The sequence below is a fragment of the Hordeum vulgare genome, chromosome 7H, assembly GCF_904849725.1.
Source record: "Hordeum vulgare subsp. vulgare chromosome 7H, MorexV3_pseudomolecules_assembly, whole genome shotgun sequence".
Lineage (NCBI taxonomy): Eukaryota > Viridiplantae > Streptophyta > Magnoliopsida > Poales > Poaceae > Hordeum > Hordeum vulgare.
This window is the reverse complement of record NC_058524.1, coordinates 353,795,788-353,867,876: the sequence shown is the minus strand read 5'-3', so window position 1 is coordinate 353,867,876 and position 72,089 is coordinate 353,795,788.

The following is a 72,089-nucleotide window of genomic DNA, read 5'->3' as shown; positions in this document are numbered from 1 at the left end:
GCACATTCATCATGTTGATACCATAGTATCTGAGGGTTTGCTTCATCCACAACAATTGAGCACAGCAGGATCCAGCAGGAATGTACTCAGCTTCGGCAGTGAAGAGAGAAACAAAATTCGGCTTCTTTGAGGACCAGCAGACTAATGATCTTCCGAGGAGATGGCATGTGCCTGATGTTGACTTGCGATCCACACGGTCACCTGCATTGTCAGAATGAGAATATCTAACGAGGTGAAGATTTGAGCACTTGGGGTACCACAATCCTAGTGTTAGTGTGTGAGCTAAGTATCGAAGAATATGTTTCACAACCTTATGGTGTGATTCCTTCGGTTTTGCTTGAAGACAAGCACAAATGCAAACACTAAGCATATATGTGGCTTAGATGCACATAGGTACAATAAAGAGCTAATCATCGAGCGATATACCTGCTGATCAAAATCTTTACCATTTTCGTCAGTGCAGAGGTGGCGCTTGGTAGGCATAGGAATCTTGACGCCTTTGCATTCATGCATGTTGAATTTCCTCAGAAAATCCTTGAGGTATTTCTCCTGTGATATGAAGATGTCATTGCGTTGTTGATGAATTTGAAGGCCTAAGAAGAATTTTAGCTCTCCCATTATAGACATCTGATATTCTTTACTCACCATGTAAGCAAATTCACCTCTGTAATGTTTGTCAGTAAAACCAAAGATAATGTCGTCGACATATATATGGCACACAAATAGTTCATTGTCATAAGATTTTGTGAAAAGAGTTGGATCGATTGAACAATGTTTGAAGCCTTTTTTCGTGGTAAATTCCTTCAAAGTGTCATACCATGCCCGAGGGGCATGCTTGAGGCCATAGAGTGCCTTTTTGAGTCCGAAGACTTTGTCAGGATGCTTTGGATCTTCAAAACCCTGGGGTTGATCAAAATATACTTCTTCCTCAAGCTTACCATTGAGGAATGCACTTTTCACATCCATTTGATATAGAGTAATATTATGATGATTAGCATAAGCAAGTAGTATTTGAATAGCTTCAAGTCCAGCAACATCTGTAGAAGTTTCATCAAAATCAATTCCTTCAACCTGTGTGTGGACTTGGGCTACAAGTCATGCCTTATTCCTCACCACTTGACCATCCTCATCTTTCTTGTATCAGAAAATCCACTTGGTGCCGATGATATTGTGCTTGCGAGGACCTGGTCGTTTGACGAGTTCCCACATGGCATTTAGCTTGAATTGAAGAAATTCATCTTGCATGGCTTGAATCCACTCAGGTTCCATGAAGGCTTCAACAACTTTTGAGGGTTCTGTGATAGACACAAAAGAGGAAAGCCCACAAAAGTTAACTAAATGTGATGCTTTTGAGTGAGTGAGAGGACGTGGCGCATTGATGTCATCGAAGATTTTGTAAAGTTCCACTTCATTTGCAATTCTTGGATGGGATAGTTGAAAATTTTGTTTGGGCTAAGGAATTTGATCTGGAGCAATTTCCTCAGGTGCACCTGGTTGAATTTCATCAGTGCTGGGGACGATTTCTTCAGCAATTTCCTCAGTAGGAACTATGTCTTCAGTAGCTTTGAACTTGATAGCTTCCCTAGGAGATAATTTGTCTGGCACAGGAGGCAATTTCTCTCTTTGCAAGCCATTAGTTTCATCGAACTGCACATCTACAGTTTCAACAACCTTGTTGTGATAAGTGTTGAAGACTCTGTAGCTGTGTGAGTCCTTTCCATAACCAAGCAGAGAACCCTCATGTGCTTTAGGTGCAAATTTTGATCTATGGTGAGGATCTCTAATCCAACATTTTGCACTTAAGACTTTGAACTAACTTACATTGGGTTTCTTGTCAGTGAAGAGTTAATATGAGGTTTTCTTGAGGAATTTGTGAAGATACACCCTGTTGATGATGTAGCAAGCAGTGTTGTTTGCTTCAGTCCAGAAACGACGAGGAGTCTAATATTCTTCAAGCATGGTCCGTGCCATTTCAACCGGAGTTCTGTTCTTGCGTTCAACGACGCCATTCTGTTGTGGTGTATAAGGAGCAGATAATTCGTGAGTAATGCCAAGTTCATCAACATAATCATCAAGACCAGTGTTTCTCAATTCTGTCCAATTGTCAGTTCTGATGTGTTTTATCTTGACTCTAAAGTTCGTCGAGGCCCTTGAGGAAAATTGTTTGAAGACTTCCTGCACTTCCGTTTTATACATAATGATCTGTACCCAAGTATATAGAGAATAGTCATCAACGATGACAAAGCCATATAAAGATCTTGCATTGGTTAGAGTAGCATAATGAGTAGATCCAAATAGATCCATGTGAAGCAATTCAAACGGACGAGTAGTAGTCATGATAGTCTTCAAGGGGTGTTTGGATCTGGTCATTTTTCCAGACTCACAAGCACCGCAGAGCTGGTCCTTGAGGAATTTGACTGATTCCATGCCAATGACGTGCTTCTTCTTCGTCAGCGTGTGCAAATTCCTCATGCCTGTATGACCAAGTCTTCAATGCCATAGCCACCCTTCTGAGGTTTTTGCAAGTAAGCATGTGGCCGGTTGAGCACCTGTGGAAAAATCAACAATGTACAAATCTCCTCTCCTAAAGCCTTCGAAGACTTTGGATCTATCAGATTCCATGATGACTACACATCTGTATTTTTCAAAGATAACAACCATATCAAGATCACAAAGCATTGAGACTGACATGAGGTTAAACCCAAGGGATTCAGCAAGCATTACTTTTTCCAGGTGCATGTCCTTGGAAATAGCCACTTTGCCAAGTCCCAATACCTTGCTTTTACCTTTTTCAGCATAAGTAACCAAAATCAGTGGTGATGGAGTCAGTGGCATATTCGTCAACAAGCTTTTATCACCAGTCATGTGGTTTGTGCAACCATTGTCAAGAACCCACTCGGTATTCTTGGGTTTGTCATCCTGCAGATCAATTAGTACAGCTTACCATCTCATATGCTTCCGACTTGAAGAATATGATTTCAATTTCATTAGATAGGAGTTTCATCATAAACATTAAATTTGAGGATGTGTGAAATGTTCTCATTTCATCAATTTTAGCTTGAGTCCAATCAAGCATTTTCTTCAGGTCTCAAGCAAATTTTTAGATGATGAATTTGATCTGGAGACCTGACCTGCAGAAGTGATTAGTTCAGTTTCTTCACCACCCACATCTCAAGGGGTGGCAAAGAGTTCATCATCCTGCGAGCACCATATGAGAAAGGGGGCATTGAAGCTAATGCACTTTGTTTCACAGTAGGGGAATTACAGTACTCAAATGAATAGGCATAGAAGTTCTTTGAGGATTTGTGAACATAATGATTTGAGGAATAATGCTCATATTCCTATCCCTTGTAATTTACCTGCACTTCAGAAGCATTTGCACAAGGACGAGTATAGTGTTGACCATTTGAGGATTTTGATCCTCTTGAAGACTTTGGTCCAACTGAGGAATTTGATCTGGGTTCAGGTTCTTCACAGGTCATGTCATGAGTACATTCACCTGAAGGTTTTCCAAGCAAATTTTGGGGACACAGATTTTCCACAGGAGTGGTCCATTCCTGAAGTTAGTTCCAACATATCGAGCAAATATTCACCACATTGATTTTTGAACAGTTTATAGTTGGAGTCAAATGACTCATTTGAGGAATAGGATAATTCACATGTAAAGCCTATTTGAGAGGATGGATCGACGGGAGGACCTTTAGCAGCAACCCATGAGATTTTGGGATACTGCTCAGGTTTCCAGTATGATCCATCAACATTCAATTTCCTCTCGAAGGCAATTCCTTCTTTCCTCGGGTTCCTGTTCAAAATCTACTTTTTGAGAACATCCCAAAGGGTTTGATGCCCTTTTAGACTTTTGTATATGCCTGTCACATGCAATTCCTTCAGCCCTGCATTTTCGTCAGTGGCATTTGTGGTTTCCTCAAGTGAAGAATTTGATACCACAGGAGCAGTTGAAGAATTTTTCGCGATAGAAGAATTTGATGATTCTGGTAAAGAATTAGCAGTTTCACGTTCAATGCATTTGAGACATGGTGGAGTAAATTCAACCTGAGAAGCACTTATCTGTTGAGCAAGCAATGAATCGTTTTCCATTCGAAGATCATCATGCGAGATTTTCAACTTCTCAAGATCAAGTTTCCTTTGAAGAAATTCATAGGAAAGTATCTAATGATCATCCAAGAGTGTACCATAATGATCTTGAAGACCATCAAATCTAGACTAAAGACTTTTCACATCTTCAGTGAGGACTTGGGTACGATTCATTTCATCATTCAACAGATCATCACTTCTATTTAGCAGCTTTTGAAGCTTTTCAATGGCACTTTGTTGTTTAGTTACAATGTTGGCAAGTTTACTGTAGCTAGGTTTTTTATAATCATCATGTTCATAGTCACTTGAGTCACAAGAGGAAGTATCATTCATTAGCTTTGAACCTTTTGCCATGAAGCAATAGGTTTGTGCTAAGTCATCAACATAGTCATCAGTGCAGATAGCGTTGTCAATTTCTTTAAGGTTGAAGATTAAATTGCTAACGAATGTGGTGGCCAGGGTAAGACTTGCCACACCAGACTCTAAATCTTCTTCCGAACCCTCATTTTCATCACATTCCTCAGATTCTTCCTCTGAATCAATTTCCTTGTGAATGAGTGCCCGAGCCTTTGTGAAACTGGTCTTCTTGTGAGATGAGGACTTTGAGGATGAGGATTTCGAAGATTTCTTCTTTTTCTTCGAGACATCAGAAATATCATCCTTGTATTTCTTCTTCTTTGATTCCTTCATCCAACGAGGACAATCAGCTATGTAGTGACCAAATTTCTTACATTTGTGACACGTTCTTTTCTTGTAGTCCTTAGATGAAGATTCTGATTTCCTCATATCTCTTCTTGAAGATTTACTAAACTCACCACACTTTGTAAACTTCTGGAATTTCCTCGCGAGCATTGCAAGCTCCTGTCCAAGTTCTTCAGGATCACCAATGCTGCAATCTGTGTCTTCTTCTTTAGATGAGGAAATTGCTTTAGCCTTCAACGCACGAGGTCTTGAGTAGCTTGGTCCATACATATCTCTCTTTTCTTCGTGTTGGAATTCATGAGTATTGAGTCTTTCAAGTATATCAGCAGGATAAAGCATCTTATAGTCTCCTCTTTCTTGAATCATCGGAACCAGTGTATCAAAAGATGGATCAAAAGATCTTAGCAGTTTCTTCACAACTTCATGGTGAGTGATGCCTTGAGCTCCGAGTGCTTGTAGTTCATTTCATATGTCAGTGAGGCGATCAAAGGTATCTTGGCAGCTTTCATTGTCAAGCCTCTTGTAGCAATTGAAGAGATTGCGAAGAACATCAACATGAGAGTCACGCTGAGTTGAGATTCCTTCATTGACTTTGGATAGCCTATCCCAAATAATCTTAGCTGTGCCCAAAGCACTCACTCTACCATACCCACGTTTACTCAGATGTCCATAGATGATATTCTTCTCTTGAGAATCAAGTTGCTTGAATTTCTTCACATCAGTGGCACAGATAGTAGAAGTGATGGAGGGAATACCATGTTCCACAATGTACGAGAGATCATTGTCAATAGCGTGAAGATGCATCTGCATCTTGGTCTTCCAGTAGGGAAAGTCCTTTCCTTCGAAGGTAAGACATCCTGCAGTAACCTTGATCATACCTGCAGTCGACATAACTAAAACTCCAGGTGGTTAAACCAAAATCACAAAGAACAAGGGAGTACCTTGCTCTGATACCAATTGAAAGTGTGTTATATCGACTAGAGGGGGGTGAATGGGTGATTTTTAGAATTTCATCGCTGAGGAAATTCCTTGTGAGGAAATTCCTCAATAATGAATTAAGTGCAACGGAAATAGCATAGGATGAGAAGTGCAAAGACTACTAGAACATATTACTTGGAGAATATTATGAGAATCGGTTTGCACAGTACGCAGGTGTTAAATCGAGTGAAGAATTTGAGGTTGAGTAAATTCAGAGAAAGTCTTCAGACAAATTCTTCAAACAGCACAGATGAAAGTCTTCAACATATGAAGACAATGAAGACAATTGTTGATGACCGTGTTCCAACTGATATGACAGTTGTACGCCTGTTTGGAGCGGCTTGGTATTGAAACCAAAGGACACATAGTCCCGGGACACACAATCCCTACCGTATTCTCCTTGAGCTAAGGACACAGAGTCCTCACCCAACACTCGTGGTAAGTCTTCAGGGCAGACTTCCAAACCCTTACAAACTCGGTTACCCGGCAATCCATAATTGACTGCTGGATGCTCTAGACAATGACGCCTAACCGTCTGGAGGATGCACATTCTTCATAGGTAAAAGGCTTCAGTTCCACACAAGAACAAATTCTTCAGTGATGCTCATTCACTTGGTTTTTGGTTTGGGGTTTGGTGTTTGGGGTATTTTCTCACTTGATTATTTTCTATCGAATGCTCTGAGGAATTTGGGTTTCTCAAAATGACATGTGTCAGTTTCTCTCGGAGCATCCAACCAGCTAGTGGTTGTGGGGGCGGCTATTTATACCTTGGGAGCATCCCGACATGATTTGACATAAATGGCCTTAAATATTGTGACGGTTTGGTGGGTAAGACCAGTGAGGTGGCGCGTGTCGCGACAACGCTCGGAACTTTCAACTGGGAAAGTCCTCATGTCTCTCACATTCCTCATTTTGAGGCTTTGGTAGGTTTAGGCTCGGGTTGAGCATCATGAGTAAAGCGGTAGTATTACCTCGACCCCTTTAATAGAGCGGTGTTCCTACTCAAGAGTAAAGAAAATGAAACAAGAAGAGTAAATCTTCATGCTTCAAAGTCTTCAGACTGTTTTTCTTCAGGACACACCAAATTGCTCATATTCAATGTTTTCATGAGGAATATCAATTTCATCGCAATTTCTTCACGATCAAAGTCTTCAAGGTAAGACCAAACTCTCGAGTCAAAGACATACATTTTTATGAGTCGATATTCATCGTATAACTCAAATTCCTCAGACTTATAGAGCATGTGTAAACTTACAAACACATTAGTCTCTTAACCTATAAGTCTTCAAACCACCAAAATCACTAAGGGCACTAGATGACTTACAAGTGCACCAAGCCAAGAAGATTATGGATGGTAAGCCATACTTACTCCAATATGCCATTGGTGGAAACAAGTTTGCCTTTCTTACACGAATATGGCATTCCTAGGCACCTTTGTGGACCTCCCGTGGAATGCAGATACAGCCAAGCACTACGCGGTCCATGACGACGATGACAAACAAAGGCTTTTCTCCGCGTAGTTTCAAGCTCCCGAGGCCAAACCCCTTCTTATCAATCAGATGAAGCCGCTTATGGAGTTGCATTGGATGGCGGAGCTGACCATGAAGGACCTTTGCATTCGGCTGTGGAATACTAAGCCTCCCCCGAGCAGTTACTTCGGCTTAGTGCAGAAATTATACGATGTTGTGCCTCGTCTCGACGTCCTGACGCGCTCTATGTGTATAGAGGGAGCTCAGATGGCTTTGACGAGGACCATGACGCACTAGCCGCGGGTGAAGCACGTTACAATGGCAACCGCTCCTCCAGCTTCTAGAAAGGAACATCGGCATCCAGAGTTTTATTTCTCTGCCGTGATGGAGGGTGCTTGGGCAATTGAAGACCAGTTCCCCAAAGATGTAATTTATGAGTAAGGGTATTCTAGTGTGCCTTGGAACAATCTATCATTATGAAACTTGTCCCGATGTAGTGCACTTTCAATTATTTTTTGACTCCTATTTTGGCCATTTAATCTGAAAGTTTCCAATCGTCGGCTTCATCCCCCATGTAAAGACTACAAAGGGTGTTTCGACATCCACAATGTGACACTTAGTCGATGTATTAGTACCCGAAGGCGGTAGTGTGTCAAGGAAATGAGGCAATCGGACTATTCGACTTTAGTTCTTTCCCTTAGCCTTAGAGCCTGAATTCGGAGGCTAGCCCCAGTTTTTGGTGGTAGTCGGATGAACCGAACTTTGAAATAGTTACCACCAGGTTTGCAAAGATACAAACCTGTCCGTATAACACGGAATAAAACCTCCATCAATTTGTAGTATTTAAGCTCAGATTGTAGACTAGTTCTCGCCCATTTTGAAAGTCAGTTTCTAGCTTTCTCCACTGAGGTATTTTGGCCAAGCCAGCTAGGAATACAATCACAGTAGTTCTCCCTTTACCCCTTTAGCTAAACTAGCGGAACTTAAGGGGGTAAGCACGTGAGCAGGGAAACCCAACTATTGACCCAAGATATAATTCAGAACCGATGCATACCAAGCAATACCCAAGAAAGACGAACACTAAAAAAAGGTAGTGATGGGGTAGTTCTCGGGGCGGTATATATCCAAGCCTCTAGTTTATTAGCCGATCGCACATGATACTTATTAAACAAATCTACCCTTCGACGCCAATGACCAGAACACATATATATGTAAATTTATTGTAGAAGATATATATGAATAATATTTACTATAATTCATGGCGCCAAGGCAGCTGTTACATGGAACTATTGTATTAGACAACATATTTCAAGGCGACCTTTTCTCCATGCCCTATCATGGGTGACTTGATGTTCTCCCTGCTTCCAGCTGTGCAGTTGCTCCTATGCTTCTTAGAAGGTACGGTTGGTATCCTTTAAATGGGTTTATTATCGACAGGGAGACCTTGAATAGAGGGTCTTTAGACGCTGTTGTGCTATAGGTGATCTTGACGCTTGAGAGATCCTTAACGACATCTCGTACTTGTGTGTGAAGACATTTGGACCGCATTTTTGTGAAACCAAACATATGGTCCTTGGTGGTGGATCCCCATAGCTTCCCATAGTATTTTGAGAAAGAAATTGTGTCTACAAGGGACATACCTTACGGTTGATCGGGTTGTGCCATGGGGAGCGTATCCCTAGTTGTTTTGAGCCGGAGACATCGACGGGGGATCCAGTTGAGCTCGAGCTCGCTTTCCCGCCTGTCGCGCCTCGATGGCGAGCTTGCTTCTTGATGCTTCGTTCTTGTATTGGCATTCCGCTGCCAAGTCCGATGTGTGCTCCTCGGTTTGGAGGGAGCCTTCTGTATTGCCGTTGACGGTGCGAACAGCTCTTGGTCCGAGCATCTTGAGCTTTAGGTAAGCATAATGACGCACAACATTGAAGTGGGCGAATGTTGTGTGGCCGAGTAGAGCATGGTACCCGCTGCGGAATGGGACAATGTCAATGATTAAGTCCTCGCTGCGGAAGTTGTCGGGTGAGCCGAACACAATCTCCAGCGTTACCGTGCCAGAGCAGCGGGCGTCGACGCCTAGGATCACTCCTTTAAATATAGTGTTGTTGGGTTTAATTCTTGATTGGTCTATGCCAATCTTTTTTACCGTATCTGAGTAAATCATATTAAGGCTACTTCCTCCGTCCATAAGGACTCCGGTGAGGTGATACCCATCTATGATGGGGTGTAGGACAAGGGCGGGAGACCCTCGTGACTGATACTAGTTGGGTGATCTCTACGATCAAAGGTGATCGGACAAGCCAACCATGGGTTTCACTTCGGGGCTATGGGCTCTATAGAGTATACCTCCCGAAGAGATCGCTTCATTTCCTTCTTTGGTATGTGAGTAACATATATCATGTTCACGGGTTTCACTTCAGCGGGGACTGTTTCTGACCCCCAATGTTCGAAACGCAGGGCTCATCATCGTCCTCACGTCGTGGGCCCTTGCCTTGTTCCTCGTTTGCTAGGTTGCTAGCCCGTTTGAACACCCAACAGTTATGGTTGGTGTGGGTGGCGGGCTTGTCTTGGGTGCCATGGATTTTGCAGGTCCTTTCCATAATTTTATCTAATGGAGTCGGTCCATCCCTGTTCCCTTTGAAGGGTTTCTTTCGCTGTTAGGATTTTGAACTGCGGAACCCGGCATTTACGGTTGTGTTATCGGCGTCACTGTTAAGGTGGCAGTGTTTTCTCTTGTTTCTCCTTGGCTTACCAATGCCATCCTAAACTTCAGTGGTATCGGGGTCATCCACATTATGGTTGCGCCGAGCTAGACAATAATCCTTGCTCGCGCAAAAGCAGGTGACGAGGGAGGTGAGAGTGGACATTGTTCTCGACCTATGCTGGCCGAGCTGGCAAGCGAGCCCTTCATCCTGGATGTTGTGCCTGAAGGAGGCTATTGCCTCGGCATCCCGATAGTCCACTATCTGGTTCATCTTGTTCAGGAACCTATTCCAGAATTCTCTGGCTGACTCGCCCATCTTTTGGACGACGTTGCTCAAGTCGGAGGTGTCCAGCGGCCGGACGTAGGTTCCCCAAAAAATAGAGATGAACGCTTCTTCAAGCTCTTCCCAACTTCGGACAGAATCTTCGGCTAAGCTTTTTAACCTGTGTCGTGTTGTTCCTTTTAACTTTAGAGGCAGGTACTTGATGGTGTAGAGGTCATCACTCCTGCCCATATGGATGTGGAGAAGGAAATATTCTATCTACATGGCGGGGTCCATAGTCCCATAATATTGTTCTATGTTTACGGGTTTAAACCCTTTGGGGAGCGGGTGCTGGATGACCTCATCTGTAAATTATAGTGGGTGAGTGGCACCCGTCCTCCTCGCCGCCCCGACGCCCCCGCTGGTGAGTCCCCCCATTTTTATTTTGTTTTTCCTTATTTTTATTTATGTTAAATTAGTTAGGTTAGTTTTTTAGTTTATTAGGTTAGTTAGGCTAGTGAACTAGGTTGTTAAATTAGTTAGGTTAGTTTTTTAGTTTATTAGGTTAGTTAGGCTAGTTAGTTAGGTTGTTAAATTAGTTAGGTTAGTTAGTTACCTTGGTTAGTTAGGTGGAGGAGGAGAAGAGGAGAAGAGGAGGAGGAGGACGAGAAGAAGAAGAGGAGGAGAAGAGGAGAAGAAAGAGGAAAAATGAAAAGAAGGAAGAAGAAGAAGAAGAAGAAGAGTAGAAGAGGAGAAGAAAAAAATAAGAAGGAGAAGAAGACCTTGTCGTGCGTTGATCGGGTGGATTTACATGTGATAGTTGTCTCGTCGCTGTGAGGTCTCGTGTGCGAAGACCTGCTCGTGCGTTGTACGAGCTCCACCCGAGCATTCGTGGGTCAGTACAAATTTCATCTCCTCCTCGCCCCTTCATTTACTATGGCTCGGTTTCCGGATGAAACTTTCTAGATTTAGGTAATTCAATTAACTTATCAGTATGCGTGACTAGTATGTGTCTCCCGTTCGAAAGGGCGACATCTATAAATATGCATGTCTTTGCATATTTATAACCGCCATCCTTTTGAATTGTCCAACATTATCAATGGACAGCCCGAGTATGAGTAGATTGGGTTCGTTTTCCCGTATGCTGTGCTCTGGATCCGATGCGGAATTTCGTCAGTGCCTCCCTGTTGTTCTCCGGATGCACATCCTCTCTATTTATTGTGGAGACGTGTATCAGGAGAATAGCGGGGAGGTGCTGCCAAAATTTTGCGTTAGATCCAGAGCAGAGCATGGGAAAACGAACCCAATCTACACATACTCGGGTGGGATTGGGACCTATCTTTACCTATTAGCGTGTAGGTTGCCTGGACGTAATAAAAATGGCGAACCTGATTAACCGATGAATATAAATGCTAAATTATATATAAATATATTTCTTCTGTCTTTAGTAGGTACGCAAGATGAGTGATCGTGTGTGGATGTATACCGGTCACCCTAGTCAGAAAGAGATGACAAAAGAATGGTTTGTAAAAACAAAGGAATTTGTGAAAGCGGCATTCGAAAATGGCCAGGAAAGAAACTATTGCCCCTGTCCTGGATGCGACAACTATAATAAGACGACGGAGGGTGTAATGGTTAAACACCTGCAGAGGAGGGGTTTTAAGCCTAATTATACGGTGTGGACATTTCATGGTGAGTCTATACAACGCACAAGAGCGGAGGTGGTCCGTCGTCGCACGGACGAGCATGGTACCGGGATCGAAGACATGGTGCAAGACTTTGATGATGCTCGGGATTTGGAAGATGAGATGGAGGAATCTGCAAAGGCCTTTTATGAAATGTTGGAGTCTTCAAAACGTCCTCTCCATGAGCACACTGAGCTCTATCAGCTGGATGCAATTGCACAAGTAATGGCTCTGAAGGCTCAGTTCAACTTGGGAAGAGAATGCTACGACGTGATGATGACACTATTTGGACATTTCCTACCCAAAGGCCATGTCATGCCTGCAAACCTGTACCAGTCGGACAAAATACTTCGTGTACTTAAGATGTCCTATGAGAAGATAGATGCATGTGAGGAAGGATGTGTCTTATTTAGGAAGGAGTATGCACACTTGGACTATTGTCCCAATTGCGAGTCTTGCAGGTATCTTGTGGTAGACAACGATATGTGTGAGAAGAGGCAGACCAAAATCACAGTAAGTGTTCTTCGGTATATGCCAATCGTACCAAGACATCGACGTATTTTCATGGTCGAAGAGACAGCCAAACATATGACATGGCACAAATTGGGCAAAAGAACCGAACTAGATGTGGATGGGAATAAGATGATGGTACACACATCGGATGGGGAAGCGTGGAAACATTTCGATGAATTGCTTGAGGATAAAGCGGCAGATCCAAGGAATCCTCGAGTCTGTGCCGCCACGGATGGTTTTAATCCCTTCGGCATGACGGTAACCCAATACACTTGTTGGCCTGTATTTCTCATTCCAATCAATCTCCCCCCCGGGCAGATTATGCAAAGAAAGAACATATTTCTGACGTTGATTATGCAAAGAATGTGTACCTGCAACTTCTTAAGGGTGAATTGGAAGAAGCTTGGGATAATGGGGTCAAGACATACAATGCCGCTAGAAAAGAAAACTTCAAAATGCATGTGTGGTACATGTACTCTATGCATGACTTGCCAGCGTATGCGCTATTCTCTGGATGGTGTGTGCATGGAAGGTTCCTGTGCCCCCAATGCAAGGCAGCTCTTCAGTTTCATCGGTTGCAGGAGGGTCGGAAGTATTCTTGCTTTGACTTGCATAGACAGTTCCTGGATCCTGACCATCAGTTCATAAAAGACAAGAAGAACTTTACCAAAGGTAAAGTTGTCAAAAACTTGGCACCACCTGCGTTCACAGGCCAACAGATTCTGGATCAGTTAAACGCCCTCGAGACTGATCCAGAGCGTCCAGGGTATTTCAAGGAGTATAATTCAAAACACGCCTGGACTCACAAGCCATGCTTCTGGGATCTTCCTTACTTCAAAGACCTCCTTCTTCCACACAATATCGACATGATGCACACTGAAAAGAATATCGGAGAGGCTATTTTTGGTACATTTTTCGACATAGATGGGAAGACAAAGGATAATATTAAGGCTAGAGTCGATCAAGAGACACTATGTCATAGACCATTACAAAACATGCGAGAAGGCAAAGGAAAGCAGAAGTGGTCGAAGCCAAAGGCCTGGTTCAATCATGGAAGGCCAGCTATGATGGAAATTATGTTGTGGGTCAAAATGCACTTGATGTTCCCCGATGGGTATGCAACAAATCTAAAGAGGGGAGCGAGTCTTGAAAAATTAAAAATCTTTGGTCTCAAGAGTCATGATTGGCACATATGGCTAGAGCGGGTAATGTCGGTGATGTTACATGGCTTTATTCCTGAGGATGAATGGCTAGTACTGGCGGAGCTGAGCTATTTCTTCCGTGTTCTTTGTGCGAAAGAATTTTCGCCTGGCGTGGAAGAAGACATGGAGGAGTTTGCACCGGAGTTGTTGTGCGAGTTAGAGAAGATCTTTCCACCGGACTTCTTTAATCCAATGCAGCATTTGATTTTACATCTACCGACCGAGGCAAGATTGGGTGGGCCCATGAAAGATCGTTGGTGCTATGCAACTGGGAGGATGCAGAAGACCCTTCGAGCTAAATGTAAAAATAAGCGTAGAATTGAAGCATCGATGGCTGAGGCATTCATTACTGAGGAGGTGGCAAACTTTGTGACAGCACACTACGAAGCCAAAAATCAACATTTGCATAATCCGAAGCCTCGGCACAATGATGCAGACCCTAAAAAAGGTGGGTCCAACCTCAGCCTTTTCAAAGGGAAGCTCGCACCAGACGTTGCTTCGAAACCAATAACATTGGATGTCGAAGAATGGCGGAACATTTCCTTGTCTATCTTCAACAACCTAATAGAAGTGCGCCGTACATCGAGTGAGTTCTCGGCACATTTTCCCGTCACTTCTAATTCATTTGAACTGCTCTTATTCCTTGATATTTCAAACAACCGTTACATCGTCAAATTCTCGGATGGAGCGGTGATCGAAAATCATTCCGTCGAAGAGTATGAGATTCTGTCAAAGACAGGAGGCGGCTATCCCGGTTTTATCTCTTGGTTCAAACAAACGGTAATTATCAATAATGGACCATTTCATTCTTGGTCTAACTTGCGGCTAATGCAACAACCGTTTCGTATTAAACTTGTAGGCTAATTCAGAGTCTATGGACACCGAATTGACACAAGTCGTTAATGGTTTTGACTATCAGGTCCGTTCATTTGAGAAATACAACATCAACGGGTATCTCTTTCGTACCTTTGGCAAAGAGCTATTTACGCCCGAACGTAAATCTACAAATTGTGTTGTCTCTGCTATCGGCGAAGGTGTTATCGAGTATTATGGAAGAGTTGAAGCAATTTATGAACTTCAATTCTATGGTGAAAACCCACCGAACGGCGTAGTCTTCAAATGTTATTGGTTCCAGCCGAAAAAGACTAGAAGGACTCATGAACATATAGGACTAGTCGAAATCAATCCAAACACCCATTTAGATGTTCCCGATGTTTATATTACGGCTCAACAGACGACCCAAGTTTTCTATCTACCGTGGGCATGCCAAACGGATAAGAATCTGGAAGGTTGGTATGTTGTTTACGAAGTGCCGCCACATGTCAGACCACCTCTCCCAAATGAACAGGATTATGAACCTCACATTAACCGAGACACATATGATGGACAATTCTTCCAAGAAACACGTCTTTCAAAGAAACATTTCAAGAACCACCGTGCTTCACCCAAGAACATGGAAGTAGACAGCGACAATGAATCCGACTCCAGCCCTGAGCCAGAACCAGAAGACCTGGAACTTGTAGAGGTTACTGATGCGAATGACCCATCAATCCTTCAACGATTAAAGGAAGGCCTTTCACAACTTCACGCCATTGAACCCGACGAGCACGTCATTCATGAAGACATGCGTGATAGTGATGATGATGATGCATTCATTAATGATGATTATTTGTTTGTAAGATTCACAACTTAAATTATATATTTTTTAATATTTATTATTCATGTACATATTATTATTCATGTCAGTTACTCAATTTTTTTATGTTGTAATAATTTCTTTTAATCTTTATCATGGCAGGTCACCAGGTGTGGAAAGATGGTCGGCACTGGTCCAGATCGCTCGACTGGTTCTTCCCAGGGGCCCCGCACGAGGGGTGGTACTTCCCTTCCACCCCTAACTCTCTGTAGAGCTTTGGCACACAGTCTGTCGACACCACCCGTGGGTTGTTCTTCGTCGGCGGCATTGCCCACTGGGAGAGGTGTTGGTCGGGTAGGGAAGAAGGGGAAGGGTACATGGAGAGGTGGTGGCCGCGGAAGATCCAGGAGGACTGTTGAGCCGTCCTCGCCACCACCACCAGCTCATTCACCGGACCATAGGACTACTATGGTCGACCCGTTTGCGGAGTAGGCTACGGGGACTCTGTTCCATGAGCCTGTTGTTGACGGGCATTCGTCCCATGTGACTCCGGTCCAGGAGCAGCCTCGGGTCGAGGTGCATTCGGCCCAGGAGCAGCCGGAGGAGACTACGGTTCCAGAGGCTTCACCAGACGTGGAGAGGCCTGGATAGGAGACTTGGCCGGAACGTACCGAGTTGCCGGATTGGACCGAGGGTCCGGGTGGCTCAGGGGGCGGGGATGGCGGGGATGAGCTTACTGATAGTGAGGGCAATGTGCAGGTGGATGGGGCCACCGTGTACAAGCGTGGTAGTACACGTCTCCCGGTCGCGTCGGCAACCCGTGAGCAAAGGCCGGTGATTAAACCTGAAGGAGATAGGTAAGTACATTTATCCTTTTTTTATCTTTTGCCTTCAAGTTTGTTCAAATATCTAATGCATTGACCTTGTCATACTGCAGGGGATGGGTACACCCTCTTGGAGTCCACAGGCTGAACTCCGTCCTTGGTCTGCTTTGCCGGACAAATTTCCCGGGGTTTGTCACGTTGCCTGGTGAGGGTCAGGTTCCTACATTAGGATTTTCCAGGAGCACTACCAGGCTGTGCAGGCTCCGCCGGAGGAGATTATAGATGGTGTCTTGTGCCACACGAGGGCCGAGATGGTGATCAAGAGCTTTTGGGTAAATTATCCTTTTACATAATCTAAAATTAACAATATAGCTAATTATTGTACTAATCGGTGTTTTCATGTTTGATTGCAGACCTTCTATAGGTGTGAGGATGGATATGAGGAGCAGGCGGCCAGGGTTCTCGAGGCCGAGTGTAGGCGGTTACTACAGAACATTCGCCACGAGGCTCGGCCGCATGCTATTCGAGATTACTACGCCACGCGTGGTATTAAGAAGAAGAAGAAGGATTGCCGCAGAAAGTTTCTGAAGAAGGAGCAATACATGAAAGTAATTACCTATTCTTAAGTCCTTCTACGTAGTTTTCTTGATTTCATTCATAGGCGTAGCGCTGAAAATTCTTTCTAATAACTTACAGGTGCCCCCGAGATGGTGTGCGGATAAGATGGATTGTTGGGAGACGTTGGTTGATGAGTGGTGCACAGGCAGCTCGCGAGCCGTCCACGAGAATGCGAAGGATCGGCGTAGCCAAATGGTTGGTGTGCCACACCATCAAGGCAGCGCCAACTTACTTTAGTTTGGACGAAATTGGGTATGTGATTTGCTTGATGATTCATGCAATTCATTCTTGATGCTAATATCTTGTTCCTCTCTTTTAGGCGCATCACAATAAGACGGAGATGCCACACTTGTACGGCCTTTATGGCATGTCCCATACTGCCTCGTACAAGAAGGCGAAGGCATTCTGTGAGTCTAACCTAGATGATCCCAATAACTTCACCAACATATCATCCCACCAAAAGCTCGTGGCATACAGGGATGCGGGGAAGGCTACGAAAGGGGATGACTTTAACCCTAGCCAGGAACCTTTGGATCCAGAGCTGGTGATGATATCTGGTGTCGGGAGGCCCCATGGCTCGATAGCCATTGGAGATGGGATAATACATTGTGCACTCACTTTTCCGGAGATCAATGCGCGCCAGTCGAGCAGCTGTCCTCAGATAATGCGTCGTCCACGGCCAGTCGAACTTGCCATCGAGGTTAGTTGTACAGACTAAGAACACTTTCATCCATTTCATTATGTGTGTCACCATAGATCATTACTGTGGTAACGAGGAATGGTGTTTCAGGCTGCTCTTCAGAAAGAGAGATTGGCAAACCAGGCTGCTCTTGAGAAAGAGAGATTGGCAAGCCAGGCTGCTCTTGAGGCTGCTTGGCAAGTCAGGCTGCTCTTGATAAGAGGGACCAGACCACGACACGATTGATTAAGGAGGAGAGGTCCCGGAATGAGGCGGGTCAACGGGCCCTGTACGAGCTTTTTCTGGTAAGTTTTTATTTCATTAGCCAAATCATATGTGTAATGTCTGTTTCATTACTAACTAATACAACCCACTCTTCAGGGTCTGTGTGAGAAGAGCGGTCAAGTCCCTCCACCGATGCCCGTCTTCTCTTCGATTGGCACGATGAGTTTCATTATAAACTAGTATTAATAATTGAGTGTCATCATGCAAACTGAGACATTGCAAAATATCTATTCTGCAGAATAACTCCCGAGCGGCATCGCACGACCCTTCTCCAGGTGTTTCTCCTCCTTGATGACCACTACGGTAAGTTTCTCTTCTCCTCTTTCATATATTCCTTGCCTTAATTTCCTCAACAATGACATAGTTAGCCCATTCAGCTCCAAAAAGACATAATTAGCCCATTTAGCTCCAAAATGCCATAATAACCTCAAAATGGCATAAGAACCTTGGTTAGCTCATTAATATTATATACTTAGCTTGTTTTCCTCTAAAATGAGATAATTAGCCCATTTAGCTCCAAAAAGACATAGTTAGCTAATTTAGCTCCAATAAGAGGAGAAGAGGAGAAGAGGAGAAGAAATAGGAAAAATGAAAAGAAGGAAGAAGAAGAAGAAGAGAAGAAGGAGAAGGAGGAGGAGGAGGAGGAGAAGAAGAAGGAGGAGAAGGCCAAGGAGCTTCTAGTCCTTCTCCTCCTCCACCTTCTCCTCCTTCTCCTCCTTCTTCTTAATTTCTTCTTCTTCTCCTCCTCCTCCTCTTTCTTCTCCTCTTTCATATTATCCTTGCTTTAATTTCCCCAAAAAGACATAATTAGCCAAGTTAGCTCCAAAATGCCAAAATAACCTCAAACTGGCATAAGAACCTTGGTTAGCTCATGAATATTATATACTTAGCTTGTATTCCTCTAAAATGAGATAATTAGCACATTTAGCTCCAAAAAGACATAGTTAGTTAATTTAGCTCCAAGCAGAGGATTAGAAATAGGAAAAATGAAAAGAAAGAAGAAGAAGAAGAAGAGAAGAAGGAGAAGGAGGAGGAGGAGGAGCAGGAGAAGGAGGAGAAGGCCAAGGACCTTCTAGTCCTTCTCCTCCTCCTCCTTCTCCTCCTTCTCCTCCTTCTTCTTGATTTCTGATTATTCTCCTCCTCCTCCTTTTTCTTATCCTGTTTCATATTGTCCTTGCTTTAATTTCCCCCAACAAGACATAATTAGCCCATTTAGATCCAAAATGCAATAATAACCTCAAAATGGCATAAGAACCTTGGTTAGCTCATGAATATTATATACTTAGCTTGTTTTCCTCTAAAATGAGATAATTAGCCCATTTAGCTCCAAAAAGACATAATTAGGTAATTTAGCTCCAAGAAGAGGAGAAGAAATAGGAAAAATGAAAAGAAAGAAGAAGAAGAAGAAGAGAAGAAGGAGAAGGTGGAGGAGGAGCAGGAGAAGGAGGAGAAGGCCAAGGACCTTCTAGTCCTTCTCCTCCTCCTCCTTCTCCTCCTTCTCCTCCTTCTTCTTGATTTCTGATTATTCTCCTCCTCCTCCTATTTCTTATCCTCTTTCATATTATACTTGCTTTAATTTCCCCAATAATGACATAATTAGCCCATTTAGCTCCAAAATGCAATAATAACCTAAAAATGGCATAAGAACCTTGGTTAGCTCATGAATATTATATACTTACCTTGTTTTCCTCTAACATGGGATAATTAGTCCATTTAGCCTAAGAACACTTTACTACCTCATCCACCATCTCTGTGAGAGGCAATCCATCAAAGCAGGAGTAGGGTTTTAAGCTTCACAGTGGCCCAAACCTGGGTAAACTGTTGTGTTCTGTGTTCCCCTCACCATTGACTGAGTCCTTCATCGTTAGGCGAGGCGAAGCAGGGGAGATCTTCATACACGCCCAGTCTTCTAATCCTTAGGGTTTTGCGGAGCCCGAAATCTTACATTTGGCGTGGAAGGTAGGGGCGTGTCGAGGCCTCCCCCGAAGTTCCTCTCGCCGCAACTGACCGCATCCATGGCGGGGAAATGACAAGTCCGCACGAAGAGACGTGTTGCCCGTGTGGCGGGAGTGTGTGGGCAGGCCACGGCGCCCAGCTGCCCCCATACACCTCGGCGCCCGATGGCCATGCTGGGCAGACTTCAGGCGAGCGCCGGGGTTTGCCATCGTTGCCAACCGTGCGACATCCCCGCGTCGCCCCGGCTCCTCCGCGCACCTTGCTGGCGCCTCCCATCGTCTGAGCCTGCCAGCACCCGACGCACAGGCATGTTGCACTGCTGGTGGCATATGAGTTCGGGCACCAGCACACCACGCGTGACCGCCAGGTCAAAGGTCGCGCGCGCCATCTTGGGCCCTCCGCCGCGGGAGAAGCCTGACGTCGTCCCCACGCGAGCCGTGCTCACCAGCCCGCACCGCCGAGACTTGCGACAGAAGGACCGCGCGAGCGCGCCCGCGAGCGTGCCTCACACCTCCATGAGGGCTCGCCCCCGCAGGGGATCCGATGGGAGTAGATGGGATGCAAGACTCGGCTCCGCGTCGAGGGCGTCATGCAGCTTTCCCCGGCATGCTCCCCGGAGCACGGAGAGAGCATCACAGGCCCGACTACAACAACCCTCGAGGGGTTACGTGAGCCGACGAGAACCACACCGGTCCGTCTACGCACCGCGAAGGGGACCCCACGGGCCATCACTACAGGAGGAGGTGCGAGTGTGAGCCTACGGATCGCCCCCGCACAAGCAGGTATGAACAGCGTTGTGGGGGCGACCCAACAGGGTGGCTCCGCGAGGGTGCCTATCACACCCCAAAATTTAATAATATTTTTCTGTAATTTTTTTTTGCCTAGAATAAAAATTCTGAGAAAATAATTTGCGTCAATACTCTTGTCAAAACCTCTCTCCAAAAACTTTCATTTGATGTGGATTTTCAAAGATCTTTTTGTACTTAAGCCCTTGCTTGAGACTATTTTGAATTATTTATTTAATTATATGGGAATATTATTGGCTATGTATATTTAATATCTGAATTTCTGGAATTTTAATTAGTCTTTGAAACACTCCTTCACCTTGATAAGGATGTTTTCCCTAGGTAAATGTTTTTGATACTTTAAGTTGGAACCTCAGTGCTTACATAAAAACATTTCTTTCTTGTGGTAAATTATTCGGATATTTGATTTTAATCTTTTTACCCAGATTTCTTTTATTCAAAAAGAAATTATATTTTCTTTATAGGACTGTTTTGCACTGCAACCTTGTGACAACTTCTTATAAAAATTATATAAAAAATTGTAGATGACCTTTGATGTCCCTCGATCACGGTCTCAACCCCCCACTATGTGCTTCGTAAATATTTAGCAAAACAACCATTTTTTTCTGCTCCAGTTTGGTACTTTGTACTGCAAGCCCCCTTTTCCTTGCTCTAATTGCTTTGAAATTTTTCATGCTTGTATGGAACCCTGACAAAACCTTAACCCCAGGAGGTGAGCCCCATTGGATGAAAGTAAGTGCTTGTTCTAATAGTTCCAAGTTTCTGTCCAGAATTGAGTTCTTCAAATTTTGCATTAGCTAGTTTTGATTTGTGCCAAACTAACCTCACCACCATTGCTAACCCCTAGAGAGACCCTGATCTGGAGATATTTGTAACACGCTGATTTTCAAACCTTTTCTTTTCAAAATATTTTGAAAAGCACTTGGTATTTGGTGGATTTTCAAGTTCCCAAAGCAAGTTGGATTATGAAATCTTTGAATTCTTGTCTCAAACAACCCAAAACCATTTGCTTCATACTAAAACCCTTCTGAGATTTATTTGTAATATTTTCTTTCATTAAATAATCCTCTTTTTCTATTTTGGGAATTATGCCATACTATAACTTTTGCAACATTTTCTCAATGCTATATGATTTTAAAATATGCAAAAATATTTCTTTGTCCAATGGATAATTATGGCGAGAATAATTATTTATGATCTGATCAGAATTATCCTTTTGTGAAGCAACCCTATGATTCCTATTTTGAAAAATTCCCAATAAATTCATGTAGTTACTAGTGATCATATATGGTTCCAATATGTAAAAACATCCCATGGCCCAGTACAAATTTTGAGCAAAAACACTCTGCTAAGTTTCTGCGAAAATAGGACCTTTGTGAAGGAAGTGCCAGCTAGGAGTGCACAATGAAGCTGCAAATTTTTGGGCATGTGTGCACCACCAAATGACACTTCCCCACCAAAAGACACTGGTAGCAAAGCTTGCAATTAAGTGCTAGGAGCTCATTTGTGTTGTGGACCAGAAAGGTGGTTTACAAAGGAACTATATTCATTTGATCTTCAAATCTTGCCAAAGTATGCCAGTTTAGAGTCTTTTCTATGCTGATTCCATTAGAAATCTTAGTTTACTCTAATCCCAACCCTGTTGAGCTCCAGAACCTCCCAAAGTCTGCTGGCAGAACCCGTTGATGATTTTCCTAGTCGCACCAGAGCTTCTATGCTCAGGCTAGTAGTGGATGGTGACTAATGGAGGGTTGGCCGACGCTATGGACAAGGACTCAAGGCTTGCATGGCATGGGGGTGGCCGCAACCATGGTGATGGCGGTGCTGGCATGCCATAGAGCGCGCTCTACGCAGCTCCAGTGACAGCCGAGCCACCCCGAGCCATCAATTGCTACCCCCCTTGTCTAAAGTGCCGACGAGGTCCCTGGTAGCCGCGTGGCACCTCCTGAACCCTCTGGTTCACCGGGGAATGCCGCCAGCGCTCCCGGCCAAGCTCCACCACGGGCAACACACTGGGCTTCGGCCACTATGGTCGTCCCCACGCCATTAATGGCTCCGGACCCATCCCGTCGCTCCCCTGACCTCCTCCATCACCTCCCACCGCGCCGCGACAGCCAGCTCGCCGTCCTTGCTCCAGTGGCAAGCCCGAGCCACGCCGCTTCGGGAGAGCTCGGCAACGCTTCTCGCTGGCCTATTTAAGGCGCTGCTCGAACCCCTCCTAGCTCCCACCCCTCTCCTCCACCTCTGGATTAGCCCTAGAGGCCCCCCAGCAAGAGTCGGGAGCTCGTCTCGCTCAGCTCCGGCGAGTTGCTCCGCCGCCAAATCCCCTCTGTCGCCAGCCTCCTCCGCCCCTCCCCAGTCCAATCCAAGGCCACCGGTGTGTTCCTTGGGTCCCTCTGGTGTTCCTCGAGCCATCGGAGAGTTGAATCCCTGCCGGAACTGTCGCCGTCGACGACCATCGTAGCCTCCACCCGCTGGAGAAAGCGGGGCGACGCTGTTCGTCCACCTCCGGAGGAGCTACGGGTATAGGGACAATCGCTGTTGAGCGCCCGTTCCATTCCCGTCATCTGCCAGCCTTGTTGTCGTCCCTATCGCCGGTGAGCGTCGCCGGTTAGCCGCCCTCCTCTGTTCCCCTCCTCTCTCTGTTTTAAAAAAGGGCAGGCCCCACCTCCCAGGGGCTGTGGCCTACGGTCGAAGCGTTAAGTGGTGGCGCCCCTCCACTTTACGCATTCGATGTGGCCCCCTAGGTTTTCTTTTCTTTTATTTATTTTAGCTTTTAACAGAAACTTTGATCCTTCAAATCTTTTTATCTACAAGTCCAAATCACATGATTCTTTTGCATTGGGTTTGTATTGAAATTCTTTACAATCTGGTAAATTTTGGTATTTTTCCCATACTCATTGAATTTCTGGTTAATAAAAAGGTATTTAATGCTTTTCCCTTTTCTTTTTCTATTTCACATACACTTTCACAGGGAAACTTTGAAGACCAGGAGTGTTTGAACAACCCCACTGATCAAGGCAAGCCATCATATCCATGTGGTGTAGTTTTGCATAGCATAGCTCACATCCTCATGCATTAAACTTGCTTAACTTTCTAAGAAAATAAGGATTTAATAAATGATCATATAGAGATATATGCTTATGATTATGAGTTACTATGGGTTGTATGATATGGTGGATGATCATGAGTCACCTGACCGGACCTCTTGCCGGTATGGGAAGGCTGTGACTTGGGTTGTCCGCGTGATCTCTCACCGATATACCCCAAAGAGGGAGGGTTATGCACGCATGCCACCTTGGCCTGGTGGGCGGTGATAACTCTGTGAGCCCAATTAAGTTGAGTTGGGCCCGTCCCCGTTTGGGACAGTTTGTTTGGCCACGACGATGGCAGGTGTCATGAGGACACATCTGTCATGAGGACACAGGGCCAACCAGGGCAGGACTCCGGAAAGTAGTGGTTGCTTGGGATATGATGAGAGAGTCACGGGTCAGGCAAGTCTCGTTGGGGCAATACTGGTCCACCCGAATGGGATCACGAGGTGAGTGCTCTAGAGTGTGGGTAAAGTGTGGAACCTCTGCAGAGTGTAAAAAGTATTCGAATAGGCGTGTCCATGGTAATGGACGGCTCGACCAGACCTCAGTAGATGCTCACCCGTGTGCTTGTTAGTAATGATGGAAGAACTCTCTAGTTGAGTGGAGATGCTTGATGAGCATTCCGGTGGTTGTGAGACAACACCGTACATGAGTAAGTGGCTGTTACAAAGTCAAGCGGTATTATTCTTAATTTGTTGCCATGCTATTGTTTGCTTCATTGCTTGGTTATTATGAGCTTGCGAGTACATTCAAAGTACTCACCTGGCGTATCATGACAGATGCAGGAGAAGCCGAGGACGGAGGACCTAATGATGCGTACTAGGAAGTGTCCACAACAGTGTCCCTGTGTATGGAGTTGCCACTATATTCCGGTACGTTGTAGAAGTACTTAGTAGTTTCGAGGCCCCACTATGTCTCATAAATAATTTAGTTATTATGCTGCACCAAGGGTGCCTTTGGACTCGCTATCATTGTAAGATATGCTCTTGTAACATCAAGCTATCAATAAAGTCAGTTCTGTTCTATGCCAAGTTGTTGAGTGTTTCCAGAAGCCATGATCTCTGGGTTGGAAACACTGGTAATCCGATTCCTTGAATCGGGGTGCCACAATTTTGGTGGGCATCAAAGATCTTTGGGAGCCCCTGGCATTTCATCAAACACTTTTGGAGCATGACCAGATTTGGCATGACTTTGAACCTTCGTTATGGAGTTGATGATCTAGCCCAACCAGCTTGTCCAATAGCTCTTCCTTAGTCTCTAGCCTACCCCGTGTGTGTTTCCATGAGGTTTGGACCCCTATTTCCTGCACTAGCATTTCGTCGAGCACCTCATGTGCATGCTCTGGGTTCACCCGGAGCGCATGTTTTGCACGCGCGTGTCCGAGCCGCCGCGTCCCCGCGCCCTCGCCCTTTTGGTCTGCTGTAGAGCTGAGTCCAACCCTCCCCGACCGTCGGTCGTCGCCCTGTGCTCGAGCAGTGCAGCGGAAGCGCGAAGGCCCTGGCTCCTTCTCTGCTGCTGCCATGGACGGTGCCGCCAAAGCCTCCTCTGATCGCTAGCTGGTCGGGGTCCCTCCCCTGCCTCACTTCCCCCTACTACTTCTCGCTGCCCTGCTGCTCTTGCTGCGCCCTACCGCCGCTCCTGTGTGCGTGAAGCTTTGTCATTGTCAAGGTTATCCGAAGCCCCAGCGGAACCGCCTTGAGCCACGGCTATATAAGAGAGCCCCGAGCCCCCTTGAGCATCAGGCAAACCCCTATAGGACAACAACTTCCTCCCTTTCACCTCGATTTAGCCGGAGCCGTTTCTGTGCTCCTGTGCAGCAACAGCGCCGTCGTCGACCTCCTGCTCGATTCCGGCAGCCCCAAGCCCCTCTCCTCCTCCCAAGAACACTGCTAGCCTACCCAGACCCCAGGGAACCCATTCCCATCATCGTACATGGTCGGTAGCCACCTGAGGCCAAGGATGCAGGATGGCCGAAGCTCCTTCCACCATTGCTGAAGCCCCGCCCAACCCCAAGCTCGGTCACGCCTCTAACCGATGAAAATGAATGCTTCTCACTCCCACGAGCGTGTGCATAGTCAGAGCGTGGCGAGAGATTCCCTGTGCCGCCGACGAGCCTCTCCGGAAGGACGCCTCTGCTCTGCCCAGGCTCACGCGGGAGGTGGGAGAAGAACCCGATGGGCGGGCCCCGCTTGTCGATGAGTGAGCCGTAGCCCCGAGAGGCGCAAACCCCCCTAGGTTTTGAAGAGTGTATACCTACTCCAAGATTATGGGGTAGGCACCAACCTCCTCAAACCCCTAAGGCAAGCATCTTGAATCCATATTTGCATAAAGTTGTGTGTTAATTGTGGTGGTGCTTATATCGCGTGATTTGAGGTTATGTTGGTAATTGTCTCACACGAAATAATACTTTGCACATTCATGCATGCTACTCACATTATAACAATGGTGGAAGCATGATGATGGCATGTGCTAGTTATGAGGGATCGTGGAATAACCTAGCCACGCAGAACGCGATAAGTTATGGCTTGGTCATGACATGTGCACGATGATGCCGGTAAAACTTGGTTAACTCCAGTTTCGACCTAGATTGAGTCTTGTCCGTGTCATACTTCTATAACGTGCTGCCACAGTTTCCTGGATAATGGATTTGGTATAGTTAGTTGCGGACCTATTATCAGTTACACACCAATAGAGGGCCGGGATGAAGGTGTACATGCCCGTGGTCTAAATCCAGTCATACGGTCAGGGGGCATGGGTATTCCCGGTCTCGGACCGGGAGGGAATGTCCCTTCGCAGTAAGTGTGCCGTATAATTTTTTGATCCCATTCTAGTCGAGGTCGGAACCTCCCCGTCTTATGGTTTCGCGTTGGCAGCGTAGTCCGAGTGAGGCCGGACTTCACGGAGGAAAATCGGTGTGTGCTGATTCTGACCGTCCGCTTATAAAACGACGTACGCGGGATTAGCCTTGTCGACTATAGGAAACCGTGAGCTGTTGTTAAAGAGTACACCCTCTGCAGAGTCAAAACTATTCGAGTAGCTGTGTCCCCGGTCAATGACGTTCTTTGACGAGTCAAGTGTCAGTCCTAGAGTCGGTCTTTGGAGTATAAGCGGTGATAAAAAATAATGGTTGTGCAGAATCATATGATGAGGTGGTGGATAATCATATTATTATTATTACTCTGGACTAACCCCTATGATATTGTTTGTTCAATATCCCTCGGACGGTTCTACCTCCTTGATATTCAACATTTATTATTGCTTTCCTCATAAGCCCTTTATGTGGTGTAGCTTAGACGCGTGACTATGGCATGCTTGTTAATTCTTATAAGCCCTTTATGTGGTGTCTCTTAGACTCCCGACTGTGGCATGCTTATTAATTCTTATAAGCCCTTTATGTGGTGTCGCTTAGACGTCCGACTGTGGCATGCTGATTATCATTTCTTATAAGCCCTTTTTGTGGTTTCGCTGAGACGCGAGACTGCGGCACGCATATTATTACTTATGTCGTATTACCATCCTTGCTGGTTTATAAAACATTGGTGGAAACATAGTATATCTGCATTAATGCATTCACGAATTAAACTATAGTGGTATGTTAAATTGTTAGTGGAAATGGCATGCATCTTACCTGCTTTAACATGTTTCTTTTCATGATGTTTGCGAGTACATCCAAAGTACTCACTGGCTTGTCCCCTGGCTATTGTCTTGGCCAGATTGCGTTCGGAGAGGAGCACGATGTCGTCAACCCCGGAACCTAGGAGTCAAGGATAGCAGCCTTGTGAGATAGGAAATTATCCAGGTCAGCTGTTCCTGTGGGAATGGAGTCCCATGGGCACTGGACATTCCCAGAGTCGCTTTTGCCGTCAACCTCCAACTTTTGTCCAACCCAGTAGACCTTCATGGTCTTGTAACCCAGATTTTGTAATTTTCTTGGATATTCAGTATCAAGTATTTGTCTACCAGCTAACCGCAATCCTGGGGCTGGTAAACATAGATAAATGTTTTGTAAAACTTATTTTCCGAAAAACACGTCGCTACAACCTTGGTATCAGAGCCAGGCTGACCATTGCCAAGACCTATCTTAGCCAGGTCGCTATCCCTAAACCGGATATTTTATATCCACCCCTAGCCTAGCCTACCTAGTAGCCAACCACAGTAGCCATCCGACACCTTTTGGCAGTCGGTGCCTAACATGTAGCCCCGCCCTTAAGCTATGTGTCTATGACTGACACCAGAGTTGTCGCAACCTCTAGCGTGCGATGAAAGACTGCCTAACCTCTATAATAAGGCCTTGACTCGACCTAGCAACCCACAACTTTGAGACCACTACCCTAGTAAGCCCCTTTGACTTGCAAGATGCCTGGCCGCATTCCTTGCAAGCAGACCCCTATCCCCAAGCTTGGAGACTTTGTTGTCATCCTCGCCGACCTCAGCCGCCAAGTTTTTGGCATAGAAGAACCTCTAGTGTATGTTGTACATGAGGAGCCTACGAGTGATGCTCTTCGTTACCTTTGGGCCTCGGCGCACATCTATGGAGGAAATCCCTCGTTGGAGTGCCCTCACCATTTCACTGGTAGAGCAGACACCAATGAAGCCCAAGCTCGTCAACTTGCAGCACGAGAGGCTATAGTCCAGCTGCGACATCTATGGCCATGGATGAACAACCCACCGTTTTTCTACTATCCTAGTCGCGAAGGCTATGGTAGTCTGACCCGAGTTGTAAGCAAAGACCTCGAGGCAGACCCTGCCCTGGTGCAGGTTGTGCGCTATTTGAGAGCCCAGGAGGCACTCATCAATCTGATCACCTCTGACTTGGTCTTGAGCCGCACACCAACTTCTTGCCGGTCCTCGGCAAGCCATGAAGCCGCAACCGCCTCCAGCAACCAACACATTTTTGTTGGAAGACCTGTTGGACCCTTAAGGTTTGCTCGGCCATCCATGACCCCACCAGAGCTTCACTGCAGTTTGGATGCCTTCTGCAATGAAGTTGTACCAAGGGCACGTCGTCCGAGACTCGTCGCCACCGCAACCCTACAACCCCATTTCATTTCCCTGTTGACTCAGGAGCCTCGGCGAATGGAGGAGCCTTAATGGCTACTGCGCCCGTGAGCTCAGAGGCCAATGAAGGCGGAGCGAGTCCGTCAGAGTAGCTATCAAGCCCTAGTAACCGTGTTACCATGTAACGTTGTATTCACATGTTTGTAATAGAACGATTTTCAATAAAATTACATGATGCGTGCACACCTTGTTTTTAAAAGTAAAATTTGCGTAAACTAGTCCGCGTGGCCCTAGAGTAAAATTTTGGGCGTGACCACCTAGCCACCAAGCCAGCTACCCGAGTGAAGTCTCACTTCAGAGTTGATACCCGTATTTTCACGCTGGTGAACCAAGGCACCCCAGTGTCATACTGTGTGTGTCCCTAAACCAGGTACCCTTTAGACCACCCATGATCGCTCCTAGAACTTCTCACCAAGTGCGCTGCCCTGAGCCAGCCCTGCCCATGAGTAACCGCTGGGGCTCATCCAGAAATTCTGGATGCAACCCCACAAAGGTAACTGTGTTGCCTCGCAGCCCAGTATAGAATAGCTCTGGTTTGCCCATCCTTTGCCCTTCACGTCATCACCAAGGGTGTTGACCCATCAGCGGGTGGAATAATTCCACACGAAGGCTAGTGGAAAATTTTCAGATCTTCCATTGGTAGGTGATTGTTGTCAGACCAGGTGGGCATGTTTTCCAAAACTCCTTCTCGGAGAAGCAAAATGTGTTTTCCCCGACTAGGAGTATTTTCTCGGGAACCCCTTGTCTGTATCCGTTTGACCGTCCTCGGAGTGTACATTAGTCCAGTGGTATATTTTCCCGATGCCATGTGAATACTGGTGCATCATTTGATTGCATTGGCTCCACTTTCATATGAGTAATTGTGTGCCATGTGATTTTCTTGTTTGCATGTGCATTTTACTAATCATGTCCCGTATTTCCATGGGTAAATTATTTTTCTTTCCCTAAGCAAATGTAGGGGATGAGATTTATTTTTAAGGGGGGTAGTGTGTGTCACAAACCAAAAATTTAATAATATTTTTCTGAAATAAATTTTTGCATAGAATAAAAATTTAGAGAAAATAATTTGCTTCATGACTCTCGTCAAAACCTCTTTCCAAAAACTTTCATTTCAAGTGGCTTTTCAAATATCTTTTTGTACTTAAGCCCTTGCTTGACACTATTTTGAATTATTTATTTAATTATATGGGAATATTATTGGTTGTGTCTATTTAATATCTGAATTTCTGGAATTTTAATTAATCTTTGAAACACTCCTTCTCCTTTATAAGGATGTTTTCCCTAGGTAAATTCTTTTGATAATTTATGTTGGAACGTGAGTGCTTGCATAAAAATATTTCTTTCTTATGGTAAATTCTTGGGATATTTTATATTAATCTTTTTACCCAGATTTCTTTTATTCAAAACCGAATTATATTTTCTTTATAGGGATGTTTTGCACTCCAACCTTGTGATCACTTCCTCTAAAAATTCTATAAAAATTTGTGGATGACCTTTGATGTCCTTGGATCACATCTATGCAAAAACCTACCCTAAGGTTTTGAATATTTTGAGCACATTAACTACTTTTCTAATCTGCTCCAGATCTGAGTTTGTACTACAACCCCTAGAAATAATATTTCACAAATTCCATGAAAATTTGGGGATGTCCAGTATAGCATGAGATTCACTTTTATGCAAAAACCCCCACTATGTGCTTTGTAAAATTTTAGCAAAACAACCATTATTTTGTTCTGGTCCAGTTTGGTACTTTGTAGTGCAACCCCACTTTTCCTTGCTCTAATTGCTTTGAAATTGTTCATGCTTGTACGGAACCCTACCAAAACCTTAACCCCAGGAGTTGAGCCCCATTGTATGAAAGGAAGTGCAAGTGATAATAGCTCCAAGTTTTTGTCCAGAATTGAGTTCTTCAAATTTTGCATTAGCTAGTTTTAATTTTTGCCAAACTAAGCTCACCACCATAGCAAACCCCTAGAGAGACACTGATATGGAGATTTTGGTGGGCATCAAAGATCTTTGGGACCCCTGGCATTTCATCAAACACTTTTGGAGCATGACCAGATTTGGCATGACTTTGAACCTTCATTATGGAGTTGATGATCTAGCCCAACTAGCTTGTCCAATAGCTCTTCCTTAGTCTCTAGCCTACCCCTCTGTGTTTGCATGAGATTTGGAGCCCTTTTTCCTGCACTAGCATTTCGTCGGGCATCTGATATCCATGCTCTGGTTTCAACCAGAGCGCACGTTTTGCACGCGCGTGTCCGAGCCGCCGCGTCCCTGCACCCTCTCCCTTTTGGTCTGCTACAGAGCCGAGTCCAACCCTCCGCGAGTGTCGGTCATTGCCGTGTGCACCAGCAGTGCAGCGGCAGCGCGAAGGCCGTGGCTCCTTCTCTATTGCTGCCATGGACGGTGTCGCCCAAGCCTCCTCCGATCCCCACCTGATCGCGGTCCCTCCCGTGCCTCGCTTCCCCCTCCTACTGCTCGCAGCCCTGCTACCCCTGCTTCACCCTGTAGCCGCTCCTGTGCACCTGAAGCTTTGTCGCCGTCAAGCTTATCTGAAGCCCCAGCGGAACCTCCTTGAGCCACGTCTATATAAGAGAGCCCCGAGCCCCCTTGAGCATCAAGCAACCCCCCATAGGACCGTGGCTTCCTCCCCTTCACCTTGTTTTAGCCGGAGCCGTTTCTCTGCTCCTGTGCGGCAGCAGCGCCACCGTCGACCTCCTGCTCGATTATGGCAACCCTAAGCTCCTCTCCTCCTCCAAAGACCATGCTAGCCTACCCAGACCACAGAGAATCCATTCCCATCATCGTACATGGCCGGGAGCCACCTGAGGCCAAGGATGCAGGATGGCCGACGCTCCTTCCGCCATTGCTGAAGCCCCGCCAAACCCCAAGCTCCATCGCGCCTCTAACCAACTAAAATGGATGTGTCTCACTCCCACGAGCGTGTACATAGTCGGAGCATGGCGAGAGATACCCTGCGCTGCCGGCGAGCCTCGCCGGAAGGACGCCTGTGCTCTGCCCAGGCTCACGCGGGAGGTGGGAGAAGAACCCAAGAGGCGGGCCCCGCCTGTTGGGGAGTGAGCCATAGCCCCAAGACGCTCAAACCCCCTGGTTTTTGAAGAGTGGATACCTACTCCAAGATAACGGGGTACATATCACGCTCCTCAAACCCCTAAGGCAAGCATCTTGAATCCATATTTGGATAAAGTTGTGTGATGATTGTGGTGGTGCTTATATCGCGTGATTTTAGGTTATGTTGGTAATTATCTCACATGAAATAATAATTTGCATATTCATCCATGCTAATCACATTATAAGAATGGTGGAAACATGATGATGGTATGTGCTAGTTATGACGGGTCGTGGAATAACTTAGCCACGCGGAACGTGATAGGTTATGGCCAGGTCACGATATGTGCACGATGATGCTGGTAAAACTTGGTTAACTCCAGTATCGACCTAGATCAGTTCTTGTCCGTGGCATACTTCTATAACGTGGTACCACAGTTTCCTGGATAATGGATTTGGCATAGTCAGTTGTCAACCTATTATCAGTCATAGAGTAGTAGAGGGGCCGTGATTAAGGTATCCACTTCCATGGTCTAAATCCAGTCATACGGCCAGGGGTCATGGGTGTTCCCTGTCTGGGACCGGGAGGGATTGGCCCTTCCTAGTGAGCGTGCGGTATGAATTTTTGATCCCATGCTAGTGATGGTCGGAGCCTCCCCGTCTTATGGTTTTGCCTTGGCAGAGGAGTCCGGGTGAAGCCGGGCTTCGCGGAGGAAAATTGGTGTGTGCTGATTCTGAGTGTCCACTTCTAAAATGCTATACGCGGGATTAGTCCTGTCGACTATAGGAAACTGTGAGCTATGGGTAAAGTGTACACCCTCTGCAGTCAAAACTATTCGAGTACCGTATCCCCGATCTAGGACGTTGTTTGATGAGTTAAGTGTCGGGCCTAGAGTCGGTCTTTGGAGTATAAGCGTTGCTAAAAATAATGGTTGCGGAGAATCATATGATGATGGGGTGGATAATCATATTATTATTATTACTCTGGAAAACCCCTATGATATTGTTTGTTGAATATCCCTAGGACGGTTCTACCTCCTGGATATTCAACATTTATTATTGCGTTCCTCACAAGCCCTTTATGTGGTGTCGCTTAGACGCCCGACTGTGGCATGCTTATTAATTCTTATAAGCCCTTTATGTGGTCTCGCTTAGACGCCCGACTGTGGCATGTTTATTAATTCTTATAAGCCCTTTATGTGGTGTCTCTTAGACGCTCGACTGTGGCATGCTTATTATCATTTCTTATAAGCCCTTTTTGTGGTCTCGCTGAGACGCCCGACTGCGGCACACATGTTATTACTTATTCTGTATTACCATCCTTGCTTGTTTATAAAAAGTTGGAGGAAATATAGCATATCTACATTAATGCATTCATGAATTAAACTATAGTGGTATGATAAAATTGTTAGTGGAAATGGCATGCATCTTACCTGCTTTAACGTGTTTGTTTTCTTGATGTTTGCGAGTACATTCAAAGTACTCACTGGCTTGTCCCTTGGCTATTGTCTTGGCCAGATTGCGTTCGGATAGGAGCAGGATGTCGTCAACCCCTGAACCTAGGAGTCAAGGATAGCAGCCTTGTAAGATAGGCATTTATCCAGGTTATCTGTTCCTGTGGGAATGGAGTCCCATGGGCAATGGAGATTCCTCGAGTCGCTTCCGCCGTCAACCTCATACTTTTTTCCAACCCAGTAGACCTTCATGGTCTTGTAACCCAGATTTTGTAATTTTCTTGGATATTCTGTATCAGTTAAGTGTCTACCAGCTAACCGCAATCCTGGGGCTCGTAAACCTAGAGACATGTTTTCTGGAAATTATTTTCCGAAAACACGTCGCTACAGTGCCGACCGCGGGTATGATCGTGGGGCACACTTGCTGGCGTCTGGGTCTGGGGACCGGGGACCTCTCGCCTTGTACATGGTGGAAGTACCCTCATCTCTAGGTCGATGGGCCCCAGTCTGGGGACGGAGGGTGGAACAAGCGCTCATGTTCCCGGGCCAGACGAACCCAACCTGGGGGCCGGGGTGGTATACATGCTCCCGCCCGTGGGGCGTGCGACGTTCACTTGGGGACGGAGGGTCGAACACACACCCATGTCACTAGCGCAAGCTTTCTTCGACTACCAGCAGGTGTTCGGATACCCGTCGCTGCCCTCAGCTAGGCCATACCAGCCTGGGGGCGTGGCCCACGGTATCAGCCAGGGAACCCCGGGGGCTCCAGCGAGGCGTGCTGGGGCATCGCCTCAGGGATCCCGCACCCGCCGCCAAGGCGAGTCTTCTGGCCGGAGGGCGCAGGGGGCTCCCCCATACTCAGGGGCTCGCTTAGGGTGGGACATGTTACCAGTGTGGGGATCGCAAGTGGGACGCACGCACATGAAGCGTGGAGCCCTCAAAGCATTCCCGGGCCCCGCATTAACCCGTAGCACCTCGGCGTAGCTCCGCAACGCCCCAGCGCCACCACTACATCAACTCTACATCGTCCTTCAATCCTTCTACATAAACTCTACATCAACACTACGCCGAGGCTGGTGGGGAAGACGAAGAAAATCAACACAGTCCACCAATGACTTCCGGAATCAGGCGCCTAATGCCTCGGGGGTAGGGACACTCGCGAGGCCAAAGCATCCTCGCGACCTTCTAGATACACCCCCACCGTGACACTCTCAACGTAATAACGAGCCGAGGTTGTATACAACCAGCCCCCCCCCCCCCCCGAGGACGTGTAAGGGGTCCACCCCACACCTATTAGAAGACCTTAGCTCCACGCTGGGTGGAGACGAAGGCGGTGAATTGCTAGGATGTCGTACATGGTTTATTGTTGTTCCTTCATTCCATTTTAAGCTGAGGCCCCCAAAGGTCTTTCCTTTGCTGTTGTATCCTGAGTCGTCAAAGGCTCAAGAGTTTTCACAGTTTGACGTTTTGAAAATAAAAAAGGAGGGTGGCAACTTCGTTTTTGTTTTATCTCGTCTTATCGAACCCGTGTTTCCTTTTCCCCTTTGTTGTGATCAATATTTCGCGGGAACCTCGGGGATCTTCGGTCCTCCCGGGGCAATCACAGAGAGGGGTGGAATGCGGAATCGCTCGAGCACCAGAAAGGAGGCTCCTGGGTCCCACCTCAGGAGCCTTATGGGTCATAATGCCACTCGCCACTACCGGCAAAGACTTGGTCAGCGCCGGGGGTGGCGAGGCCACGCCAAGTGAAGCGCAAGCTTCGCGGTGACAGGGATATGTACGGGACCGGGGCCTGATGATGTAGAGCGGCTTGAGTGTCAAAGAGGGCTCCTTAGCATCACGGCTCGGGGGCCTCACTGTCACAATGCCACCCGCCCCCCAGAGCGTCGGGGTTTTGACCCGTGAGGAGTAGCCTTGGTAACAGGTTACACCGCACGGCGGTAGAGAGATGAGGGGAACCGGGACCTGCAGACATAGAGTGCCCAAAGGGTCTGTAAACCACCCCAAAAGCAGGAAGGAGACATGCGAACAAGCTGACGCTCGCAGGACAAAACTTCAGCATTGCAACATCTCAGGTTGGCGACGACCGGGGCCTGAATATAAGCGCCATGCGAACAACGACACCAGGAAACATGTCAAAAGGTACCTATCCGACACGACCTAGCTGATGATAAAATTAACACATCAACCTATCAGGAGTACAGGGTTGAAGGTCATGAGGGCACGTCTTCATCGGCGCCCATGTCATGGTCCTCTGGAGCAACCCTGGCCACCAGGTCTTCCATGTGAACGTTGACCCACTCTGCTAAGGCGGCACAGATCGTCTCTCGCACTGGGTCCAGCACCGAAGCGAAGTCGAAATAAGGGTCAAGGCGAAGAAGGTGACTGAAGACGTCCGAGGCAGCCTGACCTAAAAGGTCGTGACTCTTCTCTTTTGCGAACGCAACGACCTTCCCGGAGCCCGCCTCAAGACGCTCCATGACGTGGCAAAAAAATCCCAAGTACCCGGAGTCATCGGGAATCAGGGGACCAGAAACGCCTTCTCCGCAGATGTCGCCCAGGGCGCGGGAAGCCCTCCGCTCAAGGGACTCGAACATCTTGGAGCGTTCGAGTTGGAGGCGGTGAGCGTGGGCGGCCTCTTCGGAAGCCTCTTCAACTAGGGAAGATGCGCATTTCACCTGTTTGCAGATGTTCAACAGCTTACCCTCGGCAATGGTATGCGCGTCCAGCGTTGCCTGCCGGCCTTCCATTTCCTGATCCAACCTCTTTCGGAGGGCACTGACCTCCTTTTGCAGGCAGTCACGACGCCTGAGGAAGCGGGATTCCTGGAGCTTCAACTTTGCACGATAATCAAGGAGAAGGGAACGACGGGCATCCGCCACCCTCCTGTCTACTTCCTCCTCAAGCTTCGCCTCACGAGAGTCAAGGGACTCCTTAACAAGAGACAGCAAGCGCTCCCGCATCTCTAAATGCTCATGTTCCAAGCACTGCTCCACCCCTTCAAGTACCAGCGAGTCGGCAAATGCTTGAGGACCGACAAGGAAGGATTCCATCGATGGCCCCCTCGGAGGAACCATCGGTGGAGCTTGCGCTTCGAGGTGGGCGATGAGGGCGCATACCTCCTTGTGGCGGTCCTCAGAGTCCCTGCATCGACAATGAGCCTCGAGAGCCTCAGCAAGGGCGTGCTCGTAGGCTTCTACCGCCACGACAAGGGATGCCTCTGCCTCTGCACGGGCGCTCTCCCGCTGCTGACGGCCAAGGTTCACGGCGACTTCAAGATGGCGCCACCCCGACGCAAGGTACTGGCGTTCACCTTCCAGACCGGCCTCGTGACTGGCAAGCCCCGCCCCTAGAAGTTGAAGCGCGTCCGCAGCGGTGCGGAGCAAGCCCTAGGGTGTGGCTGGCAGGATCCAGAGGCAGGTGGGGATCCTCACCTCTCGAACATCGAACATGAGAAGCGCGCAAGGGGTTAGCCAGCCCGAGTCCATGCTCGGGGGCTGGGGGCTCCCTTGCAGCCATTTGGTCGACGTTAAGCGCCCCACGAGGCCCCTCATCACCATGCTGGAGGGGCCCAGGGGGAAGGAGAGGCATGGCCCCGGAAGGTGCCATAGGCGAATGGAAAGGCATCCCCTCGAAGAACTGAAGGCCTCCAACAAAGAAGACCGCAGGTGGTTCACGCGTAGGAGGCTCCGAAGACCGAGGTCCGTGTAGTGCGAGGGAAGAAGACTTGGGACCCCGAGCGGCTTCCGGAGAAGGCGACGCAGATCCGCCCCTGGCCGCCGAGTGGATAACTGAGGAACAAAGGCTTAGAAGACATGCGCGTAAATGAGGACACAAAGGGGACGGACGCTTACTCGTCAATGGACATCCAGTTCTTCCTCGCCGGAGCCCTACGCGCCGGGAGCCGGCCACCCACAGACGACTTCCTCTTCCGGCTGGCAGGGCCGCCCCGATAGAGGGGCTCAGCAGTCCTCGAGCGAGGCTCCATAGCGGGGGCGGCGTTTTCTATTGTTGGCCAATCATAACCACCAACCTCGACCCAACTTGGAACCATGGCTAGGGGGCAGCGGCCAGTGCTTCGCCCGCCATGATCCCGGAGGCAACCACGCGCTCACGGTCCTCGTGGTGCCGGACCCCAGGAGGCATGCCCCCATGGGAATGTTCCTTCCCCTCAGGGAGGAGCCCCCATTCATCGAAGAGCGGCATCCTTCAAGGCCTTGAGACGGTACGATGGATGGCCGTCCAGATAAAGCCGTCGGTCAGCCGACGAAGCAGCTCACCCGGAACATCAGGGGAAAAGGGGGCGGCTCGAGTCCTCATCGAATCGCTAGGCCTGGCAAAAGCCCACATGGGGCCGGAGAGGCGTTGAAGGGGAGACTTCTGACGATAGCTGAACTCGCGCACCACCATCGCCATCGACACCCGCGCGCGCCTCAGTTGTCCCAACCGGGTCAAGACCGGCATGAGCCAGGGGTCACTGACCTCTTCACACTCCCACCCCCGTTTTGGCGTCGCCGGGGACGGAGGGGGTTGGAACAGAGCTCCTGCCCCAACAGCTTCAACCAGCACCCACTGCCGCCGGAATCCTTCCGCCTCCGGGAGGAGCTCGACGCCTGGGATCCCAAGGGTTGATGCGTCATCAATTTTCAAGGACACACACCCAGAGCACTTCATCTTGGAGGAAAACTCAAGAGAGAAGAAGTGGTGGAGCAATGCCACGGACGGAGTGACACCGACAAATGCCTCACACAAGAACACGAAGCCAGAGAGGAGTATCAAGGAGCACGGATCCAGATGATGTGCGTGGATCTGGTAGTGCAAAAACACCACGTCGAGGAAGCCAAATAATGGCGGCAGCACACCCGAAAGGAGGGCGTGGAAATGGAGAGGAACCGCGGCGGACACCTTCTCACCCCGAGGCCATGAGCCCAGCCGAATCTGGGTGGCCCCCCACTCATTGGAGTTGGCAGCGACTACTAGCCGAACTTTCTCAAACCCCTCGAGGTTTACCATCGAGGCCGCTCCAGCGTGGGTAGGGGCGTCGCCGGGACAAGTGATCCCCGCGAGCCCCCGCCAACTTCTCCCTTCTGAGGCATGATGGAGAGAACAAGCCAAAGACGACGCGGCGCGCGTGGGACAGGAGGAAGAACCAGCGGATGAATGGATAGGAGCGGAGACGGGCGACAGATTCAGATGCAGAGATACAATGCAAGTGGAATCGACTCTCCATTTTAAAGGCTCTACCCACAGGGATTGGCGCCCGCGACGTTTCGGGCTGCCTCCAAGGGTTCACCGAGAAGCGAACCCAAGCACGCCTTGGGCCCAGGGGATACTGTCGGCATTCTCGGAACAGGGGTACCCAGACCTACGTGCCTGCGGCCCAGGGTTGGCCCATTTCATTAGTGCGAGATCAACAAGGAGAAGCACCACCCTGAACCAGGCCCTCGTGAGGGGTCAAGCCTCACGAGGAGGAGGAGCGTCAAGGCCCGCAGGGGGCCTCCTCAGAACCCCTCCGGAGTGGCGGATATTCCGAGGCAGGGCCGGACCTCAGGAGTCAAGGGTGATGCCAGGAAAGAACAAGCGAGCAACAGATGGCAGGACGGACATTTCACACTTTGGCGCAAAGGAGGCGGGGGCGTACAGATTTGCGAAAGGCATCTACCAAAGGTTTGCCTTCTAGTGCAACAAAGCCGCATTCTCAGACCAGTAGGGCAGACGTCATTCACGGGCCCGTCTCTATGGTGCGGACAGTTTCTTAGCATGCGAAGACCACCTCTGGGAAGTGGATCATGTTCCCCTATTCCCCTTCAAAATTGGTTGTCGTGGGATCCCTTCCCGCCGAAGCTATGAGGGAAGAGGACCCGGGCCTCCGCTATAAATAGAGAAGGTAGGGTACTTGAGAGAGGGGGAGGTCATTCGGACGGTAGAACAACATACTTAGTCAATCAGCCTCCGGAGGCCTAAGAACACTGTACTAACTCATCCACCACCTCCGTGAGAGGCAATCCCCCAAAGCAGGAGTAGAGCTTTACGCTTCGTAGCGGCCCAAACCTGGGTAAACTTTTGTGTTCTGTGTTCCCCTCGCCATCGAGTGAGTCCTACATCGTTTCCATCGAGTAGCGATTTAGGCAAGGCGAAGCCAGGGGAGATCTTTGTACACACCCAGTGTTCGAATCCTTAGGGTTTTGCGGAGCCAGAAATCCGACAACAACCGCAGGGTTAAAATCCGACAACAACCGCAGGATCTTTGTACACACCCAGGGTTCGAATCCTTAGGCCTTTCAGGAGGGAGACTTGGTTCTCCGGATCATCCAAGATCAAACATGGATGCATAAACTCTGACCACCCTGGGGATGACCATTTGTTGTCAGCAAAAATCTCAACAACGGTTCATATTACCTGATCGATTTACGACATGGTAAGAACACCACTGAAGCAGAGACAACTCGGCCTTTGAATGTTGCTCACTTACGGCCTAATTATACATAGATACACTAGATCATTATTTCTTATAAAAACTTCTATGAAATTTTCAATTTAATAAAGATCATCTTCTAGCGAGAAAGTTGAGAATCAACCTTTGTTATTTACATAACATAGGGGACCATGAGACAAAATTATCATGATCAATAAGAGTTAAGCCGTCTTATCTAAGGACTACCCGTCCCCAGGTTGTTTTAGCAGTAATAGTATTGTCTTCTGCAGTCCTATTCCAGGCCTTTCTATTGATCATAGGTTACTTGGGGGCTTCTAACTCATCGAGGTTAGCTTTCTTACCCTCTTGATCGGCAAAGAGGCCACAAAATGGTTAAACCGCCCGGTATGCTTTGGCGACTCCGAAGAAGATGACCCCATGTACTCTTGTTTAATCAATCCATTATGGAGCCTGAATTAGCAAGTTTAAAACATGCGTATGCATTGTGAGAGCTAGCATATTGAAAGCAAGGATAAACCATGGATTATTATGCCCGCTTCACTGAAGCAAGACTAGAGCTTTGAAAGCTTGTCCATTTTTACTGTGACTCACTAAGCCAGATTCTTCTTGCTATCATTACTTAATCTTTTCAGGTATAAATATAGTCCCTCTTCAACAAATAAGGGGGATAAAGACAATCAATGATGACTCTATTTGAGTAGAAACAAATTCAGACCATGCAAGGTTATCTAGCGCATGTACTCAAAATATTCACGAAGGGGAGTCAAATATATTACAAGGCACTCCAGACCCAAGTGACGGAAATTCAAAGTTTTTATAAAATTCAAACTTAAGCTTGGTCTTGGTTCTTAGCTTGAGAAGCCTTTGACTCATCTTCTGCTTGAGGCGTCGGCTCTATTATTTTAAGATCATCCAAATTCCAATTACAATGAGCAAAGGCTTCAAACATGGCTTCCTCGTTGAAGATTCGTGATTGATCCACCTCAGGAGCAAGGAGTTAGTTATGACACTGCGAGTTACACCAACTGATTTAAGTTGGGTGGTTGAATTTTAGCATTGTTCGAGTCGTAGGCATGATGATAATTCTTAAAGGACATGTCACTTACAAGCAAAGTGGCCAATTTATAAGCTACTAAAATGCTCTGACGATAGTCATCTTCTTTGGAAGGTGACCCGTCAGCCTTCAGTTCTAGGAATCCTTTCAACATTTCTGTCGGGTCAAGCTCAGATGAGTAAGCCAGAGCATGGCTAAAAGAATATGTAGCTCCAGCACGGCCAGCTGATATTTTGAGATATCCAATGTGTCTTTGGATTGTGGAAATGAACACGAGGAGATCTTTTATAAGTGTTACCGGTTCTTTATTCCCAGCAACAACTTTTATGGCACACAAACTCCGAGTATACAACTGCTTAGTCAGAACATACAGAACTTTAAGCTTCAACAAGCAATTGTCGTGGAGATTGCATGTACAACGACCTACAAAGGAACAAAAACAAATAAGGCGCCACAATATTGACCGTTGGCAGGAAAAAAGTTCACAAGCTTCACGAGCACTCACCAAACAGAACGTGAGTTATTTGGTCGATATGCTTTTTAAGCTTGGACAACTCTTCAGAGACAATTTTCAGCCTACTTTCAGCATGAGCGAAGCGTTTTATCAAGGCAACTTTTTCATTTTCAAAAGACTCCCTTTCTACCACAAAGCCAACCTTTATAAGTTTGCTCCAAAGATAGACGCAATTTTTCTTCAAGTACTTCTCGGGCGAGTTGTCCTAGTTTGAGAGCTTTGGTCCAATATGAGATTTTTGATTCAGCAGATTTCAAGTTTTCCTACAAAAATATAGGATGACAATTACATTAACAAGTCCCTAGCAGATTTCAAAAAATATGCTTGGCACTTGGGGACTAATGCATATCACTTTCTTTTTAGCATACATAATGAAGAAAGACCCGACTCATCTCAAGAAGATGTGCCGACCTTTGGGGGCTACAGGTCAAGTTCAAAACTTCAAGTAAATTATAAAGACCTGACTCTTCTCAAAATGATTATCCGACCCTTGAGACTCGACTCATCTCAAGAAGATGAGCCAGCCCTTTGGGGCTACAGGAAGATATGTGCATATGCGGTGCATATCTTACCTTACATTTCATCTTTGTTGTGCTTACAAGGCCAGCATCCATTTGACGGGTTGAGGAAAGACACTCAAGATAACCAGCGTACAATTCTTCAACACCAAGAGGTAGAGACTGAATTTCAGCTTTCCCCTTATCAGAAAGGACAATTTCTTCTTTCATGGATTGCTTTGCCAATATGATAGAAGGCCCATGAGCAGAATAGACTGATCCAAGAATAATCACTTCTGCATCAGTATCACAAGGAACCTTTTTGGAAGGAGGATTAATGGTTGTCACGTCAGTCTAGACACGTGGAGAGGAAGCAATATTTCCTCAACCACAGGCTGAGCTAGATCAACTGGAATCTCTTGACAATTTTCACCTTGTTGGACACCTATGGAAGTCGCCGTATCTAGGTTCTCCGGCTCAAGTGTAACAGAATAGTTACCAACATTCCTTGTCTTGGCCCTGGCTCTATAAAACAAGAAGGCGGAGTAAACTTTATAAAAAGTTTAACAGGCAAGCATATACCACAAAAAGAAGGGAACTTACCCTTGGTTAATAACGAAAGGTGGCAGCTTCATGGAGGAATAGTCGCAGGACAAGGGAAACGATTCCTGATAATCTGAGCTAGCGGGATCGAGAGATTTTTTTAGAAGACCAGCTTGTGGATGAGAGAGAGAGTTGGACTATGTGGAACCTTGTCTTGTAGTTTTCGATAAGTATATTGATCAGATATATCGGTTGAGGGAGACTCGTCGTGAAATGCTGAGGTGGTGACAACCACTCTAATTTTCTTCTTGATAGATGCGACCTTTGTCTTACTATATGGGACTTCCCTTTTCTTCTTCCAAAACAAAGACGAAGCTTGGAAGATTTGGGCAAATTAAAATAAAAGCAAAGATGCCCAAGAAAATTGTAGAAGGTACTACAAAGGTAATCAGATGATGAGTTAAGATTCTTACTCGAGGAGCCGGGTTGAGAGCATTAAAAGGCTCCAAGCCAACTTGGTCATAGACGGTTTGGGTTTCCCCAAGTAATTTCTTCACAACTTTATTTATATCATGTTCTATCAAAACTGTTGTGCTAAAGCTTTTAGGGTTATCCCCACAACCGGAATATTTGCACATAAGAGAACTTCGGTGACTCAATGGAAGGATCATCCAAGATACACAACAACGGGTCAAATCTACTTCGGTCAGACCGTGATATTTGAGAGCCCACAATTTTTGCAAGACAAAGGCAATCTTATCACCTTCCTCCTCAGAAATTTGGCTAGCAAGCTCGAAATCCACTCGAAGGCGACTTGTGTGTAACCCGGCAGGGGATTTTCGATCTCTGGGCTAGTGTTTTTACAGTAGAACCAAGTCTTGGTCCACCCTTTTGGATGGCTCGACAAGGCAACAAAAGGGGAAACACCATTTCTACATCTTGGATCGAGATTCCACCCAAGTCCTAGCTAACACCGTCTGTGCACTAAGTCTGGCGCTTTAAATAGAAAAATTCTAAGAAAATTGGAACAGTGGGTTCCATCTGCAAATATACCTCACACAAGACTTGAAATTGGCAAAGATATGATATGGAATTAGATGCCAAGTCTTGTGGATAAAGGTGGAGAGAATAAAGTACATCTCGAAAGAATCTTGACCCGGGAGGATCAAATCCCCTAAAAAGATGATCCACAAAAACCACAACCTCTCCTTCACGAGGGTTTGGCCTTGTCTCTCCTTGAGGACCCCGCCATCCGAGTATATATTTAGAGCACAATAAACCTTGATCTACATATTACTGAAGAAGATTTTCTGAAACTTGCGAGGACACCCAATTACAACTGGAAGTCTTGTAAATGAGGACCTGCCTGGACACCAGTAGCAAGGTTACAAAAGTAATCCGTGTTATAAGAAAAGATCGAACAACACGAAGGTAAGAAGGTCTATAGGATAAGCCAGAATACACAAGAAAGGAAACTTCTTCATATGGCGGTTTAAGGTTATCTGAAGGTAAAGCCAGTAACCTTGGAGCCGCCTAACCAATGGCTAAAAGTTTCCTTTACAAAATTCTAAGGAACATAAGGCAACCAAGTTTCACCAAACTTTTGAACAACCATGGATCTAGAAAAGACTTGAAAAAGGAAAAAATATTAAACCTAAAACTTAAAAGTGGAAGTCACTCTGTATCACGAAGATTTTGGGAGAGACCCTAAAACATAAAAGTGGAAGTCACTCTGTATCACTCTGCCGGGAAGAAGAAGTTAATCATGCCTATTATCATGTTTCAGAGGAAATGAAGGGTTCGAAATATGAAGAAAATAGGAGTGGCAATGAACACAAAGAAGGATCCCTCGAGGTCTCGGATGAACTCCAGTGGTAACCTAAATGAAGGATTTACAAAGAGATAAAGTGGCATACCTCGTTGATTAGTGGAGATGTCAAAACTGCCCAAATAAAATCAGGAAGCAACAAGGAATCATGGCAACGTCAGACGGCTGTTGAAAGCAAAACGACAACAATGGTGCGACTGAATGCTCGAGCTAAAGTAAGAATACGGGGTGAGAGTGTCAAAGTGAAAAGGAGGGCTTCCATCCATTTTATAATGCCCGAAGGGACAACTTCAATGTAGAGTAAGAGAGGAGTTGTAGTAAAAACATTGATGGGACGACACCTCGATTTCCGGGACAAGGGTGCATGCAGGACCAGTTACGAGGACGATGCAATGGAATTAAGTCTGGCAAGTGTTATCAGGAAACGGACAACTAAAATTACAAGACGGAAGTCGGAGAAATTGGGAAAACAATAAAAGCAAAGATAGCCGGCTCATTATTTCTTGATCAAATTATCTTGATGTGAATAAAGCTTAAGTCAACCTGGGTCCTAATGTCGAGGATATAACCTCAGGATTTAACCTGCCCAACCGAGGTGGGTCAAGTCGTAAGGACACCATGAGAAGTTGGGTCGGGGGACTCAGGTGACGAGCCACCAAACAAACCATCACCAGAAGGCGGCGGCTCAAAGATGTACAAGGCAAGAGATGCCAGAAGCTTTCCTAACATCGGAAAAAGACAAGGTTGATTTGTAGTAGGACACGAGTGTTTATTCGACCCGGACTCCATTGTAGACTTGGGTCCTCTACCTATATATAAAGGATAACCCTCAAGCCAGAAAGATCAAGCATGAAACCCTCGAGAGCTAGGTTAGCGATTCCGCACCATTGTAATCGAGATTGCCATCAATACATACACAAAGCAGGACGTAGGCTTTTACCTCCATTCGAGGTGCCTAACCTGGGTAAATCCGCCTCCCGGTTTTCATCAAACCCTTCGAGTCGCCACACCACGACGATATCCTCACCACTAAGTCCGTTTATGGGGACATCTGCCATGACAAAACCACGACACACACGGTGCAGATTCGCGAGGGGCTTTGACTCTGGCAGCTGAGTCCGGAGAAGTAGTGTCATCATTGGTGGGGTAAGACACAACTTTGCGACCATGGCCTTCAAGGGGCCGAGATCCTTCATCAATCAAAGATTTCCCTTTCCCTTCAATCATGTCAAAAGATTTTTTTGTCGACTTCAAGTGGAGGCAAATAGGTGAGGTGATTCAGAATATCTGCCTTGTAAGTAACTATGTATCTGGCCTTAATGAATTTCAAAACCCACGACGCGTAAGGCTTCAGATTAAAAGGTGACATAGGTGTGTTGGACAGAGTCCTCATGAAGAAATTCTGAAGATTTATTGTGTCGGTGTACTAAAGTTTGGTCCTTTAGTACCCCATACTTGTGCATGGGCAGTTGTAGCCACACCCGCAACAAGGCCTGCTGGGGGACAACTGAAGGCAAGTACGAAGATGTCCGGAAGACGTTCAAGCCAACAAACAGAAGACTGAAGACCTAAGGCTGGGATGCCGGCAAGTTCCTTGCCGAGGTAGCTAGCGGAGTCCCGACAAGATCCCACCAACCTACCACCGCTCTAGCGGAACAGCTAGTTGTCGATCCTCCGGGATACGTGTTGAGCACTGGTGGCGGTTGAGTAGTGCCGATGGATCCGTCCCTGTCCCGTGTCACAGAGAGTCAAGGATGCCAGACAATGTGTTTAATATGGTTCTCTTAAGATGTCAGTAAACACTGTAAACTGTGCACCCCGTGGTTGCACTGTTCGCCACTGTTGGTGACCCCTTTGAACAATAGAAGGAGGCCCAAGGAGTAGCTACAGAGGACAGATACTCGTAATCTCTAGGGTTTTAAGCTCTCTGCGTGGCTGCTGTGTAACAAATAGCGCTCCTGGAGCCAGGGTCCAAGAACACGCTCAATAAACCTCAAGCAGAGTAGGGTTTTACACTTCTCAGCAGCCCGGACCTGGGTAAAAACCTCCTGTGCGCTGATCGTTGGTTCCGCTCTTGGTGCTTCTCTCTCTCCCCGCCGAACCATAAAGGCATCCAGGTGGTCCCATAGGTGTCATTTCCCCGACATCTTTGGCCCGCCAGGTAGGCGGGAAGAGGTTGTCCTAAACCAATCTAGCAATCAACGCGTTAGTTTTTTTATCATCTTCATCGCCATGGCTCCCAAGAAGAGGGGTGCAATGACGGGTGATCCACCAGCGCCTAGTATGCCTGTGACTACACAAACACGCAACAGTATGGATGCGGGTGGAGGAGGCGGAGGTCGTGAGCCTCCACGACATTCTGGTGATCCAAGCCAAGCAAGCGGCATTGTTTGCAGCCACAACAACAACCCGCGCGCCGGTGGGTCTAAGGACAGAGCCGCGCAACCTACGGGCAGCATGGCGAACTCCAAGGACGGAAAGGCGTCTTCTGAGGCACCCACACCGGTGCATACGCCCCGGCCTTCCTAGTCCGCACGCGACGAGCGGCGCCGCCGAGGAAAGACTCCTAAGCATCACTATCAAGATATGCAGGGCCAGCATGCACGTGAAGAAGCTGGTGGAAGCGGTGTGCGATCACAACACCGTGATTGAGCTCCTTCTAACACGGTTAGGAGTAAGAGCACCTCACATTCCTCACACCTCTCGCCACAGCCTACACCAGCGGAATCTTTGGCACGAGCACAGATGCTCCTGGAGTTCCCTCATATGGCGGAGAAGCTCGAAGAATGAAGAGCTACCATTCAAAGCCTCATCGACCTATCTAATGGCGATGTGCCACACCAGCCGGAGCCTTCGAAACGGCAGTCCACCAAGCCGACGCGCGATAATGGTGAGAAAGATGGAGGTGGCACGACCATGATACACTCGACAGATCATCGTCTCAAACGATTCGACGGCGTTGTGTGACCCACGGACCCGCCGTGGTCAACGTCAAGTTCTTCAAGAACGATGCAAAGAAGACACCCGGACCACCATTCAGCGGTGGCGGGAAGCGCGCCATCAATATCATATGTGTGCAGGGCCCTCTGTCGACGAGCCTGCGCGAGGGTATCCTCACGACCTACCTTACGAGGTGGGTTGTCCATCGTTTACTCGTGAGCTGCGGCGAGTCGACTGGCCTAGTTCCCGGACGTTCAAACCGGAGATCTCGGAGAAATACAACGGCAAGACTAAACCGTCATAGTTCCTGACCATCTACACCATTGCGGTACGGGCTTCTGGGCTCATGACGACAAGATACTCGCCAACTACTTCTCGGTGGTGCTTAAGCCAAACGTCAGGTCATGGTTGATGCATCTGCCGAATAATTCCATTTTTTCTTGGGAAGATCTGTGCCATGACTTTGTTGGCGCCTTTACAAGTGGCCACCAAGTTCCTTGCCAAGAAAGTGACATGCACCTCATCCCACAGAAAGAGGGAGAGACCGTGCGCAAGTACATACATAGATTTAGCCGTATACAGCACAACGTCCCACACGTTCATCCTGCCGCCGTTATCAGTGCGTTCCATCAGAACTTGCGCAAGCGCAAGATGCGCGAAGAGCTGGCGATGAACAAAGTCAGGGATGTTGCCGAGCTCTATGCTATTGCTGATAAATGTGCTCGAACTGAAAAAGGGAGGAGGTTACCCGGCGAAGATACCAGTGCCAAAATCGATTCTGATGACGAAGACACCGACTCCCCCGAGGCCGACGGGGTAGCAACAAACGCATGGGGAAGGCCATGTTCGCCGTCGAGGGTTCCGACAACCCCGACACCGCCAAGAAGGGCAAGGCTGACATCCCAGGCAAGGACGTTGTTGGGTGTGCCCCCTGTCATGCCTTGGCGGCTACCGACAAGCCGGAGGCCTGTGGAAAACAGTATTGCTAGATCCATCGCACCAAGGGCCACGATCTCCAAATCTGTCGACAAGTTGAGGAGCTTGCCGAGAAGCAGATGGTCGAGTATGAGAGGCGGGATAAGGAGAAGGCCCAGGACGGTGCTGAGGGTCTGGCAAGAAACGCGGTGGCCGAGGGGGTCTCCTCTGCAAGGCCAAGCAATAGAAGGAGAGGCCCCCCCCGAGGTCGCGACAAGGAGGAGGGATATGAGGATGATGGTATCCAGGACGACGACGAGTCCAATGACCCCGAATTCTAGAAGGCTACACACATGATGTGCATTGACGGGGGCGCCTCATTGCATTGTTCCCACCGCTGGCTTAAACAGTGGGCGCGTGAAGTGAATGTAGAAAAGCCATTTGTCGGTGCCCGCAAACCATTGAAATGGTCCCACACGCCTATCAGTTTTGACGCTAAGGATCACCCTCATCGCACAACTGCGGTCGGGTGTTGGCCATTGTTGGTTTCACCAACGATCCGCTTCCTCAAGGTGACAAAAATCTTAGTTGATGGTGGGGCCAGATTGAACTTGATCTCGCCTGATGTGATTAAGAGGCTCCAAATTCCTGATGAGGATATCGAGGAAACACGCACCTTTCAGGGGATCAATCTAGGGAGGTGCCAGCCGAAGGGAAAGATTATGCTACCGGTAACATTTGGTAGCGACCTGAACTACAAGACACAGAAGGTTGTCTTCGATGTCGCCAAGATTCCATTGCCATATAATGGGATCCTTGGCTATCCAGCACTGGCCAAGTTCATGGAGGCATCGCATTACGTGTACAATACATTGAAGATGCCCGGGCCGATGAGCGTCATCACCATCAACTCGACAAAAAGGATGCGCTCATCTGCACCAACTAGCTTTACGGGAGGCAATTGTAGCGCCTACCGCTAAGGCACCCGCTCGATCCGCTGAAGCTCCCGGAGGGAAGAAGACTGGCAAGAATACCTCTTTCACGCATTCCGCCAAGCGCACCTCCTCGGTGTGCTGTGCTGTTGTTGATGATGTGCCAGAGAGCTCCACCGCCAAGAGCAAGAAATCAAAGGCAGCTCCACCAAAGACCAAGAAGGTGCCTGCCAAGGAGGATGGTATAGGAGGAACTTTCACTATAAGTTCCACCCTTGACAGCAAATAGGAAAGCACGCTCATTGCCTTCCCACAGGCGAATCTCGATGTGTTTGCATGGCAACCATCTTATATCCCCAGTGTCCCGAGAAAGGTAATCGAGCACCATCTTGATGTGTGTCCTCTGGTGCGGCCCGTCAAGCAGAAGGCCAGGAAGCAAACCTGGGAGCGGCAAGAATTTATTGTTGAGGAAATCAAGAAGTTGGAAGCAACGGGTTTGGTTAGAGGAGTGATTCATCGAACATGGTTGGCCAATCTAGTAGTAGTGCACAAGGCAAATGGAAAATGGAGGCTGTGTATCGACTTTACAGATGTCAATAAAACCTATCCAAAGGATACATTCCCCTTGCCGCGTATCGAACAGAGTGTGGACTCCACTACCGGCTATAATGTGTTGTCGTTCCTTGACACCTATTCATGGTATCATATGATCTTTATGGCCAAGGAAAACGAAGAGTAGACCTCGTTTCTCACTCCATGTGGCACGTACTACTTCGTACGTATGTCTTTTGGATTGAAAAATGCTGGCTCAATGTTTGCCAGAGCAATGCATATTGGTTTTGAGCCCTAGCTACATAGAAATATGGAAGCCTATATGGATTTTAAAAAAGACAAGGAGACACGATAACAAGTACTCTTGGGCCAACGACTTACCTACGCCAAGCTGTTGAGAGGTGGCCTCTCCTTTCCTGGCAACAACGGTTGCCGATGTAGGACTGCCAGCCCCTGCGCTTGCCAGATCATCCTCGACGAGGATGGGTTCGCTAGCGAAAGCCCTTTCCGGAGATCCATCTCTCAGCGGCGTGGTTGATGGAGGAGGCGCGTCAGGGACAGCCTCTGATGGCTCTCCTTGCCGCCGATCTTCTCGTGAATGCCCGACGATGTTAGTGGTGAACATGAGCGTTCCAACACTCGCCAGGGAAAAATGAGTAATGGACCCATGCCTAGGGATGATCTCCGAGCTGATGGAAGTTGTCGCTCGCGCGCCTGCAGTCCTCGTCGAAGGCTCATCTCCCGTCAAAGTCTTTGCCTTCTTCACCATCCAGTGCGCAAACGTTTCTGTATCCCAGCAGAAATAGGCCAAAGCAAGATAAGCAAACTAAGAAAGCCGGAAATTCAGAAGCTAAAAGACGCGACATGGCTCTTACTCTTCTTCTTCCGAGCTGAAAGCGGAGAGGTCGAAGTCGAGTTCTGCCACAATGTCCATGTGAGGAGGTGGAGGACTGGCCCTAGGACGCTTGGCTGCAGTAGAGGGGGAAGGTTGTTGGACTAGGGCGTCAGTGGTGGCTTACCTGAGAACACGCTTCTTCTTGGGAGTTGGGGGCTCCTGATGCGGCTGCACCTTCGGTAGAAGGACCCCCAGCAGCTGCGCCACTATGCTCCCCAGCAACCTCATCCAACCTAGGAAGTGTTCCCTCGGGCACCGTTTTCTCTTCGCTAGATTCCCCTCCCATGAAGCCAACACTGCGGGCCTCCGCGACAAGTCTCTCGTCCTCGAACCTGCTAACAATGTACAACACTTCTTAATCAGTGGCGGAGCGAATGAGATTTGTCTCTTCTGAGATAGCTTTCTCCGACAAATTTTCGAAGAATCGTTGTACTTGCTCTGCACCCGGTTCATCCCAAGTATTGTTGAGGCCATGGGCATTCCACACTCGCATCATGGCGATGATTGATCTCACGGCAGAGTTGTTGCACAGGGGACCTATTCCTGCCGGCAGCTGGAATTTCCCGTCAGTCCTGAATAGCTTATGGGAGAGAGAAGTGTGCTGCAAGACCGTGAGGTTTCTGTATAGTCCGGGGCGCAGCCTCTATCTGCCACATTCTTGAATTCCCGAGCTGGCCTCCTTTATTCTATAAAGGGGCGATGCGTCGGCGAAGGAAATCGGTGCCCACCATCTCTATTGTGAGCCCGACAGCCTTGAGGCACATGATTCTGGTAATGGCGATTGTGATCTTATGATCTTGAGGATCGAAAGCTCTCCAGTCGTTGCCACACATCATCTTGGTTGTCCGGGGCAAACAGAAAGGCTGGGGCTCCTCCTCTAGAATCCAGCACCACTTCCCCCACCATTCCCCCCACTTCTCGCGGAAGACCCCTTTTGGGTATATGTCCTTGTTCAAAGCCGTTGGGATCCATGTAATAGAACTAGAAAGGGCATCCCACTTTTGAATACATGGAATGAAGTAGTGGCGGAAGAGGGCTGTGTTGGGGGCTACTCCGGCAAAGTTTTCAGAAAGATGCGCAAAGACAGACATGCATGTTACCGCATTCGGTGTAAAATCCAAGAGTTGGAAGCCGTAGATGTACATGATATCGACGAAGAAATAGAAGAAAGGGTGACAATGACCGTAGTAAAAATAGTCGGCAAGGAAAGGAAATTTATCTGGGCCAGCACCGGCAGAACATGTATTCACCCAAGTAGCGGGTGCGACTTTATTGCTCTCGCCCACATGAACAGGAATCGATCCTTTGAGATGTCGCATTAATCCCTGGGGGACGACAATGAGCTTCTTCCGCATCTTCACCAGCTCGTTCTCCGTGACGACACCCTTCACCTCCTTGCCTTTGCTTGCCTTCGGCGGTATGGCGATGGTGGTAGCAGAGGCCGAGGATGGTGGGGGCTTGGAAGCTTCGGATGAATAGAGAAGCTCTATGTCATGCTCGAGGAAGAAGACGACGACGGTTCCAAGATTGGAAAGAGCAAGAGGTACTGGGTAAGCGCCTCTGCAGTTTCCCCTTTATGGGGATGATGCGGGGCCGCCTCTTGGCTAGCCAGAAAATGCTTCTGCACGCGCGCGGTTGTTTCGTCCACTCCGCGTAGGTCCCCCACATCGTGCATTCAATGTGTGTCGTGGGGGTGTGTGTGGGGACCCAGACTTACGAGTCGAGATCGTCGAAATGAACGTGATGTGAGATCCTAGAGATCAATGCTCACCGAACATACAGAAACTGAATAACAAGAGTCTTACATCCATACATACCGTTTAATACAATAAATGACCGTTCCAGTCAAGTCTTACATATATAGGGCCTTTAGGGCCAACAGACCCAACTTGACCAATAGCAGAATTATTGGTCGAAAGCGTGAACCCATGCCATCAGCCTTAACCTACAGGCATTCTGACAAGGAAGCATCCTAGCTCGCAGGAACATCACCAAGTTACTCGTCACCATATCTTGTTCTCTCATAACTGGTCAATGAAATAACCAGTGGCTAGCCAATGAGTACTTTGAATGTACTCGCAAACATCGCATGATATGGATAATACAGTTGGTATGACAACAAGTAATATGCAGTATTGGTGGATAGCAGCTTAACTATAAATAAACATGATCATAGATGGATGTGCATCATAAGCTAGATGGTATTTAGAAGAACAGGTTACAAATATCAATATATTTGTCAAGGGCGGAACGGTCCGGGTTCACTCTATATGCCAAGTCACCGAACTTGGTCATATGAACTCTTTCTCAGATGACACCATTAAACACACACACACGCACACTTGGTTTATGCAGAAATGACTTGAAGTAGTTTAAGCACGATTAACCAACTGTCCTTGACCATGGCCATGGCTATTCGAATAGTTTTACACTCTGCAGAGGTTGTACGCTATACCCACAAGATCCAGGAAACTTCCGTGCAATCCACGTCTCGTGGTATATAACATACCCGAGGTAAGTACCTGATCAACGCATTTCCCCTGACGATACTAGACAAAGAGGTCCACTCGATTGGAACCCAACCCACATGTTGTACGTCTTACGAGAACCGACTCTGGACAGTAGCAACCATGCGGGAACCAACGGTGTACCCGGAACACGTAGAAACGAGATAATCACCCTACCTGGCACGACCCCGTCACGAGAGTGACCACACATCACTCCCGCCACTAGTAATGTGGCTCTTTGGTAGCACCAATGAGAGTAATCAACAAAGCGCCGTCCCATAAAGGTGTAAAGTGGTCGCACATCTAAGGTTGGGACAGTCAACACATCATAAATGTATTCCCATTTCCGAAACCACTCACACCAAAATACCCGGTGCTCCACTTCTCCAAAAGTGGCCACCCATCTCATCATCACCCTCGGGCATTAGTGGCACCCGACGTGGTTTTCATAAACCATTTATTATACCATGATCATGCTCATGCTTCTACTATTCTTAGCTCTACTTGTCAACGTGATATTAGCGTGACCCTCATAGGTGGTAGGATCATGCTCAAAATGCAAGTGCTCCGGAGGAGCCATCGGTAACATCACTTCAATGATTTACCGATACTTATGACCACATGCAATGGAAATATTTGTTTTACTTAGCATGAAATATAGCATATGCTCAAACATGGTGAAAGCGCTGCTTGCCTTTGCTCTCATAAGTTCTCCGGGTCTTCGGGGTCTTCCGGTCCAACACCTATTACTCGCTCTACCCGTCACTATTGTCGGAAACAACCACAGTAAGCCACACAGCAAGCAAAAACAAAAGTGCTATAAAAATGGAAGTTATATTTTTCTTGGACCTCTCTGGTCATAAGAAAAATACCCGAAGCTTCCTATATGAGGTTTGGACTATCAACGATTTTTGAATGGATGAAAGGAAGAATAGGTGATCTTAAAAGAAGCCTATAGAAAATATCATGATAAAAATGATTGGAGGCACTGATTTAACAAAGTATAATTTTATAAATATTTAGGAAGTTATTTCACTCGATTTGGAGTTGGTATGAATATTATAAGGATTTTGCAATGTGGAATAAATAGCAAAAGGAGCTATTTATTTAATGCAACAGAAAAAGGCAGAGAAAATGACCCCCTTGGCTAGAAAATTAGGTAATGATTTAATATGTCTTTGGAAATTGGAATCACTCCATTTGGAGTTGATTTTGATCCTCTAGGAATTTCACAAGTTGAGGCTTTAATACCAAGATTTGAATTTTAATATAAACACCACAGAAAGTGCTGTGGAAAATGTGTCATGCACATATTTGGATAGATCTTGAATTTAGGAACCTGTAGAAATTTGAATCATCATATTTGGAGCAAGAATGAATTTACTAAAGATTTATGAATTTTCTGATAAACGAATAATGGGAAGGGTTTTCTACCACACGCTATTCTACGCGCTGGCGCGACATAGGCAAATGGGCTGGCCCAACAGCCCTGGCCACAGGCAGACTAGCCACATATGAGGCATACTTGCCGAGTATGCCTTCGGCGAGGGGGAGGCGCAAAGCGCCGGGGCGCCTCCACTTAAACGGGTGGGGGACCGGCTCCGGCTCGCTGACAAATGGGCACCACCTGTAGGTCTTCTCCTAGCTCCCACCGGGGGAAGCAAAGGAAGCCTCGCCGGCTCAGCCGACGCTACTGACCACCGGCTCGACTACCCGAGCCACCGCAGGAGCCAGGGAATGGCGGTGGCTTCACCACCGCACGTGTAGCCATCGAGGTCCACGCGGGAGCGCTCGCAATGGCGGCGGATGGAGGGCGGCGACGGCGAGCGTCGGAAGGGCGACTCGACATGGGAGAGAGGGAGCTAAATTGAGGAGAAGCTTCAAGGAAACGAGGGGGACGCCCAGTGGTGTAGAACAGAGGGGAGGGCTTCGGGGGAGCTGGGATTTAGGTGAGGTCGAGGCGGCTCCTTTGTGGCCATGAGAGGCATGGGGATCTCGGGAGCTCCAATGGCTCGGTCCAGGGGCTCCTGGGAGGAGTGGAGAAGGATATGGGGTGCTGGAGGGCTCGGGACAGGATCAAATGGAGAGGGGCGGTTGAAGCGAATCTTGGAGCTGTGTGACATGGGAGAGGGCACGTGTCCCTAGGGCACCTTGGAGGTTAGCCAGTGTCTAGAATAGCTTGGACAGTCCAAGGAGATACCCTAGTGCTCTAAGACACTTAGCAACGGCCGAATGAGGTCTGGAAGAAAGAAACAGGGCGCAGAGCATCCATACTATCGGCCAGGGTGGTGGTCACCACCCCTTCTATGTGTCCAAAGTCACCCCTGTCCAAAGCAAGGTGTCAAACATGCAAGGCATGTGTGCCACGATGCACTGGTGGAGTTTGGACCCAAATGGAGTTGGTTTGAATTGGTTTGAAAACTCATTAAGTTTGTAGCAGCAAACTTGGGGCAGGCAAAAGTGGTTTTCACAGAAAGGGAATTGAGGTGAAACCTTCTCTACCAGTCTTATTCATGGAAGAACTGCAATGATACCAAATTTGAGCTCAGGAAGAGGTGGTTAGCTAGTACTTGCTGTACAAAGCTAATTTTCAGCCAGAAATCAACTTGTAGATGTGCTGCTCATTTTCCCCACTTGAGCATGCCATATCTTGGTTTGAAATGATGCCTTGGCATATTAGATATGCCCTGGAAGAATGTGGGAGCGTTGGCTTAAGAGGAAGTGGGGCAAGAGGGGTAAGAATGGTGTTCCAAGGGTGAAAATGAGAGGTATCTACAAGGGGTATCTCTCCAATAATTGACTAGTGGCCATGGAAAACCTATATGAGTAAAAAGGTAACTAGGAGAGGATGAGGTAGAAAGTTGAGCTCAAGGGTAAAAGTGGAAGGGGCCAAAGTAGACACTTAGGTGAGTGCACACAAGGTGTTTGATGAGTGTCAGGGCAACCAGATGGGCTTCATATGATATGAAACTTAACAGGATCAAATAATAGATGAAAATAGGCTTGGACACCAAATTTGGGATTTGGTGGAGAAGGTTTCCAATGTAGACTTGGAAAACCCATGAAATGGGCAGAAATGGCCTTCTTCTTGCAAAGCTATGCAAATCAATTCCCACAAATCCAATATTTGGTGTGGGGCATTATTTGATCATTAAGGCATGCCCAAAAAGTTTGGTGTCAATTGGAGAAACTTTGTAATGTAAAGTTTCCCTAGGTCAAAAATCAACACAAAGGGTTTTGAGGGTCTTGGGACAAGTTCTTATATTCTCCATGATGCACCACTTGGTGTGGATGCATTATTGGAGTATAAGAATATGTCTACCAAATTTGAGCACAATAGGAGTGACTTGACAATGTAGAGTTGCTCAAATTTGTATCTGGACAGGTAAGGTTTTATAATAATTAGGGGAGTGAAATCAAATTGGATTGAGATGCAATTTGGGAAGATCATCACATATATCATATGTGACATGCTAGAATTTTACGGGAATTAATTGATAATATTTCTTCTAGAAATATTCCAAAAGCTTGAAACAGGCAGGAAGGGTTTTGAAGGGGTTTGCCCAATATTTTGAACATGACCATGTGTTGAAACTCATATATATGGAATATATATGTCCAATGAGTTTCCTTAAATTTTATTAAATATTTTAAAAGTAATAAAAATAACTTTCCTTCATAAGAGACCATTTCTGGCCTCTCACGAAAGAATTTAAATAAAATACTAAAATGACGATTAAAATAATAATATTGTGGTTTTGGGAAGTCATTTTGATAATGGGTTTTAAATAAAATGATTGGTCCAAAATAAATTCCCTAATTTGAGGACTTGTAGTACAAATCTCATATCACGGGTTTTGAAAACTTAATTCAAAGAAATTCTTTTTGGTGAAAATATTATTTGGTAAAAATAGTTTCTGGTCCTAAACACATGGCATGATCATTAGGTAGGAGTTTTCGGCTAAGGAGGTGAGTCTGGAGAGCAACATAAATTGTTGAGGATCAATCACAAGCATTCAAGCAAGCGAGCAGACAATAGTCACTTCAAGCATCACAAGCATTCAGAAAAAAATTATTTGGTCCTAATTTTTGTAATAAGTTAATTAGTGAGGAAAGCTAAACACAGGGTGTTACAGACCTGACCCACTTAATAAAATCTCGTCCCCGAGATTTCTAGGCTAGGGGTTGGAGAGATACAAAATCTTGAGTCGGAGATATACTTCATGTACCCATGTTGCTGTTGTGGGTCTTGAGGTGCTTGATAATACAACTTCGAATGCTTCGCACGTGCTTGGCTGACTGTGAGCGTGCTCTGGCAATAAGTTAGGCCTGACCGAGGGTCAGGGGCTCGGTGCACTATGTCCGTGCAAGGTCCTCGCTTGCAAGTGCATTCCAAGGTAGGAATACGTGGCAAGATAATGTGTGTGGGTTTTGGTCTCGGGGCTGCTCCAGCCGGTTAGTGACATCTAGATGTCTCGTGTTAGAACGTATGGTCAAGATCTTTGCATAGATCCTTGACAACAAGGAAGTCCTTGTCTCCCTTAAGGCAGGCAGCTATGGTCGCAGGTGGTCTTCATCCTCGAGGGTGTTGCAGTGGTCTTCGAAGGATTCTCATGAAGGGGTCTGGGTTGGGTCTCACTCATGAGTCAAATCCGGGAGTCTAAGAGTACAGAACAGGTCCTACCATCTAGGAGCGTTTGCGAGGGGTTCTGGATGAGCTGGCTACCCAAGAGTATAGACCAGTCATCCACTCCCAAACTCTGCGTATCGGCAAGCGGGTGAATCACCTTTAGGAGGCTTTCACCATGATCCAATTAGGACTCTCGTCCTTGATTTGGACCAAGCAGAAGCCGTCTCATTCTCTCGCTGTCCAAGGGCTTCATCGTCTTGATTCGTCGAGGCTTCTTGACATCGTTGATGTAGCCGGTGCAGGATTGGTGGTTGACATCTTCTTCTTCGTCGTCATTGTTGTGGTTTCCCAACCATTGTGGTTCTTTGTCTTGTCTTGGGTAGGGTAGACTTCCACTGTCTTAAGGTAGCTTCGAGAATCCCACCTTCTCGAGATAACAATGTACCCTCGAGAGGCATAGCAATCAGCGTCCTTGGGGCTCGCCCAAACAGGACTAAGGTGTTCATCCTCTTATTTGGTGAATAAGTATGCCATCCGTGTGGATAACAACATATTTTCCCCAAGCATGACATAAGCACAGTGCTCATAAGACAGGTGAGGAGAACGGGGACTTGCTATGTGTGGTCGCTGGTCAAGGGGTTTGTGGTCCAACCCGACCTAGTGCTTCATGCCCATGTTCGTCATAGACACGATGGGTGGTGGTCGGGCGGAGTAGTGGCCATATTCCAACGACTTAGAGTCATTTCTTATGGTTGTAATCCAACCACTTTATGGCTCGGCGAAGCTTTGGGTCTCATGGAACTTAGTATGGGAGTCAATAGTTATCATCTTATCTCTAAGCAAATTCCTTAGATGCCAATAGTCCGACCTCTAACTCGGGATGACATCACCCTATTCCATTAAGATACCATCTCACACAAGTCAACTCTACACCACTCATGCTAGTTAACTCCAGGGTTGAGGGAAAGACTAAACCCAAACACCACAAGTATCATACAACATACATTGCTCCTGTGTCCCTATGCGGGAGCCTCGGGAATTGAACTGGGATGCTACAAATCCAAATGTCTAGCTAGATCATTCGATAGATAGGGTATTGCATTTCTATATTAAGGAAACACATAGTATACCAATCCAAAGCCTGGTTTCCATTCTACGAATCCAATCAAGTGGTCCATCAATCCGATCGACCAATTGGACCCATCACTCCTACAAATCCAATATTGATGGGGATCTACATAATCACTTAGAGTCCTCATAATTCACATATTATTGCAAGGATTACGTCACAATGTATCCACCAACTTCCAATATGATGGCCAACGAATCTCCAAGTCCATGCTTATGTAGGTTTGTAAATCAATCCGACAACTCCAAGTATTCGCACTCATTATCCACCGAGGAACATGGTATCACGATCGAGATCATCGGGCTAAATCCAATTTACTCCGAACCATGTGGTCTCTGTAATCATCGATACTCTATTGAGATTACCTACTTAAATTTAAAACTCAAGCCCAATAATAACTTTTACTCGATACTCCAGGTCATTATGGTAAAAGCATCAAATCATGTCAACTACTCAACAAATTCAATTATACCACCAAGAATTATTGCTCGTAGTCATAATCATCCTACTGAATAAAACTTACTCCAGGAATATGTAGGTTATGCTACTTTATCGACTTGTTCCACCAAGTTCACCTACCTTTATAAGGGCCTTACGATCCACCAAGGTAGTCTAGGTATATCCTCAAGACAACTATCATCATCTCAACAACCTTAATATAATACTCTTATATCCGAGAACGGTCCTTCTTATGGCATCAGGGTTATGGTGCTAGCTTAAGAAGGAAGGATACTCGTTCACTCTGATCACTGGTTCCTTAAAGGACCCGGTGCTAAGCGGGGGTTTATCATGGCTCGACAGGTGTTCTCGCAAATCCGTGTACTAGACACGTGACCCGAAAATTGAGCCGAAAACCCTAGTGAGGGTTAGTCTGGTCTAGAGAGGCTTTCCGATCTTGAGAGAAAGCATAACACCTATGGGTTGCATGTGCTTAAGCATGGCATAGTCAGTGTCTTCAGTGTCAGTTGTCCATCGAAGTGGATTCCTGGTGCATCTTGCCTTGCGGGTCTTCAGTTTTCGAGAAGGGTGAGAGAGAGAGAAAGAGAGAGAGCGAGAGAGAGAGAGAGTAGAAGCAGAATGGATAGTGCTAAGGGGTGCTATAGTGCAAGTGCAATCAAACATGTGTTGGAAAAGTCAACTCAAACATGAAGATGAGGCAGATGATATAGCCGCATGCTTGTTGCCTAGAGCAAAAGTGCGACTTGTATCAAAGCACAAACAACAAAACAAGCAACACACAACATGGTTACATCCGAACCATTCCACGGACTCGACTTCGTATAGGGTATTCACGACTCATCCTACCTAGTGGTTCTTGGATTCAACGGTCATGCTTGTTTCGTGCCTCGAAGAGGAGTCCGCTAAGTCTTCTCGACCTTCTCGTGGTGTTGCAACGTATCTTGTTGTTGCTCGCTGAAACGACTTGTGTTGAGTTTAAAGAATTCTTGATGACTTCTCTTCTGGTGAGTTGTTGACGAAGGTGATTCCTCATGGCTGTCTTTGGTTGGGCTTCTATAGTCTTCATAATATTGTCATTGTCTTCTTTTCTTCTGAGGCTTCGAGAGTTTCCAATAGACACCCTTTATGCAATGACGTCTGCAAGGCACGATAGAGTTCTGACCCGTCAGTTATCTCGATCGTGATTTCGACACCTAGAGCGGGAGATGAAGAGAACCGTTTTCCTGCTCACTAAGGTGAGGCGGACCAAATGGCGAGGTTCTCATCCACCGGTGGTGGTCGACACAACCTTAATGATGACAGGGTCGCTCTATTAGCGATGCAGATCATGGTCTTGCACATATTATGTCCTAATCATCGTAGGTGAAGGTGGCATCACTCTAGAATAGTGTCAAGGGTGTCGCCATCTTCTGGATCTCTATGTCCTTTTTCCTCATGGAGGTACTTGTATTGGTGTCGTCTGGTCATAGAGTTGTCATCTTTGTCCTTCAGCACTGGGGTGGTTGCATTGGAAAGATTGCTTTCTTCCAAGTTGCCCGAAGTGATTTTAAGTAATCCCGTGGTCAGGCATAAGGGTGCTAGCGGCCATATATAGGTTTTGAACAAAAGTAGACGAGGAGTGTTAGAGAATAAGGGTGGAAGTCTAAAGTACGACCTTCATTTTCTTTGAAGATTTGGGGGAGGCGAGAAATATATAGGTTTTGCAAGTAGTTTTGAAGTGTTTGGAAAGCAGTTTTATCCTAACAGACGTTTGTGCTAACTAAGGGCTTCCTACAGTCTGGATGGCTCGGATACCAGCTCCGTGGGGACCCCGAGTTACAAGTCGAGATCGCCGAAATGAACGTGCTCAATGAACCCAGAGATCAATGCTCACCGAACACACAGAAACTGAATAACAAGAGTCTTACATCCATACATACTGTTTAATACAAAAAATGACCATTGCAGTCAAGTCTTACATATATAGGGCCTTGAGGGCCAACACACCCGACTTAACCAATAGCGGAATTATTGGTCGAAAGCGTGAACCCATGTCATCAGCCTTAACCTACAAGCATTCTGATTGGGAAGCGTCCTAGCTCCCAGTAACGTCACCAAGTTACTCTTCACCATATTGTGTTCTCTCATACCTGGTCAATGAAATAACTAGTGGGAAGCCAATGAGTACTTTGAATGTACTCGCAAATAGCCAATGATATAGATAATGCAGTTGGTATGATAACAAGTAATATGTAGTATTGGTGGATAGCCTCTTAACTGTAAATAAATATGATCATAGATGGATGTGCATCATAAGCTAGATGGTATTTAGAAGAACACGTTACATATATCAATATATTTGTCAAGGGCTGAATGCTCCGGGTTCTCCCGATATGCCAAGTCACCAAACTTGGTCATATCAACTCTTTCTCAGATGAGACCATTAAACACACACACACACACACACACTTGTTCTATGCGGCAAACGACTGGACATAGTTTAAGCAGGATTACCCAACTGTCCTTGACCGTGGACACAACTATTCGAATAGTTTTACACTCTGCAGAGGTTGTACGCTATACCCACGAGATCTGGGAAACTTCCATGTCATCCACGACTCGCGGTATATATCATGCCCGAGGTAAGTACCCGATAAATTCCTTTCCCCTGACGATACTAGACAAAGAGGTCCACTCGATTGGTACCCAGCCCACATGTTGTACGTCTTACGAGCATCGACTCTGGACAGTAGAAACCATGCGGGGACCAACGCTGTGCTCGGAACACGTAAAAACGGCATAGTCGTCCTACCTGGCATGACCCCGTCATGAGAGTGACCACACATCACTCCCAACACTACTAATGTGGCTCTTTGCTAGCACCAAGCAGAGTAATCAACAAAGCCCCATCCGATAAAGGGGTAACATGGTCGCACATGTAAGGTTGGGACGGTCGACACATCATAAATCTATTCCTATTTTCGAAACCACTCACACAAAAATACCTGGTGCACCACTTCTCCAAAAGTGGCCACACATCTCATCATCACCCTCGCGCATTGGTGCCGACAGGATTTTCATAAACCTTTGATAATACCATCACCATGCTCATGCTTCTACTATGCTTAGCTCTACTTATCAACATGATATTAGTGTGACCCTCATAGGTGGTAGGATGATGCTCAAAATGCAAGTGCTCCGGAGCAGCCATCGGTAACATCACTTCAATGATTTACCGATATTTACAATCATATGCAACGTAAATATTTGTTCTACTTAGCATGCAATATAACATATGGTCAAACATGGTCAAAGGGTTGCTTACCTTTTCTCTCATAAGTTCTCAGGGTCTTCGGGGTCTTTCGTTCCAACTCTGAGTACTCCGTCTACCCGTCACTATTTTCAGAAACAACCACGTTAAGCCACAAAGCAAGCAGAAACATAAGTGCTATAAAAATGGAAGTTATATTTTTCTTGGACCTCTTTGGTCATAAGAAAAATACGTGAAGCTTGCTATAGGAGGTTTGGACTATCAAGGATTTTTGAATGGATGAAAGGAAGAATTGGTGATCTTAAAAGAAGCCTACAAAAAATATCATGATAAAAATGATTGGAGGAACTGATTTAACACACTATAATTTTATAAATATTTAGGAAGTTGTTTCGCTGGATTTTGAGTTGGTATGAATATTCTAGGGACTTTACAATGTGGAATAAATAGCAAAAAGAGCTATTTATTTCATGCAACAGAAACAAGGCCAAGAAAAATGTCCAGCTTGGCTAGAAAGTTAGGTAATGAGTTAATATGTCTTTGAAAAAAGGAATCACTCCATTTGGATTTGATTTAGATCCTTTAGGAATTTCACTAGGTGGGGCTTTAAATACCCAAATTTGAATTTGAATATAAAAACCACAGAAAGTGGTGTGGAAAAATGTGCCATTCACATATTTGGATAGATCTTGAATTTGGGAACCTGTAGATTTTGAACCATCGGATTTGGAGCAAGAAATAATTTACTAAGGACTTACGAATTTTCTGATAAAAGAATAATGGGAAGGGTTTTCTACCACATGCAATTCTGCACGCGCTGGCGCCAGATAGGCAGATGGGCTGGCCTAACGGCCCTGACCACGGGTAGGCTGGCCACGTAGGAGGAGTACCGACCGAGTATGCCTTCGGCGAGGGGGAGGCGCAAAGCGCCAGGGCGCCTACACTTAAACGGGTGGGGGCCCGACTCCGGCTTGCTGACAAGGGGGCCCCGCATGCAGGTCTTTTCCTACCTCCCACCGGGGAAGGTGGAGGTAGCCTCCCCGGCTCTTCCGGCGCTACTGGCCTCTGGCTGGACTGCCCGAGCCACCGCAGGAGGCCGAGAACGTAGGCGGCTTGACCACCGCATGCGTAGCCGTCGAGGTCCATGCGGGAGCGCTCGCGACGGTGGTAGATGGAGGGCGGCGATGGCGAGCGTCGGTAGGGTGACTCGGCAGGGGAGAGAGGGAGCTAGGTTGAGGAGAAGCTTTGGGGAAACGAAGGGGACGCCCAGTGTTGCAGAACAGAGGGGAGGGGCTCGGGAGAGCTGGCATTTAGGTGAGGCCGAGGCGGCTCCTTTGCGGCCATGAGAGGCATGGGGAGCTCTGGAGTTCAAATGGCTCGGTCCAGGGGCTACTAGGAGGATGGGAGAAGGATATGGGGTGCAGGAGGCCTCGGGATAGGGTCAAACGGAGAGGGGCAGCTGAAACAAAGATCGGAGCTCTCAGAGCTCTCTGCCATGGGAGAGGACACGCGTCCCTGGGGCACCTTGGAGGTTAGCTAGTGCCAGCAAGAGCTTGGCCCAGTCAAGGGAGATGCCCTGGTGCTCTGAGACACTTAGCAACGGTCGAATGAGGTCTGGAAGAAATAAACAAGATGCAAAGCACCCATACTGCAGGCCAGGGTGGTGGTCAGCACCCCTTCTACGTGTCAAAAGTCACCCCTGGCCAGAGCGAGGTGTCAAACATGCAAGGCACGTGTGCCACGATGCAATGGTGGAGTTTGGACCCAAATGGAGTTGGTTTGAATTGGTTTGAACACTGATTAAGTTTGCAGCAGCAAACTTGGGGCTAGCAAAAGTGGTTTTCACACAAAGGGAATTGAGGTGAAACCTTGTCTACCGATCTTATTCATGGAAGAACTGCAATGATGCCAACTTTGAGCTCAGGAAGAGGTGGTTAGCTAGTACTTGTTGTACAAAGCTAATTTTCAGCCAGAAATCAACTTGTACATGTGCTGCTCATTTTCCCCACATGAGCATGCCATATCTTGGTTTGAAATGATGACTTGGCATATTAGAGATGCCCTGGAAGTTAGTGGGGGCTTTGGCTTAAGCATAAGTGGGGCAACAGGGGTACAAATGGTGTTCCAAGGGTGAAAATCAGAGGTAGCTACAAGGGGTCTCTCTCCAATAATTGACCAGTCACCATGGAAAATACACTGGAGTAAAAAGGTAACTAGGAGAGGCAGTGGTAGAAAATTGAACTCAAGGGTTAAAGTGGAAGGGGACAAAGTAGCCACTTAGGTGAGTGCACACAAGGTGTTTGATGAGTGTCAGGGCAACCAGATGGGCTTCAATTGATATGAAACTTAACAGAATCAAATAATAGATGAAAATAGGCTTGGACACCAAATTTTGGATTTGGTGGAGAAGGTTTCCAATGTAGGCTTGGAAAATCCACGAAATGGGCAGAAATGGCCTTCTGCTTACAAAGTTATGCAAATCAATTCCCATAAATCCAATAGTTGGTGTGGGGGCATTATTTGAGCATTAAGGCATGGCCAAAAAGTTTGGGGTCAATTGGAGAAACTTTATAATGTAAACTTTCCCAAGGTCACAAACTAACATAGAGGGTTTTGAGGGGCTTGGGACAAGTTCTTCTATTCTCCTTAATGCACCACTTGCTGTGGATGCATTATTGGAGTACAGTAACATGTCTACCAAATTTGAGCACAATTGGAGTTACTTGACAATGTAGAGTTGCTAAAATTTGTATCGGGACATATTTGGTTTTAGAATAATTAGGGGAGTCAAATCAACTTGGATTGAGATGAAACTTGGCAAGATCATCACATATATCATATGTGACATTCTTGAATTTTAAAGGAATTGATTGAGAATATATCTTATAGAAATATTGCAAAAGCTTGAAATAGGCAGGAAGGGTTTTGAAGGGGTTTGCCGAATATTTTGAACATGACCATGTGTTGAAACTCATACTACGGAATATATATGTCCACTGAATTTCCCTAAATTTTATTAAATATTTTGAAAGAAATAAAAATAACTTTCCTTCATAAGAGACTATTTCTGGCCTCTCACGAAGGCATTTAAATAAAATAGTAAAATAACCTTTAAAATAATAATATTGTTGTTATGGTAAGTCATTTTGATAATGGGTTTTAAATAAAATAATTGGTGCAAAATAAATTCACGAATTTGAGGACTTGTAGTACAAATCTCATCTCACGGGTTTTGAAAGCTTCATTCAAAGAAATGCTTTTTGGTGAAAATAATATTTGGTAAAAATTGTTTGTGGTCCTAAACACATGGCATGATCGTTAGGCGGGAGTTTTGGGCTAAGGAGGTGAGTCTCGAGAGTACCAGAAATTGTTGAGAATCAAACACAAGCATTCAAACAAGCAAGCAAACAATAGTCACTTCAAGCATCACAAGCATTCATAAAAAAATATTTGGTCCTAATTTTTGAAATATGTTAATTAGTTAGGAAAGCTAAACACATAGTGTTACACGGGGCGGAGTAACTGAAATAGAACATGAATACAATATTGCAATAGAACATAATATTCAATCCATATTATGAATATAAATTCAAACTCAAATACAATATTGATTTTATTTCTAGAGGCAAAATATTTCTTTAAAATGTTCCTAAATTTTGGTTTGAAATATTTGTCTTGCCAAAATTCCAAGAAACATTTTTAGAGTATTTTGGATTCAATGAAAGCTATATGAGGCTCTTTGCCCCTGATGACATGGATGATCACAATGCTACTGATTACGAACATTATTCTAGGGCTGTGACAACTCACCCCCAATAAACTAGAATCTCGTACCGAGATTCAGGCATAGGTTAAGAGGAAAATGGAGCACTAACTATCACAATCTTCATGATCCAATTGCCCTTCTTGAAGTTGTTGTTTCATTGCATCATGTCGATATTAACATGTTTGTCTTTGAGGTCTTCATTTGACACGACGACAAAAAGAACAGAAGACTCTACAAGATTCGATCTCCTCAAAGATCAAGCAAGTCATGATCAACTCGTAGAATGAGATGTGGGAAGGTCCCTTGAGCTGAGACACAAAACACATAACAGGAATGAGGAAATGAGGCATATGACAGAGGTTCAATTTGTAGGCAATAATACCATGCTTAAAATAGATGGTGACGAGGTTTCAAAGTAGAAAGGATTATGTTGCCCTTCATACCATAATGGGCACCTTAGAAAGGTGACTCGTAGAGTTATTCCCTGAAGTGGCAAAAAGAATTACTTTTGATACAAATATCACTAAAACTCTTTATACCAGGGTAAGGAAATTAACAAATGATCATTTGAAGGAGTTTAGAGACATGACATACTCAGCTTGGAAAAGAAAGATAGAGTTATAGAGCAACTCGGAAAACGGAAGGAACATTCCAATTGATACTAACGATATAACCCAGTGTCTAAGTATGCTCTCAAGAACTTGAGCATTTCCATATTCATCAAGGTTCACCAAAATCCATGCCAAGGGTCCTAGCAACACGTCATACTACCTTGATGAATAGTCATGGAGGATGCAGATGCAAAGGAGGACATCACTAGCTCATATTTCAACTTAGCGATACCAAGGAAACAAAATCTGGATGATCGATCGAGAGACATTTATCAGTCCGCTTCTAATGTTCTCCTTGATGTACTAGCACAACCCAATTATAGGTAATGCTTGATATCTAGCACATCATGTATAGGTCGGACTTCGGGGATCCAAGGGTCCATGAGGAACAACTTCTAAAATAAGTCATCCAAAGTCCTCATGGGGAGGTGGCTAGGGTTGCTAATATAAGATGTTATAACAGTCGGTCTTCCGGCTAGGTGTGTAAGCCATGACATCACTTTATCGGATTACACACAGACCAATATTATAATTCCTGGGAAATGATCCAACCATCATGTCTGCCTGAGATTCAGATCTGATTGGTGATAGGATGTTTCAGACTCAGCATGTATGGAAGAGAAGGTTTGCAACTCAAATCGGCGAGATAACGTTGCGAGATTTTCAGGAGATAAACTATGGAAGCAAACTCCAAAACATGAGCTGGATTGCAAGACCCACATGAACACAGTTTCCAAGGCAATTGTGGTCATATGGAGAGCTTACAAAAAACCACTACCGACTTCTTGTTTGGAAACAATCACTGTGGATAACGAAGCCATGTGTAAGTCCGTCTAGGCCGTTCCAGAATAACACTTAACTTCATTTCCTTGAACAAATCAATAAGTGGCTTGGGGTGCTAGGAGATAGATATGGAATGGAGGTAGCTAATCTCTCAGACCATAGAATACTTCGCATGTGCATGACTGACTTGGGATGATTCCAAAGAAAACAAAATAACTTTTCTCGAATTCATGGCAGCAACTTGCATCAAATGCACATGAATTAGAGGAAGTCACTTCTTACACCTAACATATATTTCATGCGCGGAACACGAAGATATTGCCTACAAAAGTTTCCAACACTAGCTTGATGTTCAAGAAATCATGGAGAGGATAAACAATGTTGTCAATGGGCTCAGCAACAGTCCTCAAGGTTTCCATATATACAGGAAATTCCACTACTATGTTAACAATGTGGTAGCATTTGTCAGACCAAAAGTTGTAATGGGTATTGTTGGGGATATACCCCGCGGTGTAACCCGTCTTGGGGTATGACCCGCCAAGGACTTGGCGACTCACCAGCGACTCAGCAGTGACCTAGCAGGCAACTCATACTTGTCCCCACAGGCGACTGAGATAAATGACGAAGGCCCAAGGCCCGGCGTACACCCTGGCATAAGGCGACTCATAGAGAGGCCAGGAGGGCCGACTTACATAGAAGGCCCAAGAAGAGGAGAGACTCCCTCACAAAGGAAACAAGACCCGGATTAGGATTCGAGAGAGACTAGTCCTATTCCTACTTCTAGTAGGACTCTACATGTAAACCTACCCGTTCCACCTATATAAGGAGGGGTAAGGCGCCCCAAGAGGGAGAGGGATACACAACTCAGGTCTAGACAAGACAAATCATGAGATAGACAGATTAGACACCCACGAGATTAGAGGTGGCCAGTCTGCACCCTTGTAATTGAGATCATCATCTTCATCAATGAAGGACAAGCAGGACGTAGGCTTTTACCTCCATCGGAGGGGCCGAACCTGGGTAAACTCGCGTCTCTCGATTCCGACCAACCCCTTCAAGCCGCCACATGGTTGCGATGGCCTCACACCTAAGTTCTCTCATGAGGACATCTGCCGTGAGAAAACCACAATAGTTGGCGCCCACCGTGGGGCTGATCGCACGGTGGAATTGTGTTCTTGGAGGGAGATTCTCATAGATCAAGCAATCAGCGATTGTTCAGATGAAGAAAAGCGAGGACTTGTCAATTTGGCATTAGGGTTTGCTGTTCTGCCCGCTAGGACGCAACGCGATCTTCTGAAGCCTGAATAGAAGATCTGTTTCTACTGTTGATATCGCGTGTTGCGGAGTTGGTTAGGATCTTCTGCTGAGCCGCCGTACGCTGCACCGCTGCACCGCCGACAGATCGATTCTATGGGTGACACAGAACTACAACGTCACGAGAGGATTAGGCGACTGTTTCCTGAGATCAAATTAAAAGCAAAACAGCATCCAGTATCAACATCGCGTACTAGCAGCTATTGGAAGAAAGACCAAGTCAGAGGCGGACTCGGTCGCGTCGCGCCTGCAGCTGGATTCGCCGCAAGGCAGCCGCAACCTGGACACGGGCTCAGCACTCCGCCGCCGTTTGCCTCGCCTCGCGTGTCCGCGCCTTCCTGACTCCGCCACGCGCCCGCGCCCGCCTGTTGCTGTGCCACCCTGCTTGCGCTGCTCCGGCTCACCTCGCTCCGTCGCGCTAGTTGCACCGCTCCACACCGCCGTGGCCTCGCCTCGAATCGCCTCATTCTGAGCCAACCTCCTGTCCGAGTCAACCCAACTTTGCTTTCCTCTATAGCTGGATGGATACCTGGGTGTGTACGCAACATGCTCAGCGGGTTAATGGATGGAAGTGTGGGTTATGGATACAATGGATGATTCATGTGTGATGGATCGATCTATGCCTGCCTTAGCGGAGGGATATTGTGAACGATAGATGGCAAGCTCTAACCTACGTTGTCGTGCCGCGCCCCGGCCGGCTCCGTCGTGGCTCACACACCCGCACCGCTCCGACCGCTATCGCGCGAGCCTGCATCCGAGCTGGTTTGGCCCCGTCCGCATGTGTTGCCGCCGTCGAGCCAGAGCCGGTCTCACCAGAACCTCTGCCACACCTGCAGTTGCTGCCGTGGATTCTCACCTCGCCCGCTCCCGCACCTCGCCTCTGTTGCACCTGTGACCTGGTCGCCATGGCCCGCTCCCGTTTTGCTCGCCCACCGAGCCAGCACTCCGCCGTGGCTAACGACACCAAGTCACAAGGACACGCCACGAGCAAGACCAAGCCCTGAAATCAATTTGCCTCATGGGTGGGAATATATGATTACTACCGGTTTTGTCTCCACAAATATTCCAGTCGGCGTCTCCGGCGCCACTGTGTCCCTGACCTGCATCCCGGAGGATGAGCTTCGGACCTCCGGTCCGAGCGCGCAGACGCTGGGGAGCAGGGCCACCAACTGCGGATGCCTCGGGCGTGCATGGAGCTCCAACACCAGCCGCCAAAACACTCAGCAAGCCTCACGTTCGAGTCGCGATCGAGTCATGGTTTCCTTTCCCATCAGCAAAGAAGAAAACAAGAAGAAGAGGGCACTACTGGAGAAACTTGGTAGCTGTACATGAGCTAGTTCTACAGTTCTACTCATGTATGAGGCGTACGGCCACTCCATGAATATGGACGCCGAGCTCCGAAAATACTGCATACCACTCGTCAGCTGTCAATTCCCAAGGCAATTACTGCTAGTTGGTACTGCAAGCGGTGACGTGAAAATCGACATTTGATGGATCACCTAGCCCATCACCACGTGATGCAATGTCCAAGCAAAATAGTATCAAGGACTGATCATATCATCAGGACATGTCCGAAAATTTGATGCCAGAGGCAATACTTGCGTACACAGGAAAAATCAACCGGCCGCTACTCCAATGCTCTCGCTCGATTCTCTCCAGCATTATCAAACACCAGTGTCTCGGTTCAACCGACAAAAATCTCAGGTGATATTCATCCTATCTATTTTTTCACATACATATTAATTCATCCAAAGAACAATTACTCTGGCGTATAGTATTTTTTACGCAGGACAATTACTCATTACAAAAGCGGCGTCATATTATGAGTACGAAGATCGTTTCAATCAAAGCCACGGGAGACTCACTATCCTTGTCGGCCTAGAATGCCGTGGGTGATTCACCGTCTGCGGCAGTCTACAACAACATGGGCGACTCACCGTCCAAGGCGGCTCACAATGATGCGGCCAACTCTAACATCCGCGCAACCAAGACGGCTTACAATGATGCGGCCAAATCTTACGTCCGCGCAACCAAAACTGATAGACGCAAGATGCCGTCCTTACGGCCCGGATTATGACAACACACCGGTACAGAGCTCGCCTGTACGAGCCACCCAACAGATGGATGCAAGATGCCGCCGTCCAGATGACATCAACATATCGACGCAGTGCTCGCTGATACGACCCGCCCAACAGACATGTGCAAGCCATCGTCCCTACGCTTTGTACTCCATCAACATATTGGTACAGTGGTCGTATATACAAGCCGCCAAAGAAACGGACGCAAGTCGCCGCCCCAATGGTCCGGACGACATCAACTTGCCAGTGCAGTGGCTTTGTATCTCGGAGATGGAGCAAGTACCAGTATCTTTTCTCTGCCGGTTTATATCACAATCAAGTATGGAGCCTCTCAAGCCGCCTCCTTGAGTCGACTTAAGACTCGGGGGCTACATGGACATGGCTCGGCAGACTCAACTGGGATCAATAATTCAAGAACCACAGGTCATTACAGAAAAATTATCATTTCGGGGTGTGTGCTTGAGCTTTCTAACTCGCCTCATCCTGTCGCGACCTTATGAGCCGACGAAACCTGCATTTTAGGGTGTGTGCTCGAGCTTTCTGACTCGCCTCATCCTATCGCAACCTTATGAGCCGACGAAACATGCATTTTAGGGTGTGTGCTCGAGCTTTGTGACTCGCCTCATCATGTCGCGACCTTGTGAGCTGACGAAACCTGCATCTTAGGGTGCGTGATCGAGCTTTCTGACTCGCCTCATCCTGTCGCGACCTTATGAGCCGACGAAACCAGCATTTTAGGGTGTGTGCTCGAGCTTTCTGACTCGCCTCATCCTGTCGCGACCTTATGAGCCGACGAAACCTGCATTTTGGGGTGTGTGCTCGAGCTTTCTGACTCGCCTCATCCTTTCGCGACCTTATGAGCCGACGAAACCTGCATTTTAGGGTGTGTGCTCGAGCTTTCTGACTCACCTCATCCTGTCGCGACCTTATGAGCCGACGAAACCTGCATTTTGGGGTGTGTGCTCGAGCTTTCTGACTCGCCTCATCCTGTCGCGACTTATATGAGCCGACGAAACCTGCATTTTAGGGTGCGTCCTCGAGCTTTCTGACTCGCCTCATCCTGTCGGGACCTTACGAGCCAACGAAACCTGCATTTTAGGGTGTGTGCTCGAGCTTTCTGACTCGCCTCATCCTCTCGCGACCTTACGAGCCGACGAAACCTGCATTTTAGGGTGTGTGCGCGAGCTTTCTGACTCGCCTCATCCTGTCGCGACTTTATGAGCCGACGAAACCTGCATTTTAGGGTGTGTGCTCGAGCTTTCTGACTCGCCTCATCCTGTCGCGACCTTGTGAGCCGACGAAACCTGCATTTTAGGGTGCGTGCTCGAGCTTTCTGACTCGCCTCATCCTGTCGCGACCTTATGAGCCG